This window comes from Falco biarmicus, chromosome 2 (assembly GCF_023638135.1).
Source record: "Falco biarmicus isolate bFalBia1 chromosome 2, bFalBia1.pri, whole genome shotgun sequence".
Lineage (NCBI taxonomy): Eukaryota > Metazoa > Chordata > Aves > Falconiformes > Falconidae > Falco > Falco biarmicus.
In genome coordinates this window covers 97,138,097-97,210,185 of record NC_079289.1, presented here as the reverse complement: position 1 = coordinate 97,210,185, position 72,089 = coordinate 97,138,097, and positions in this window count along the sequence as shown.

The following is a 72,089-nucleotide window of genomic DNA, read 5'->3' as shown; positions in this document are numbered from 1 at the left end:
GGAGGGTAACAGAAATGGTTAGAAGGCTGGAACACCTCTTTTCTGAAGAAAGGCTGAGACAGTTGGGGTTGCTCAGCCTGCAGAAGAGAAGTCTCCAGGGAGACCTTATTGCATCCTTTCAATATATGAACAGGATTTACAAGAAAGTTGGAGAAAGACTTTTACCAAGGCCTTTAGTAACAGGACAAGGTACAACAATTTTAAACTGAAAGAGGATAGATTTAGGCTGGATATAAGGAAGACTTTTTTTTTTTTACAATGAGAGTGGTGGAACAGGTAGTGGAACAGGCTGCTCAGAGATATTGCTGATGCTCCATCATTGAAAGTGTTCAAAGTCAGGTAGGATAGGGTTTTAAACAACCCAGTCTAGTGGAAGATGTTCTTTCCCATAGCAGGGGGTTGGACTACATGATCTTTTACAGTCCTTTCCAATGCAAACCATTCTATGATTTTATGATTCCAATGTGTAATATGTCTATAACAGTGTATATGTGCCAAATGGTGTTGGACATCATTTATATGTACTTGAGAATTTTATTTTTATCAGATGGAGCAGCATCAAGATGAGAAAGACAGTACATCTCTGATTGCTTACGTAGTACACTGACTCTCAGATTCAGAAACAGGAAGACTAAAGTCTTAAGTTGTGTTTTCCCAAGATCCATGTAAGTGTTTTTCCTAATAAAGGATCAATTATTCTGATGTTGAGTGGTATTTGTGCTTTTTGTTTGTTTTTCAGAGAAATGTCCTGTCCATAGTGAAACTGATACATATAGAAGTCCTCTAATAAGCTCTAGTAGCGATAAATTAATGACTTCTGAGCCTTAAAAAAAAAAAATAAAAATTGAGATATTTTTCTCAATATCAGCTACAGATAACATATAGAAACGGGTCTGCCTTTCCTAAGTAAAACATTATGATTTACTGTGTCCTACAATTTCTCTGTTGTCTAGATAAATGATATGCATTTTTGGAGAAGGGTTATGTTTATGCTTGCCACCTAACAAAGTGGGATACAGGTCTCCCAGTAATACTGTAATGTAAATAATGCATGTGTTAACAAAAATATTTTAAAATGCTAAGCATCAATTGCAGTATCTAAACCAGTAGTTTCATTAGGTAATAGGCAGTTGCACATGAAATCCTGCTTACAAAATCAGAAATTTAAATGTAGGGGGAAAGCAGCTGTCTCATTAAAACTTTTTGTATTTGTAACACGGTGTTTCCAAACTTCTGCTTGGAGAACTCTTGGAAATGACTAGCAAATATGCATTCGAATACACCCCTGATTACTTGTATTTCTGATGTAATGACCTGAAAACCTTTTTCAATTTCTTCTCTTTTTTGTTTCTTCCTTCTGGCATTTTTCTCTCTCTCTTCTGTGGGGTCTTTATATTTCCTGTCATGCACTGTTCTTTGTCCTTTTTCTTGAGCCTTCCCTACCCGTACTGTCCCTGAAAATTTGGATTAACACCTTCCTGTCATGCAGTCACCAGCAAAGCTTGCATAGTGACTTCAGTGGCCATGTAACTTCCTTCACTGATTTCCAGAGATGCTTCCCCATTACAGCAATAAAAGAGCAAGATGATAGTGAAATCAGCTTTTATAGTACAATTCATAGTCAGGTAAGTTCTCCAGACAAGAAGGCTTGGTCTTGCAGTGAAAGAACGCCCAGCTTTTCTTAGGAAAGTGTCTGCTGAAAGGCTTTCTAAGCTTCCACTGTAAGATAAGTCAAAATATCCAATAAAATCTTGGAATTCAAATTAATAGGCACAGATATACTGGAAAGCTGCATGTTTATAACAAGATGTAAACCAGATCTTTATTCTATATATGGAGAAATATTAAAGAATGTGTTATGCCTATGGGTAAACTCAAAGCTTTCATGAGGCAAAAGTATCTCTCACTAAGCCAGCTAACCATTGCCTTACTTCTGCTTAATTTTCATTTCGAAAAAAATTGTATAAGATATCCTAGCATGCAGTGAACCTGTTTGGATTCAGTAGGATTAGTGCTTGAACTGCTGAATTCCATGTGGAATAAGGAACACGTGTCAGCCCTGTTTGCCTTCAGGCCTATGAAAAGGAATCTGTCCATGGAAATAAGATAATTTCTTAGCAATGTAATTTAAACATTCTTCTCCCCACCTCATATTATGAAAGATATTGTTAACCATTGCAAGATGAAAATCAGAAGCAGCTCAGACATTCCTTTTGGCTTGCTGGCTTGCTATTATCTTCCAAATCCATGCAAATTACTAACACAAAAAACAGTATTCAAGATGCTCTTGACTTATTCATAAGAGATAAGAGATATCAGATATACATATGCTCCCTTCTTTTCTGAAGGAACTGGAGGTCCTCAGCAAAGAATTTTCCCCAAAGATTTTGAGTCTTTATCATTTTTCATTGGACTGCTAGTGAAGGTCCTATTTGAAAGTAAGTTAATTTATCTGAGATTATAAAGTTAACTGTATTCTCTAAGTTTTTCTATTACAGTGCCCTAACAAAAATATTCCAAATAGGAATTCTTCTGCCAGATTCTGGGTGAGTGTGAAATGACCTAGCTCTGATAAAATTTGTGGAGCTTTGTCTGGGAAAACACAGTTTTCCACAGTTTTTTAACAAGCACAGTTACAGGGGGAAAAAAAAACCCCAATTAAATAGAATAAAAAGTTCTGCATCCTTGCTGGGTTGATGCCCCAAATCAATTGGAGTTGGACTTGGTGATGCTCATCTCCAAGAATCTTTCTGTCTATAGGTCATGACTGTTTGGGGATGAATGACTACTAGAAATCATCAGCCAGTGTAAGGTCCTCCCAAGCTAGAGTGCTATTTACTCTATAGGGAAACAGTTCCAGTAATCTTGAGAAGCTGGTGTCTTAAACTCTGGTTTAGCACATGCCGTATAACAACAACAGCAAATCAAAATGGTACAGGTAAAGCTTAACAGCATGCCTTTGGAAGCCCTCACAGCTCTTGTAATACTGCATTCCACAAGAGACAATTCTTTTTGGTATTTCCTGTGTAGTAGGTAACCCCCTTTCCCCCATCCCTCCCCCAGTCCAGGAAAACCTCTTGAATGGTTCCTTACATCTGGAAAGAGCCCAAATAATAGCAGTCTTCAAGAATAATACAGTTTAAATGGGTATTTCTGACCCCTGACCTAGGAGAATATGTTGTAACTCTTCAACTGATAACCTACATTGTCCATATAAACCATGTATGTCTTGTAAAGTAACTTACTAATGGTACATTTTAAACCATACATTTTTCCTACCTAGAATATGGATGGAGAGACAGATATATGTGCATATATTTGTATGTTCAGAATGGGTTCAAATAAGATAATAAAGCTAAACTTTGATTAAATTTGAACCAATACTTAATACCTATAGAAACTTTTTCTCTCATTTCGAAACAGCTTGTGCCTTAGAATTCTTTACTGTCATTTGCAAACACTTATTTATATCAATCCACTGTTTCCTATCTGTCTGGAATAAAGCACTAACCCTAACGGTCAAGCCCACCCTACATGTAACATTTTCTAATTGCTCTGGAAATAGTATCTCATAATGAATCTGTTATCTGTGTTGAAATAATCTTTGAGTAAGATATGTATTTACTGAGGGGAAAATTAAAAACTTCCCTTCATTGGAATCTCCTTTGCTCATGACAGACTTTCATTTTTCATTTGATATTATCTACTGACCTGGTTTTCCATGCATGCCCTAACCATTTTAATTGAGCTCCTCATTGCCCAAAGCTTAGCATTGTAATTGTACAATCTGCTATTCGTCTTGTATGTAAAGAATTCCTTAACTCCTCAGGGAGCTATTGAACAGCATATATGGCAGCCTGGTCACAAAGTTGCTTTACATTTTTAATCCTTTGGTTGTAAAGCATTGCTCTTCCTTACATCAGAAATGAAATTTCATAATTCTGGAGTCAAGACCTCATAATTGCTAACATTCTTTTGGGAGTGCTATAATGGTCTTTAGTATAATGACACAAAAAATACTGCCACATGGAAAATGCAGAGACTACAGAGAAAGGACCCAAGGAGATCTAAGACTAAAGCTTAAAATCTCTGTGAAACAAATCTCAGGACTATTTTCTATTACAACAATTTTAATTTTTGCAGAAAAGACTGATCTAGTGGAAATGATAAAACATTGGGCTTTCTGAATGTGGCAGATTATTGACTTTCAGTGGGTGCAGGTGCCTTTTTGATCTTTTTTTACCTTAGTATTAGGTAACATACGTGAGCTGAAAGTTGGGACTGTCTTTCACCCTTTTTGCCCATAGCCCAAGCTATGTTTGCCTGAGTTTGTTTACTACAGCGATGTACTCAGAAATGGTCCTATTACAAACTATTGAAGTACGGAAAAATATGAACTGACTAATAAGAAAAACTACACAATGTGAAGACTGAAAGAGGGGAGCATTACTAATCTGTTGGTCTGTACTCTCTGATGTGTATAGTAGTATTGTTATGTTCAATATGAATGTGTTTCTTAAGACTGATAAATCTTTGAGAGGTTTAGCAGGCCAGGTTAAAACTACAGCTTTGGTCATGTATCACAGCAGTACATGTTAAATGTCACCAACAGGCTTGGTATTATCACAGAATAATTTTCAAATAGTATTATCTTTGGTAAACAAGATGATGTTGCTTTCTTACGAAATAGGAATTAAAAGACTTCTTTTTCTTTTCTCATATTTTCTAATAAAAATATGAACTGTTCCAAATGATTTGTTTTCTGGTTGGAGCTGATGTTGCACAGTTTTTGTTTGGGTTCATGTCTAAATATTGAGAGGCTGGCAGTCTTAAAAATTTCAGTGCAATTTTTAATATGCCAGAAACCTCTGAAAAAAAAAGGGAACACAGAACAAGTTAATAATATTTCCATGTAAAATTTATCAATAGTTCCTGTTCTATATTTGGTCTGATAAAAAACCAGCCTGGTGGAATTTCCAGTTATTAACTCAGTCTTCCAAATCCCTGGGGCAGCCGGGACACATGCATGCCATGTATTCCACCTTCAGATCTGTTTTGAATACTTTCTTGCTACACCTGAGTCAATTTAGCCATTTTTATTCCAAGTCCATGTTAATCTCTGATCTTTAGTTACTGCCAGAGGGAAGTGTGAAACCAGAGTGTAGGTCAAGTGTGGGAAAGTGCTCATTCCCCTAGATGCCTGAGGCTTTCAGTTATAATACTCAAAAATTTTATTTTTTAGCTCATGACCGTCTTAGGACTAATGTAATGCTCTTTTTAATGACAGCAGTTTAAGATAAATTATTTTTATTATAGTCATAGCTCAAGTCCAGGTTGAGATTCAAAAGCAGAGCAATCCCTGTCAAGTGGCAAGAAACTGTGAAATATAATTAGAATTACTGGTAGCTCTACTCAAAAAAGACTTAAACCAGAATTCTGTAATTATTTTTCTTCAGAAGAACTTGTCTGGTGGATTTACTTTTGTATTAAATCCAAGAATAGTGTAAGTCTTCCAACACACTTTGTCAAATAGCAGTACAGAATTTGCTAAAAGAATTTCACTGAGCTTAACCGTGCCTTGCTCTGGGTGTCTTTGTGCCTAGGGAGACCAGGGCTGTGACATACTCCTTTGCATTTCTTTCTCTCCAAACAACTGGATCTTCAAGATAGGAAGTTCTCTTAGGTGTTTTCTGCACACTCATGGGAAAACCTTTAACTATTGTCCCCAACAGCACATTGATTCTTAGATAACTGTTTTCTTGCGTGGTTATTCTGATACTGTGCAATTGTTTTGCTGTTGTAGCTCACATAAGTGCTTAAAGAAAGGCATTTTTCCTCATGAAACTTCTCATGCTCCCTATTTCTGAGGAGCGTGAACGCTTCACGGATACCAACCAACCCAGTTCTGGGAAACAGCCTCATCTCAGTTTACCAATGGACCAAATTTGGAGAAAGAAAGGGATTAAACCCAGGCCATAATTTGTGACAGGGCAGGTAACTGAACCACAAAATTCTGACCCTTAGGTTCTCACTTAGCTGCATCCAAATGAGTAGGATCAGGTCCATCAGTTAATACATGAGGCTGTTTTGGCTGCAAATGTCACAGTCAGTTTTATGATGGATCATCACTGATTTATTTGAGCAGGCTCATCCCAAGTTACCATGAGTAATTTTCTGCTTTTTTTTTTTTTTATTAAATCTTTTTATCTTGTTGCACTTTCTGTATTAGAGATTACTGCCTTTAAAAGAAAAATAACAGGCACTGAGTTTTTGGAGCTAAGAAGAATACTGATGCAGTATCTCCGTGTATTATAAAGAAACTCTGATTTCAGAGGCACCAGGAGAATAATGCATTCAGAACCTTTACCTTAATAGAAGGAGATAGAGAGTTATTAGTTTTGAAAATACAAAATAAAAATTCCACTACATCTATTAGGTACTGAGCAACATGATACAATATCCAATACATCTCTTAAAATACTAAACCGTGCATTTTAATATTATTTGGCATTCCTTGTACATGTTGGGGTTTTTTATTAGGCGGGATTTCAGATTTTCCCTTGTGTGTACTTGGAAATAGAAACTCATATCTGGGACTTTGTGGAGGCCCAGTTAGAATGAATGATTCAAATAAAAATGAATGTTGTCAAATGTGTTTTTCACAGTACTGGTACCATAGTAACCATGGTCTTACTTTTTGATGATACCAATGTAAATGTGTTCATTTAACCACTAAATATTTTTCTTTTCACAGCCACCTTTGCAAACACAACCCACAAATTAAAAATCTTGGGTTCATATTGGATTCCTGCTGCCTTCTGGTTTTTGCTTGCAGTAAAGGTTTTTCAGTCTGCAGTAAGCTTTCAGCAACTCACATTGTGCCCTTGGTGAAAAACCGCATGAGTTCACACAGACCGACTGGACTTAAAGTCGTAACTGGGGTTAAGACCCAGCCTGTGAATGACGTGGCAGGTGGGTGACCTCATCTCCCCTCCCCATCTTAGAAGGACAGTATCCATTACACATTCCATCTTCAGAACTCACAGAAACAAGAATCAATAGAAACTTTGCCATCAAATAAGCAAATAAAATTCATAATATCCAATATGCAAAAAACTGATATCTTTTTATAGTAAGGTTTGGAATAAAACAGTACATGCACATAACATTCTTGAGAACTTTAACCTCCATGTGGCTGCAGACTGTTGCAAGGTGAGGAATTATATTAGAAATTTCCTCACACTACTCATTAATACACTTCAACTCAGCTTTGAAATGGTTGAATTGATTCCTACTGCAAAATTCAAATAAATGTTCAGTTCTACTGAGCTATTCAGCCACATCACTGTGCTGCATATAACGATGTAACCAGAAATGGCCTCAAAAGTGCATTTTGCCTCCAAACAAATCTTTTTATAACTGTGGGCAATTGACATTTGTTTTTCTTTTGATTTTCACATAACTAAACTGCTTATCAATATTTGTTCTTCTCATCTAAACTGCTTGCTTATTATCTCTGCCTGTTGTTTGTATCACAAATTAGAGACAAAATCTGCTCTCTTTTACACACATGGAGTTTTTTCTCCAGCTCCTTCAATCTGAGCTAAATTTTTTCCCCTCACAACTTTTCCCTTTTTTAAAAAATTTCTTCCCTCCTTTTAGATATTTCAAAAGAAATGTGTTTAGAAGGGATTTATCCTCTTTAAATGGCAACAAAAAAAGGTTCTTTGAAATTGTGAAATGAAATGCTAATTTAATTTTATATCTGTTCCATTGGCTTTTCTGCTTAAAATAATTACAAAATCCACTTTATAAACATGATTAGTATGATTATTCTGATGGACTTTTTTCAGAGGATTTACCATTTATTGAAAAAAAAAAATGAGACAGATATTTCTGAAGGAAGAATTTGGGGTCCTTTAAATCATAAAATCTTCAGAGAAAGGATTTTATTTTTATAATGCATCATTTTCCTCTATGATGCCATCAAAGTAATGAATAATAATTACAGAATGTGTAAGGAATATGAAAAATATTTTCTTCTATTTTTCTGAATACCATAATATATTTAGCCTCCAGATATCCTCAAGAAAACAGCGTCTTATCAAGGGCAACTAATGTTATTAATCAAAGTAGCTATTTATGACATTTGAATAAATGGCTTTCACTTTACACACAAGGACAATATAGATGATCTGCAGATATCAGTTGTTTATCACACTGATGTATTTTGTTATCATAATGCCATTACCTTGCCACTGATTCACTGGATGCAAACTGCTTACAGTTTCAAGGCTTATCCTGGTGGCAAAATATGAAATGAGAGCCTTATGAATATTCAAAGGCTTTCCCCATGGAACTAACTCAGGTCTATTTATAGTTGTGATTTATGGAGCTTATGAGCACAGCTAGAATTTGAGTTCAACATTAACATTCCTTTTATGTGTGACATGACAGTTTATAGTTCACAGCATCTCCATGTTACAATTACTAGTAAATATAAATGATTTCTTTTTTTTTAATCCATTAGTTTAAGATAAAAATCATCACTCCAAATATGTAAGCTTAGCTTTCCTGTATGACCAGCTAAGGGGAAGGGAGAAGAAAAGAGCATAGGGGAGAATTTGCTAAACCTTGCCCCTGGCAGACAAAGTCTTCTGGTCCCAGGCAGTAATGGAGTAGATTTCTGTGTCCAGCTGCAATGTTCCCCACTAGCAGGAGGAGTGAAAATGCAAAAGCTGAATCCAGGCAAAGGTGTCATTTCCATGCCTTATGCTTGGTACATCCCTCTAGTCCTCTCCTGGGTGTAACGTTCGGACATGTAAGCAGGCTTGTGTCCTGGTTGCATTGATAACTTCTATGAATATCTGTGGTACCCATCCTCTTCCATCTTACTGACTCTTCCATCTTACTGACTACTGTAGCCACCAGGAGGGTCAGCGTCTGCCCACAGCTAAGAGGGAAAGGAAATGGGGATAGAGAGGGGAAACAAGGGCAAGAAATACTGAGCCGCAGCTACGGGACTGCCCGCCCCAGAAAAGCAGAGAACTTTGATTGCCAATGTGACAAGGAAGCAGGAAAAATAGAGACAGCTTGGGGGACTGAGCCTGTAATTAAAGAGCAGCTCTGGGTGTGCCAACGTAATCAAGTGCAGGGGGATTTTATGAGAGGAATAGGTTTAGTCTATAATAGCTGTAGGAATTGAAGAATAAGGCAGCCTGTCACATGGGTAAAGACTGGAGTTTGATACCTAAACAGGGATGCATTAGGCACTCATTTTGGCCTTTTGGGTTGGGGCGCTTATTCCTTCAAGTACTGTCTACAACTAGGAATAAGATATAAGCATGGTATAGGGAAGTTTCTTGGGGCATTCAAATCTCAAGTGACTGATTTTGCTATCCCACTTGTGCTCTGATTTAAGTTTATTATAAAATATAGCCTTAGGAGAAGGGATATTTTTTTTCCTAAGTCATCTTCTAGGTTCTTCCCTTCCACTGTTATTATCTTTACTTTTAATTTTAGGTTAATATTATTGGAGTCTTTTTTTTTTTTTTTTTGTTAATATAGTCATTCCTCATTTTCTAAGCTATAGCTTGGGAATTTGTCTTTCAGAATACTTCCCTATAAAAATGCTATTTCAGGGATTTTGGGCACTAAGCTGTCAGCTTTTCCTACTTCCCTCCCAAGGCACATTGTCTAGCTTTCAGTGTTTTACTACAGGGCTTCAGTTTATTAAATCTTAGTGGCAAATGGATTTTTGACCATAACATCTGAAGCATATCCTCCATGAGCTTCTCTAAACTCATCATTACTGCCAGGCTGTTTGCAAGACTTGATGACTCAAGAGCTGATACAGCTAAATTTAGATTACTTCTGGGCACCTGCCCTTGCTGCTTCTCGTCATCACTGTAGGGCTCTGTAGAATGACAACCCAACTGTGCAAGCTGGACAGAAGGCACTATGCATTTCAGTATGCCCCAAGTAGAATGATCTTAGAAACCATATGTCCTAGGGGATATCCAATGTATCCCTACAATAGGTATGTCTAAATGCAAGCTATTTATTACCTTGCAAAAAGAGTTAGAGACTGTGTCTAATCCATGTAAATTGAGGACTCATTGCACGTCACACAAGCTGAAAGCAAAAAGCAAAATGCAGTTTTCATGAGCCTACCTCCTCACTGGGTACTCTTAAAGTGTTATGAGGGATTTAAAATTAAGCACTGAGCAGGTGGCCAAACGAGTTCATCATAAAGATCACAGCTGACCGTAAAGTTTGTAACCAGTTGGCAGATATGTTTCAAAGAAATAAAAATGTGACTGCCCAGTTGAAATAGTCTGTCATCTATGTCATCTATAAATAGGAGTAGAGGCAGAAGGTCCAGAATTTTGTATATTGTGACAGTTACAGACCTCAATAATTTGGGGTATCCAGGCAGAAGTCAGAGACTTCACTAAGCCACATGACTTTTCACCATGAACTCCCCAGCTGCAATGGATTTTTTAGACTATTCATGCTTCTCCAAAGCTGCTTGAAATTTTGCATAATTCAGCCTTTCAGAGTAGGTGAAGTTAAGAGGCATGAACTAAAGGAAACTTCAAAAACAGTTTGAATGGAAAATTCACGCTGATCTCTGGCAGAATGTAGTCATATTTCTATGTGCAACTAATGATATTTTATTTTTAAGGAATCATTACTCATGTTAGAAAATTAATAGGAAGACTGGGCTGGAAGAGTGATTTTGAAAATAAAGCTGTATTGAGAAGTTAAAAAAAATTGATCATTGATTTCATGCTTGTATAACTGTAAAAACAGAAGCAATTCTATTGAACATCATTTCATGAGTGTGCATAGCAGAAATAAGCCTCCTGCTTAGTTTTAATGGCTTACTGGCTCATTACAAGTAAATAATAATTACAGACTGTTTAAAGAAGCTGAGACAAGGGCCTATAATTGTGTCTTTTTCCTGGCCTTTATCCTTAAAATATGAGGTTATTCCTTACTGATAGCAATGATGCTAAGCTTTTTGTAAGCTCATCCGATTGGAAGTCATGAATATAACCAGCTGATGATTTTGCTCCTAACTCATATTTGTAATTGCACAGAAAATAATGTTTCATTCTTTCTAAAGCATGTTTCACATTCATTATTTTCTATACTACTTGTCTTTAAATACGATGTAAATTCACAGCCTCTGCACAGGGACCTCTTGAAAACACAGAATTTTCTATTCTTAGGAAAATTAAAATCCCACACGTATACCTTATGATTGTGTAGCTCCAGTCCCATCTGTTCTGTGAAACTGGGAGGGATCAGACCGTCATTTCCTTCTCTCTCTCTTTTTTTTCTTTTTTCCCTTCTTTTTTCCTTCCTCTCTGGTTTGGCTTGTGCCTACAGGAGTGCTAATTGAGAGCTGTCATCTAGTGCAACCCCTGCTGACACTGAAGTCTTCAAAAATAATTAGCTAAAGAGTGAAAATGACACAGGGAGAGGAGACACATGTTAACTTAGGGATTTATTTACAGTGATTGAGAAGCAAAGACTGTTTATGGAGGAATAAGAAAAGCCTGAGTACTCTGATGTCCTGGTTCCCCCTACTTCGATGTTTTGCCCTGAATATGATAGTCAAAGTGAGTCAGTTCCTGAAGGCATAGTAATATTACTCACAGACAAAGAGGAAACAATAGTCACTGCCAATAGGCATTCTCTGGTTAATAAACATTAAAACTAATTAACAAAAACAGGTTTAGATGAAAAGAAAAAGAAAACATATGTAACAGTGCAACATTCATATTATAAATAGATGTTGCTGCATATTCTATTACCAGATATGTTAGCATCCAAACAAAAGGACCCAAGTGCAGTACAAGAACTGCTCCAGAAGCATTTTGTTTCCCAAAGAAGATAATAAAAAGGTGCCTTTTCAACAACCACCATTGAATAAGCAATCAGTTGGGATATAGCTACATTGCAAAAAGTAGCTGACCCATGCAACTAACAGTTCTTAAAAGATGCAGTGATTTGTGACGAGAAACAGGGATCAAAGGTTCAGGAGCACAGCTGAGAATATTTTTAGTTTTCATGCTAATAACTAAATGCTTTAGACAAGTGGAAAGTTAAAGACTATGCCAAGTTCAGCCCAGAATGTGAATCACAGCAGCCTTTATCTGCTGTGCACAAAAAAAGCAAGGCAAGAAGTTAATATACCAAACGCATACTGCAGAGAAGGGAAAAAAAAAAAAAGATTTTGGAAGGCCAGATGTGGGGATATGGTGGTAAAATCCTGATGAAAGAACAAGGTTAGGTACAGCTCTGTCTCAGTGCCCAGCAGTGGTAGAAATGTTTCTGTATCTTCTGTGTCACTCCTGTTAAATCTAGCCTTGAAATTAAGTATTCTGAGTTACTAACCATAGCTGTGACAAGGGATATCATTATTCCAAATCTTAAAGACAAATCAGAACAATCATACTGCAATGTATCAATGAAACAAGCAGGAACTAAGAAAATGAAACTGTGCATGGAGGATATTAATGCATTGCAAAATGGCCAAAAATTAAAAGATTTGGAAAGCTCAGAGAAGCACCAGATGCAAAGACAAAGCAGCACACAAATGGGAAATGGCATGCCAAATAGGCAGCGGGACATCACTGACTGCACCAGACTACAGAGACCTCCGCAGCATTGTGGAGAAAAAAAAACCCAAAAACAAAAACAAAACCCAAACAACCCAAAACTAAAACCCAGACAAATTTAAATTCTATAGACAAAACACAATTAGGAAAATATGAATTACAAGTAGACTATTAAGCAAAACCATCTAGGCTTAAGCTTCAGAAGTGCCATAGCCTTCAGCTAAACTAACAGTGAATACATGAACTTAGCGACACTGGGCATGGTACAAGAAAAATTCTATGAATAGGTACAAGAGCTACATTAAAATTTTTAAAAAGCCAAATACTGACAGCATGTCTTATGACAGCATTTTGAGTATGCTGAGTATTGCAGTCCCTGCCTCAGAGAGCGGGAGGTGTTTGGTAGCTTGCGGGGCACAGACTGGCAGATCTGTCAGCTCATGGTCTGGTTGCTTTTGATTGCAGGAGCCTCCTCTTGGGCTTTAGGTTCTTAATAGAGTTTGTATAAACTTAGATGGAAAAGGAAATAAAAGAATCAAAGAAAACAAAAGGCTGCTGAAGTCGGAGGAACCAGAAGCTGGGTAAGCAGCACAGTAATTATTCAGAGGCATAGGTCCAAAAATTGTTTAAACAAAGTAGTGTTAAGCCTTACTACCAAGGAAGTAATAAGAAAGATGGAAGAATATGCTTCAGCTCTTCAGTGCAAAAAGACTGATCTTGACAAGTTACATTGTGTGAGAAATCCAATTGCCTTGCCACAAGCTGAACATTATAAAGTAAATGCTGATGTTTAGGAAGAAAAATCATGAGAGAAAACTATCAATAACACTACCAAACCAAACTGATTTCTATATTACAAGTCAGTGAGTGTCCCACTGATTACAGGAAATATTTGTGGAGAGATATGACAAAATCGTTGCAGATAATGACTACAACATGCCTAATCTTTTAGAAGGAATCAGGGAAGTAAATCTAAAATAAAATAAAAGTAAGCTGGAATTGTATCTAACTGCAGTATAATATTCAGGACATTTGCTAATCTTCCACTGTAATATGAATCTAAAAAACCAGTGAACAGATGTCATGGTTTAACCCCAAATGGTGACTAAGCCCCACACAGCCGCTCGCTCGCTCCCCCCACAGTGGGATGGGGGAGAGGGTCAGAAGAGTAAAAGTGAGAAAACTCGAGGGTTGAGATAAAGACAGTTTAAGAGGTAAAGCAAAAGCCACGCACGCAAGCAAAGCAAAGCAAGGAATCCATTCACCAATTCCCATGGGCAGGCAGGTGTTCAGCCATCCCCAGGAAAGCCGGGCTCCATCACATGTGATGGTTAGTCGGGCAGACAAACACGATAACGCTGAATGTCCCACTTCCTTCTTCTTCCCCCAGCTAGTTCAGGTCAGCTGTCCTGGCTGTGTCCCCTCCCAATTCTCTGTGCCCCTCCAGCTCTCTCGCTGACAGGGCCCAAGGAAATGAAAAGTCCTTGACTTTGTATAAACATCACCCAGAAACAACTGAAAATATCAGTGTGCTATAACATTGTTCTCACACCAAAGCCGAAAGACAGCACTGCACCAGCTGCTAAGAGCAAAATATAACTCTGTCCCAGATGAAACCAGGACAACACAAAACAGCACATACCTGTGCCTAAAAATGTGAAATAAATTCAGTGATAATATTTCTTCTTATATGCATGCAAATGCGTTGAGGCATGTAGCAGACAAACAAGCAAGAGCTGTGGTTGCCTCAGCCAGACTCTGTAAGTCTGGTGACCAACTCCCCTGTCCTATGCCATGATGTGAATAATAGGCAAATTTGCAGTGTGGTGCCAAGGAGTCAATGCTTGGGGCTTCATTATGACAGGAACAGCTGGTAGCTTTCACTTCAAGGTCCCTAAGGCCATCTGAACAGAAATACACACAAATTGAAAAAGCACATCAGGCAACTGTGTTTGTGTGTGTGAAATTCATACATGCATTCAAGTATAAGAAGTCATGTTGGCAGAAAACAAGAAAAAGCTACCAAAATACATTTTAAAGCATACTCCCAAAAATCTTTAAAACATCCTAGTGAAAGAAGAATGCTGTGAGTGAGATTGCTAATTTCCTGCATGAAGGAGCCCCACAGTATGAAAACAGACACCTTTAAACAGATCAGAATAGAGAAATACATGAAAAAAGCAATAACTAGGTAGGTATGTAAGCAGGCATGTACCAATTCCAATACAGGGTCTTAAAAAAAAAAAAAAAAAGAACTATCTTAAGGAAAAAACTTGCCTCTCAGAGGAGCTGAAGATCAAGGGAGAAGCTTCACTTCACTTCTGGCAATAGTGTATCTAAACCAGACCATTCATAATATCAGACCACTGAGAACAGAAATACTCGAGAATACTTGGAACTGCCACTGGAATGGAAATCTCTCTCCAGAGAATTGGTGGCATCTACAGTAGCTCACTAGGACTAGAGAGGCGTGGAGAACAGATTTCATTTTTACTCTGGATTCCCCATTTCAGATCTGAGCTCCTTTAGAAACAATCAGGAATTGTTTCTGATTATAATACTTTTATTATATTATATTATTATATATAATATAATATAAAAATCATAATATTTTTGTAGGAAAACATCTCTTTACAAAAAATTCATTCTGTATTTTAGTGGGACTACCTAATTTAAATGTCTGTAATGTAATCATTCCATTAAGACTGTAATGGAATCCTTTAAAAAAAAAAACAAACAACAAAAATAAAAACAATACCCACCTGGAAACAGAACACCTTAATTTATCTTTCTCTACATATATGCGTATCTTCCATTTTGATAGTACACATTTTTTTTGCAATTTCTTTCCATTGGAAAAAATCTGATGAAATCAACATGACTTATAAATTTCCGTAACTTCAGTGGAAATCTTCTGTCAAATGCATTCCCATTGAAATAACTCTAAGAAGCTTGACCAAAAAGCTGAAAAATAATTATTGTACACAGCAGAAACCACCTCTTTAGTATAGGCTATTTAGATCTCTCAGAACCAGACGAGCTCCCAGACACAACCACAGTGACCTTTTCAGACCTAGCAATGAAACATTTTACATATACAGTGCCAAACTGCATAGGTTTTGTCTGTGAGTTTAAATTTCAGTGAGTCTGTGCAGATTGTCTAGTAGTGCAACTCCAGCAGCAGCACAGCAAACAATGGCCAGTCTAATTGCCACATTCAACAATATCAAACCATGGGTGATAGGGCAGGAGGAGTATGTTAAAAAATACCAAAGAAAATACGTAGTAAGCCATTCGCTGATGAAAGAACACTGAGTGATGGTCTTAACAGCACCTCGGTATAATGTTGGATGCTAAAATGTGCATCTGTCTTAATGTTATGGAATTTTACCTTATTACAGCTAAGCGTAACAAAAGGAGATGCTGAAAAGTCAAAGCCTACTGTCAGTGTGTGTAAAACCTGCCAGAATTGCAGGGTTGGTTTTGTTTCTTTGTTTGTTTTTAGGAAAAATAATGTATTTGGAATGAAGCAGTGCATTAAACAACTAACTGCTACACAGTCATTCATATATTATGGCAAAGGATGGATATATATCTTATAAAAATGAGGATTTATTATTCCACCCCTGACAGAATACAGAAAAAAAGACAGGGAAGAACACATTTTTCTGAGACTGAGATGCAGAATGGGCAGCAACATTAGCCCATCCCCAGCAACCAGCAGAGATTCTCCAGCACAGCATCACCCAAATAATCTGTACAAGAGGTCTTTAATCCCTCCAGAATGACAGATTGAAATTTATGCCTGAATAGTTATGCCTTGAGCATAGAAGAACCTAGAGAAAAAGAAAAATCTATTTACAACATAGTCATGACTTAATTGCTATTTTTTAAAAAAATCAAACAAACAAAAACCACAACAAGAAAAAGAGAGAGAGGGGGAGGTTCTCTGCAGGCCGGTGTTTTTTTCAGTGGTAAAACTTTGGGCATAATTGAAGTTGTTACACATATCGTAAGTTTAAGAAATTCATGATGATATTATTCATGTTGAAGCTGACTGTTGCAAGCTAGATCTGTTTTGCTTCACTTCTAGAAAATATTTCTAAGTAAACTTCAGGAGATGGTGTGATCTTTATAACATACCATCAGACAAGCTAATAGTAAAAAGTAATACAAATAGTGAGGTTTGTTTGGAGAACGTTTTATGTTGTGCAAAGTGTACCAATTCTTGCATTTCTGGATGAGCAGAGATTAGGAGAAGAGAGGGAATGGGAATTTCCTCCCACAAACATCTCACCTTTCACATCAGGCTTAATGGGAGCATTGCAGGATTGACAGGCTGCAGCAAAAGCCCTTCTCCAGGCAACAAGTATCAGAGTCAGATTGTGTTCGTGATACTCATAAGCAACACCTGGTAACTTACTTGGATGGGCATATGTGTTTCTACAGAACACTTTGGAGACCCTGGTCCTACTTATCTATAGAAATTCAGGACCAGCAAAGGGCACATGTGCAGAGAAATGGTACACGGACAGGCCCATGCACATTCTATGAGATACAAGCTCCATCCAGTTCTAGTTTATTCAGGCACATCACCTGGACTTGACTGTGTCACTTCCAGCCAGGAACCTGGGTCTATCTGCACACATCTGTATGGACACACCTAAAAGAATATAACCTAGAGGCAGAGATTATGCATTTCATAGAATTCAAGAAAATTGCCTATTTACCTCTTACTATACAGAAACATTAGCTATAAAACCAGGTAGCTTGTTACTACACATGAATTTATTTCTACTGGGCATTACATCCATCTATGAGGCTGCTTCAGCCTCTTACTGTCTGTCTTGTATTCCTGATCAATTCAGAGGACAGACTAGCCCTGGGGATCTGTCCTAGCTCACAATACCCTGAAAGTCAGCACAGCTTTCCTGCACAGTCTGCTGCAAAATACAGCATTGCACTCAGTGTAACAGCAAGCAGAAATAACACCTGGGTGTGAGGAAAAGGGAAGCACGAACAAGTTATTTATTCTACCGGATAGAAATCTCAGGTGCATTACCTGCCTAGTTCCTTCTTCTGTAAATGTGAAAGATTAAATAGGGAAGGTCTTGAATTAGAAGGTCTGAAGAACAGAAGTTGCATGTTTATTAATGGTCTTGTGTTGTGTGTTATTCCAGCTACTCTGAAAAGCACATTGCAGCCAAAAGGTAGTGCTACATACAGTGCCACTAACTCCTGGGCTGAGACACCTGCCTCCATGTTTATCCCACATTTATTTATTTATTTCATGTTTATCCCACAAGATGTCAGGACAGATTTTATTTTAGTGCAGCAATGAGGTGCCAGCACTGATTCAGATCAAAGGGAATACATACTTTAAATCACAGAGGTAATATTATTTCATTCCTCTGTTCCCATGGACTGAAAATTTATTATTGTGTTAGGTAGCAATAGCAAAGAGTTTAAAAGGTTTTCTTTGGGTGTGCATGGGTTTATAATAATTCTGTAATTTCTGTGTTAGGTCCTGTAACTTTTTAAACATACCATATTCTTATTTCGTTCCCAAGTCTAGATAAAATCTGTTGCCTCACAGATCAAAAAGCAGATATTACAGGAAAAAATCTTTAACTAAACTAAACTACGTTTAGTGTGAGAGGAAGGAAGGATGCAGTTAAGAGGCAATACTGGGAAAGAATACTTTCTCCATGCTAGCTATCACTCTCAGATACAAACTACTACTGTAGTCAGATTATTGAACTAAATATACAACTATTTCCTCTGCCTCAAAAATTCAGTGTTCATTTTCTAAAAGTTTAGGGTTTATTTGAAGTGTTAGATATTCATGTATCTCCTGACAGGGGTCAATAGCTACAGTCCTTTCCACATTAAAGATCTAAAGCAAATAGTCTCTTCTTCACAGCTCAGGATGCAATGTGGCACAACAATAAAACCTGCCATATTGACAGAAGTACAATATAAAGCAAAATACAATATAAAATATTATACTGAAAATTTGGAGCGATTCCTTTGGGTCCCTAAAAGGGTACATGGTACTTATAGAAAAACCAAGCAGCAGTGTAAAAGAACATGAATAAATGAAAAAAGTGTTCAAGCCTGAGTCACAGTGCAAGGTATTTTCTTTGTGTTTTACTTTTTCTCTATAGAACTAAAAAATACAGATGTCTACATTACATTCTTCTATGTTCTTCAAAAAAGAATAGAATGTTCTTTTGCAAAGGCAGTCTTTTTCTCTGTTGGATGTCTAGATTTAAAATGAGTATCATACGTGCTTCTCTAACTCTTTGTTATATAGATTTATCATTTTAAAGTGGGAAGGAAGTCAAAATAATGGTATCAATCCTGGACCTTAGTGAAAGATGACACATCAGATCCAGGAAATCTTGATGCTTGGTAGTTAGATCACTCGTCTGAGGGATGCGTGAAGTGGGCTCATGTTCTCCACACAAATGAGTCCTCCAAAAGTCTCCCTGAGGGAGTGTTTAACTGTTGGCCTGTGGGGACGATGAAGTAGCATTAGCTCCTCTACTCTGTGCAAAGCCATAGGCCGTGTGCTGGCCTTGTACCCTGGGACGTGGTGGGGACCTTGGAATTTGGTCTCTAAGCCTCAGCTTTCTTAGCTACATCTCTGTCTTTGTTTCCTGCCACATTTAATGCTTTGTCTTTGATCTTTATACAGGTTAGATGTGTCCTTCACACCACTGGTGGCCACGACTAAAATATAAAGGTGTGGGTGTGAGTGCAGGGGTATGGGAGACAAGCAGGGGAGCTGTGGAAAGAGATGCCCTTTACACACTTAACGTTCAGTACTCCTGATTCTGGGGTTGTGGTATGTCTGTCAGGTACATCAGGCAGCATTGCTTATCAGCTGTAAGCTAATTACCCAGCTGGATCTAAACTAATTCTGAATGGAGCCCGTGTGTGGTCTCTGCTTATATGGCATGACTGACCTCTAACTGGGATATCAAAAAATTAGTTGATTGCAGTTAGCTTACGCGTATCCTTGCTTCACCTCTGGGTTTCTGCAGATCCCATTACCAAGCACATGTGAACTGCCTGGTCAGCTGTATCAGATTCAACCGAGGTGAAAAGGGCCAAGGCCATCTGAAGAATAATAACTTAGGAAACAACACTATAGATTTCCCCAATGTACTGATCAAGATTCCTATGACCTAAGCTTGTGTCTTATAGATTCACTGGGTTCTCACTCATTCAGCCAGCCCCCTCTCTATGGAGACTTTGTCTTTATGTGGTAATTGCTAAGAATTCCCAACATCCCTTTTATACTTGTGAACAATGGCCCACTAACTCTTGGGCTGAGACACCTGCCTCCATTTACAGCCATGAAACTGGGCTGACTTCCTCTTTTTCCTAGCCTGAATCAGAATAAGGTTAGTGACCAAGAAGCAACCAGCTCAGCTTTCTATTTAGAAGATTCAGAGATTCCCATTTCCACATATCTTTTTTCCAATGTTTCATAAGCCTGATCTTTTTCAAGTTTGGCATTGAAAAGGTTGTCCACATCAAAAATCTACTTTGTAGCTGGTAAATTCATTAACATCACTGATAACAGAACAAACCTTTCCTTAACTTCACTGTGAACCTAATTAAATTTTTGCTGTCTTGCACTTGTTCAAAACATAACATGTTTGAAGGAAGACAAGCAACAATCTATCCAAGTCTGTTTTTTAATGAATTTGACCATACAGTCCTTACTACATCCAGAAGATTTTCCTCACTAGCAGTGTTTCTCTTTTCTAAAATGATAAACTAAGAAGATTTTTGCATCTTCCTGTGGGTCAGCCACACTTCCAGGAAAGATTTCATTTAGGTTGTAAACTAAATCAAGAGTTAGTAGTGCTGCGCTACCTTCCCAGAAATGCCATCATACAGGTTGGTACTTCCAGGAATAATATCACAAAAGCATGGCTACAACCCAGCCGTTCAGTAAAGAGCCAGGTCTAAATTCAGCCTCTTCTCTGATCAAGGGAAAACTCTGAGCACAACGAGAGCATCCAGTACTCAGGTCACACACATCTGACAGCTTCCAGTGCTCCAACAGATCCTGATCCATTCTCCAGCCCTGCGTACACTAAGCTAGAAATCCCTGTTCTCTTTCCTCAAAAAACAAGCCACCGCTGCTGCTGCTGCTGTTGTGGCTTGGGGATCTGGGAAGGAAGGGAAAAGCTTTTTATCCAGTCCCTGTTGCACCTACAACAAAGCTGGGGTATGCCCCATGGTATAAGCCAACAAGTTCAGGAACTGGGAGAAGGCTATGTGGCTCTGGGGCTCAGTGACGTGAAAACCAGTGCTAGTGGAGGATGTGGGAATCCAAGTTGCATGTGGGAATCTAAGTTGCTCATGGTATATCTGATCTGACTTGATATAAAATTCAGACATTTCTGTCACATACATTTACCAATTGTATCTTCCAGTGGGTTTTGCATCTCAGGAGGAAAAAAGGACAGCCCATGCAAGAACCTACCTTCCCTGCACAACAATCAGTGTCTAAGCGTGGCTTAACTATGACGCTTTCTTTAATGGAAAAATTGTATAGTTTATTATTGGTTATCAGTAAACATGCCTGTACTGCTTTAAAATATATGGTTGTGTATTCTATCAGGTTATCATACATCAAATTATTTGACTAGATTACCTACCAAAATATTTTGGCAGCTGCCTGTATGCAGTTGCTCGGGTTGCAGGAGGTGCTGTAACAAGTCCCAAGGCACTTCTTTCTGTTTTGCCTTAAACGGCTCCTTTGCACATCACCATAGATGGAAAGTAAATATTCAGGGACATGCTATACAATGTTGCGTGAATGACGTCAAAATTTACTTACAGCTGTATCATTATAACTTGGCAATTTGCATGCTTGTGGAAAGGAGCGAAAATGAGTTTATTTAAATGGCAGGTGAAGTGTTCATCAAAATAGCACCAATAATTTTCACACTTCAGTGATTAATACTAATGGAGAAAGTCACTCTGGAGTGACTCCCCTGTGAGATAATTGGGCTGGAACCAGGCTGAACCAATTTGGAACAAACAAGATATTCCCCCCTCCTCTGATCATGAATTTATCTGCTCTTTCCCCAGCTGAAATAAATTAACAACTAAACTGTGCACAGTCTATGTAGGTCACACAGTTGATGTACTACCTATTGCAGCCTCCTGCAAGAATTCATTTGTTAATACTGAGCAGCTGTGACAGTCCCTCTGCACTGGAGTCATCTGTCCAGAATATAACACTAAAAACACTGGCTGTTTCTTTCCAGCAAGAGCCGTTTCCGAAAATGCAATGAACAGGTGTCTTTCACATCCCCAAGATCTGGCTCTGCGCTCCAAGATGCCGCTTCAGAGTCCAGCTGCACCACTTGCTTCAGATATGCTGGGGCACAACAAAATGCTCTGTCATTATCATTTCCCCAGCAGAGTGTGGGTGTAAATAATGTGCCCACATTAGTGAAGCTCAGGGGATCTCCATGGAAACATTTAATCGTTGACATTTAAGCTCCTGGTGCCGATAAGGGAAGCAGCTGACTCCTGACCTATTACTAATGGTTTATCAAGGTAGAAAGCAAGATTTTTTGCCTTGACCTGGCTAGAAATGATACAGTGACAGCAAGTGCTATTGTATCTTTCCCCTTTTCCCTCTTTCCCTTCCTGAGCATAGCGTGCAGTTCTATGATCAGATTTTTTTCTTGACCTTTCCTCATTTATGTCTCATTGGGACAATGTGGGATAGGACTGACTGAGGAAATGCCAGCCTCCCAACTCACTTTCTAAAGTAGCATAGCTAACTTATTTTAGGTCATAAAAAAGTAAATCTAAAAAAGGAAAGCTCTTGGATCATGCAAGGGAAAAAGAGAAGACCCCTGTAGGAAGTTGCACTAAAGTGACATGGCATTTCTCACAGCATCTTGAGCATCCACGTGCACACCCTCTGATCTATATGAATAGTTTTGTTAGAGCCTCTAATGAATCCAGCCTCCGAGTCTCCCATGCAAGACAGGAACAAGCTTCCTGTAGGCACTGCTGTGCTCACTGCCTGCTGGGTTTACAGTTCTGTTGCCTCATACCTGGCACATCCCATCTGTGCCAGAAACCATGATGTGCCAGAAATTGAGACCAGTCTAAACTTTTGCCAGTCAGCAGCTCTTCCAGACTTCTCACTCTCAGCCCCCAGAGCACTTCTAGTGCACCAACCACAGTCCCTGGTCTGCAGCAGCTCCCTGTCAAGCCTTCCCACTCTGAGCAGGAAGCCGCCCATCAGCCAGAGACCCTCCCTCTGGTTCTGGTGGTAGCCAATCCTTAGAACAAACACTACAGTGTGCTAGCTTCATTTTGAACTGACCAGCATCTCTAGTACCACCCTACAAGTCTGAGACCCAGTCTTCCCTGGCCACCCAGTTTCCACTGAGACAGTGGCATCCTCATGGCAAACCCATATGATCAGCCACCCTCCAAACAGCTGTTAATTAGTCACAGTTTTGGTCCCAGTTTTCTGACTGATTTTGTGCTAGCTCTGACTTTGAGTTGTGCTTCATTACAAAATGTGATTTGGCTGAAAGGAAAACTCTTAAATATCTGGCTTGTCTTGTGGGAAAAAAACCCTCATAATTCTTTTACTGTTTTTATTCCAGAATAATTTACAAGATTTATTCTAGCTAGGGTAACCATCTATAGCTCCCATTACATCTAACATGAATGATCAGTTGCAGAAAAGATAGAAAGTCTTACATCACTGCATCATACAAATTAAAGGCTGATGACTGCTTGGCCCATACACAACTAGCAGATTAACTCTGTGTATTCCCTCCTAAAACAAAGCATAGCATTTAGATTACAAAACACACTACTGCATTTATCATCTTTGCTATTTTTATGGCATTTATTCCAGCATGTGGTAAAGTAGAATTTGGAGATTTGTCTGTTTTCAAACTTTCTTATTACTGAATTGTGGCCTTAGAGTCTGGTTAAGGCTGACTCCTGCACGGTGTCAGTTTAGGTCCCTAACAGGGACTGTAGGCTAGGTCAGATGTTAGGGAGCCATACTGCATCTGCTGTAGACCCACTGCCTAAACTTGGAGCAAGATGTTTTCTCAGTTTGTGACTCAGTCTTTCTGTTGTAGAATAGTTGTAATATAAAAATAATTGGGATTTTTATATAGAAAATATTAAAGGGACTAATATAATATCGTTAGAAACTAATAGGTCTGCTTCCTGTCCCTGGACGCTGGGAGTAGAAGCAGCTGTTGCACTAACTTGCACTGATGGTGCAACTGATAGAAGGAAGATCTAAGCAGCCTGCCAGAAAATGAAAGGTTTCATCATCTTCTAGCATACATCTTTAAAAGATATTAATGCATACCAGCTATGGATGGTATTCCTTTTAGTTCATGCTTTTAGAATTCATAACCCAAGTGAGCATTTACTGTAAAACTTTGCTCATTGACATAACACTAGGGGCTTTAAAATGCTTAGAATAGGCTGCCTTACCCATATAAGAGGTATATAAACACCATGAAAGAAGTGGTCCTACTGACTGTCAAAAGATGAAAATATACCATCATACTGATTAGCAGAATTTGACTATTTGGAGTAGGATACGCATACATGTTAGTGTTGAAGGTCCTGACTTCAAATGCAGCTTTAAATGCAATCAGTCAATGTCGCTCACACACCATTTCCCTCGGATTTTACACCTCATGGATCTAAAGGACTTGCTTTCTGATCTTATTGCAGGAGGTTTCGTTCAAAAGCGCTATGTTTTTATTCAAAAGCCACATGCTTGTTCAGAATTTCCTGTTCTCTCACATTATCGAGATTGATTCTGGATTGTTATTTTATTAAGAGTGGGCCCCTGGATTGGGATTTTTTTTTTTAATTGATTTATCCTTAATTGCTGCATCTTAGTTATTCCTCAGGAGTTTGAAGGCATAATCCAGTGTATATAAACATATGTTCCTTGGGTATAGCAGAGGTAAAAAATTAATTTATTGTTTAGCATTTGTCTACCCTCTTTATTACCAGTGATACCCTTTATGTGGGAGGGGTGTTGGGATAGAAAGAAGCCGCCTGATAAATCAGAGATAAGCTCAGCATCCTGGCACCTTAAATGCTGAACTGTGCATCAGGAATGGAGAGTAGCTCTGCTCCTGCTTCCAGCTGTTATTAATCCCAACATGTTCAGAGATTTTTGGCACACACTGTTTTAACCTCCTGCAGTTTAAATACATTTAACATTCTCCCTCCCTCTTCGCCATAATGACTGTAATGTGCAATTTTGTTTTATCTCAGTAATCATATCCTTTTCCCTCTGAGAACAAACTCAGCACAGCATCCTAGATACAGGCGTAGGAAGAGCAGGCTTATCTGTTTGTACAGAATGTGCCATTGCTTGTTACCATAGAGCTAATGCTACTTAATAGCATTTAAATAATAATTTATATTGGAAAATAAAACTGATTCTGTTGTGATCTGATAAGACTAACTGCCATTGATTATTTGCAATATTACCAATGGGTGCTTAAAAACAGATTGGGGGGGGGTGGGTGAGGGGTGAAAGGAAACATTTGCATGAGATATGTTGGTTGCTGGGCTTGTCAGTAAGTACCTCGGCTCATGAGGATTTCAAAAACATTTGTTATGAACCAGACAGTGTTTTTTCCTGCCCACAACCTCCCCCATGGAGCCCCAGCTGCCAAATTACTTTTGTATGTTAGCTAGGCAAAGTCAATCCTAAATCTCTTTCCATGTTCTCTTTCATTATGGGACTACAAAAAATCTGGGGTAAGAATGTGTGTTAGATAAATGATTTCTAAAGGAGCATGCACACTTCAAAGGAATATACTTGAGGAGAGCCTTGAAATGCTGCTCACAGGGCTATAAAACATAAAATTGTGAGCTCAGACCAGCAAACGTTATCTCTGTTAATTGCAGTGACTGTGAATAAGATTTACAATAGCTAGGCTTGCCAGATCTGTAGCCTTGGGAAAGGCTCCACGTAACAGCAACTGCAGTCGGTGACATTTTGCTACACGTTAGCAGACTGGGGCTATATCACTACAAAACAATAATTTTGTTTGTGACAGGAATTGCCCAAAGGGAGAACAAGGAATATCTGGATATCAAAATGAAGAAGAAAGATGGAAAAAAGCCACGAGTCACTGTATATTTGATGCAATTCATGCCATAAAATGAGATTACTTTTTTCCTTTCCTAGAAATTAGAGGTTTGACCTGTCCTAGAAAATCATTAGGTTTGAAAGCAAATAACAGTTCTGGGGAACAATCACAATTTCTAAAAATGAAAATATCTGTATGACATCTAGGAATTCACCAATATCAGACCATTTAAAATGTGTTTAACAAATCTGATAGCACAGCACAGCTATAGCTAGATAACGCTTACACACTATGAGTAAAGTCCAAAGGGATGGGCACTGCAGGAATAGGGCACACGGCAACTGGGAGGCTGAAAGAAAAACAGTTTTAAGATGGCACATAGGTATCACTAGGAAAAACTGAAATAAAGGTTTTTCTTTTAAAACCCATGTTTTCTGATGTGGGGATGCTGCAGTCAGGAAGCATTTCTGTTCACAAAGGGTTCACAAGCCAAAATCAATCTTCCCAAGATAGCTGTCTGAACCCTTGCTTTTAAGAGTGTGGCAGGATTTCATCTGCTCTTCAGGAAGGAGGAGCTGGTCTCTCTCTCCTACTCCAGTTTCCCAGCACCTATTAAAGATCATCTGAGCAGTAGAAATCGGAAGCTTAAGATTCATGAGTAAATGGGACTTGAATTCCTTCCAGGTGTTTGGGATGACTTCAAAGGTGGCTGGACATTACAATAGGAAATAATTCACTAAATATGTTAAAATAGGCGGGTTTAGGAGGGGAGGGGCTCCAGAGGGTTGGAATTTGACCCTTAACCCCTTGGGTCTATAAAGCCCCCTGCTTAGGCATATAGGGTTTCCCTGACATAAACCTGGTGTAACACAGTAGTGCGTTAGGCCTTTGGCATTTTGATACTTACCAGGTGTGCCTGGATAATGGGCAATTTTCCTTTTCCAGCAAACCAGCTCTATTGGCCTGATTTCACTTTTCTGAGCATCATTTATTGGTCGTTCTATTCAGCTAGTATTACGTTTGACCCTCCAAAAAGGTATCTGCATTTATGTTCCATTGCCTTCAATGACATTAGCTGGCATGAACAAAAGTAAAGGCAGTGGGTAGGTCTTTGGAGGATCAAACTTACATAAACTGCAAAATCTGCACCTAAAGGGCATCATGTCAAACTCACATCTGGTGCAATTCTAGTGGCATTCTACAGGGAAGAACGTGACTATTTATGGAAGTAAGGTAGGGGCACACTTGATTATGCTATTAACAGCTGGCATTTAGTAAAAAATTAGAGGGAGGAAAAACATCATTAACCAAAGGTGAACTTTATTAAGTTTTTTATTACTTAAGATGGAGCTTTGGCAGTCATTACTGTAAGGACATTTCTATATCCAATATTTATGGGAAGGTCTTTTTTCAGATATCTACCAGAGGTAGAAAAAGTCCATTTTTATTAAATAACTTCCTGAGGATTAAACTAATGCTTCCAAAACCATGTGTCCTCAAATATGTCATTAATATTTCTCCGTAAGATTTTATAAAATAGAGAATTATGTGGGTTTTGTCAAAAAATGAGAAACAAATGGCATCAATAACTTAAATATCTTAATTATACTGGTGGTATGAGAACTACGCTAAACAGTTCATATAATACTATAGAAAACATTGAAAGACAATGCTCATGCTGTATAGTTATTGGCACAATGTGTGTGGTGTAATGTAACACACTTAATACAATCCATTCTAGACAGCAGCTAGAAATTCTAGCCAGAAATTTTACCAATTTGCAACATAACATTTGCTCTGTGTAAAACTAAACTCAAACTAGAAGAAACTGGAGTAATTTTCTGGGCCATGTTTAATAGTGGCATAAGTTATTTTTGTTGATGGAGTGCCCAGAATCTGCTATTAAAATGAAGTAACCATTTTAACAGGTGCTGTAAAAAGCACATTTGAAGCAACTTCTGTTCAGAATGCCTTATCAACTGAGTTGACCTTACAGGCTTAGAGGGCTGAGATGACACAAGTACTTACAGTGACAAACTCATAGCTGAAAAAAGAGGAATAACTTGATGAGGCTGATAAACAACCTCTCTGTACTTTCTGTTTCATACACATTTTTTAATATATTTTCTTCCATTTTCCTAAACAAAAGACCTGGCTTTTCACACTTCCGTAAAGTCATTTCCATCAGTGGTGGTATGTGATACTGATGTTGTCCTTGGACAACACAGGTGTGAATAATGACAGTAAATGTAGGTTATCTGTGCAACTGCTAGTAGAGGATGTTCCATGAGAAAAATAACCCTTTTGTTGTGGGCAGATGTTAGCCTACGAGTCGCTTCACCTTTGCTTGCCTAGACTCTTCGACCTGTCAAGTAATTGATAACATTCCTGAAGAAATATTAGCTATAGTAAAAGTCAAGTCTTCACAAAACTTGAATTCAGAGCCTAAGAGGAACTTTGGATAAAGTTCAGTAACAAACACTAAGGGTATTTCATACTTGTTTTGTCCTGCGGTTTGTCCTTTTTCTTTTTGGGCTAGAAACTTTTTCAGGTTTTGCTTGACATTTGTGACCTTCATTATGCTGTGTTTATTTGTGTCCACTGAAGTTCGCATGAGTTCAAGAAGCTAAATTACGAATGAATATTTTTTTCTTTCATCCTATCAGCTCAGACAAGGAGTGTTATGATCACTTGTACATGCATGCTGTGGTTTCCCTTATTGGTTCCTGTTTACATTTTTTGTGCATTTCATGTTCCCAGTGCAAGTTTTTTCCTTCTGTGTGGCAGCTGTTAGCTGCAAAAGCTGCTTACTGTGTGTTCTGAATCTGCCTGTCCAGTCCTATTGATTACGCGTCCTTTGAATTACTGGTAAAAATTGTTACATAGTAATTACGCTTTTTAAGGTTACAACGATTTGAAAGCTCTGAGTCCCCACTTAAACCTATCTGCATGATTGCTATATACTTGCTATTTCATGCTACAAGTTTATCTAAATGCAAATCCAGTATTGTCACAATGGCTTTCTCGTGTTTTCCTGGTGAACAAATAGTCCAAGGTTAAATATAACATTAAATATAAATCATGTACTGACCTGTGTTAAGTAAGCCCATCTGAATGAAAATTATCTTTGTGTAGAGAATTTGCAAATAGAGGAACACATGGAGCTGTTGAAGAAAATGCATTTAAATTACAGGACAGACTGGTGGATCACTACTGGACTTAGAATGTACAGTCCAAGAATATGCCTAATAATCCCAAATCAGCGATCTGCTTGGAGTTTTCAGAAGTCTCTGGAAATTTGCATGGTACCTATTCAGGGATGCTCCTGTCTAAAGTAGCGGCCAAGGGAAAACTCCACCAACATCCAATATGTGGCAGACGAACAGTGCTGTTGCAAACATTAGATCAATCCTTCCATTAAAAACTATAATTTTAACAACGAAGTTAGCACTGATTTTTTTTTCCCCTAAATAATAAGAGATTTTTTTTGCTAATATTTTGAACATGTTGATTTATAGTATCCTCTGTAGATTGCATGAGAAGGCTAGATATATGCAGTAGTACTGAGACATAAATTCTTGCTACAAACATAATGACTTATCAGGCTCTTCATTCCAAGAGCAATTTAAAATTATGTCTGATACAATTTACAGACTGTGGAAAAGAGGTAACACCATTTTTGTGATCATGTTTTGTTAGTTTTGAATCAGATCAACATTTGACTCAAAGGATCTTCTTGGGTGTTAGAGTAATATCAATGTAAAAAACATATTCTGTTTCGATATAACATCAAATGAAGTAACTTGTCAAAAAAATCCTTATCCATTTGGTAAGCAGAACTGTAAGATAAAATGCAAGCTCCTGTTGGACTTGCATCTGTAAGTCACTGCTTTCATCTCTTTCAGTTTCTTTTAAATTTAAACAGCTCCTAGTCTTCATATCTGAGACTTTATCTGAGGCAGTCTTTACCATCATTACATCAGCACTAATATTTCAAAGATCTAAGGGCAACTTTCCTGAGACACGGCCAACAAGACAAAGGGATGGAAATGAAGGCAGTAGGAGGCATCACAGATCCATTTTTTATTGAATCCAAAACAAACCCTAAAGGGCAGAAACCCTTGTATAGAACATGGATTGCTGGCCAACCGTATTACCAGTGTGCATTATACTGATACAACTATACTTGAGGCTTGTGGTCTTAAAATAACTTGAAGTCCACATATCTTGAGTATCCTGGGTTTGGCAGCTGCTCTGGAAGTCATTCTGGGGAATGACAGTGGAGGCAGAATTGAAACCTGAAGTGCAATTTCTGATTTTCTTCTGATTTCCCTCCTGACATTCCCACAGGCAAAATAAATGTGTTTGCCAAGGTGAGGACAGTCAATCTCCCTATAAATACCACCTGATTCAGGACCTAGTTATGCATCTATTTAAGTATCATTTTGAAGACAGTATTTTTCTTCATCTGAATTTGAGCCTTAGAGTAATATTGTTGATAAAAACCAGTTATGCCATAGTCAGGAAGATCTCGATATTTCCATATTTCATATCCTTACTCTCTTTTAAAATCTAAACAGCATGATTGAGATACATTTTTATTCCCCAGAGGTGGTGTTACAACAATAGTTGTCACACTGTTGTGGATGGCAACTGTCCTTCCCAGGAGAACGTTTGAATCCAATTGAAGCCTGACAAGCTCCCAATGATTTCACCCTCATAACAGTCTGGCTCATGATGAGTCATGCAATTGGAATGCAGCTGCAGTGAGATTTCATCATTGGCGGATGGTACTTTTTGATCTGATGGGGTCCTCATCTTGTATTCCCTGTTGATTATTTCATCCATAGTCATTTTCAGAATAACTCAGCATTTAACACATTGACCAGCCTGAAAATATCTGGTGGTTTGCTTTCTGGAAAACTTGGCCTCAGGCTGAAGCCTTATCACAAGTCTGTCTTTGGTTGTCCATTCTCAGAGCTCTCCACTAGAATTGTGGACACTCAGGGACTAAGTTGCAGGTATAAATTTCAGTACAATGTAGCAGTTCTTGAAGTGGTTTTGGAAGTTGAATTAATCCAGCCGCCATATTACCAATTCCCAGATGAGTTAATTTTCACTCTTCTCATCTTATTTGGTTGCTAACTGTTATATAGTGTGTCTGTAAGTCAGCTCCATTGCTTCCACATGCACTGTAGATGTACATTTGGACACCGACTCACTCGAAGCACTGACCACATTCAGAACAAAGACAATAATATTAAATCTGCTTTGTGGGGTAGTGCAGAGGACAGGCAAATTGCCATAAGGTGTGCAAACCATAGTCACTCTGGAAAGGTGCTGCATTGACTGCCCTGAACACCAATGGGTTTGCATCCGCAGAGGGTTACTGTCATCATCAGCAATAACAATGTAAAAGTGAACAACTCAAGCTAAATCATCATCTGCCAGCAGAGTTTCTGTCTACTGCCTGTCATTTTCTCTTCACATACTATACAGACAACCAAGACCTCTCTAGGATTGTTACATGGGGTACATATTCTGTACCTTTCTTTCATATTCTGAAAAATGCAGGCACTATTTGAAGGTACCTTCTTCTGTGTACTAACAGGGAATCTGTCTTTCCATGTATTGTTAACTTTTAGTTCCTCCTTTTTCCTTTAGATTTATTTTTACATTTACATAAAAATATCTTTTAAAGGCAGTTTTGCAATTTGCCTGAATGAGGCCAAGAGTTCCAACCAGTTTATCTTAACAACATGGGGTTGTTAAACAGCGAGAGCCCATCTGTCATGACCTCTTCAGATTTTCAGGCCCCCAAGACTGTTGTGCAACATGAGGAGAGAGAGCAGAAATTGTACATCTGCCTAATCTAGAGAACATTGTTGTCATTATGTTTCAGTTTACTGTAATATATTTCCACGAAAGTCATAGCCATAAGAAATTTTCATCATGGAAATGTTTGTTAAAGGGTACCTCTACAGGACTCATAGTGCAACCTCCCATTCAAACTATTGGCTATTCCCAACATTGGTAAGCCCTGGCCTTGTCTAGTCAAATCCTGAAAATCTCCAAGGAAGAGAACAGCTTCCAGTGTTGCACCATCCTCCTGGTTAAGCAGGTTTTCCTAATGCTCAGACTGAACCTACCAAGCCATAATTTGTGACCACAGAACCTCTTTGTACCATCTTGCACTACCAAGAATACATTGGCTCTGCTATCTTTGAAACTACCCTCCAAATTTTGTAGGCTGCAATTAGATTGTCCCTTAGCCTCCTCTTTAGCAGACTCAATAAAACAAATTCCCTCAAACTGTAGGTTACATGTCCTAGGTCTCTGACTATCTTGGCAACCCGATGTTGAACCCTCCATGCAGTTTCCCTCCATGTCTTTTGAAATGGGACAACCAAAACTGAACCCAGTATTGCAGAGGTGGCTCCAGGACAAAGTAGAGGAGGATACTTGTTTCCTCCACTTTGCTGGCCATAATCCCCCTAATGAAACTCATTACACAGTTCCCTTTGTGATGAGATGTTCTTGACTCATATTTACCCAGGAGTCCACTGTAATGACCTTTTCAGCAGGGCTGCTGGCCAGCCCGTCATGTCTCATCCCATACTGATGCATGGGGATTCTCATCCTGGGTGCAGGTCTTTGTACTTTCTGGTGAACTTTATGAGGTGTCTGTGGCCCAGTTTTCCAACTTCCCAAGGTCTCTCTAGGTTGAAACTCTGCTATTCATTGTGTCAGTCACTGCCACTAACCTGTGAATTTGCTGAGAATGCTTTGTGCGCCACCATCCACATCACTGATGAGAACGATAACAACATGGACCCGAGTGTGGATGTACAGAGCACAAAAGTACTCTGCTCATTGCCCTCTGCTAGCCAGACAGCAAGCCACTGATCACTATCCTCCATGCCTGCCAGTCCAGACAGGTTTCTAGCAGCCCATTTGTCATGCTTACACCTCCTGAGCTTACAAATGAGAACACTGTGAGACACGGTGTCAAAAGCCTCATTGAAATCAATGTTTATTAAAATCACCACTCTCTCTTTATCCACAGTGCCAATTATTTTTCTACAGAAGGCCATCAGGTTGGTTAAACAAGACTTGCCCTTGGTAAATGTGTGTTGACTGTTCCTAATTACTTTCTTGTCTTCCGTGTTCTTAGGAATGGATTTCAAGAGAACGTGCTCCACAATTTTTCCAGGAACTGAAGCAAGGCTGACTGGCCTGTAACTCCCTAGGTCCTCCATCCTGCCTTTTTTGAAAACAAGCATAGTGTTTGCTTTTTTCCACTTAAACACGACCTGCCCTGTTTGCCACGTTTTTTCACAGATGGTGATAATAATACCTCCCTCACATCCACAAGCTCTGCCAGCATCCTTATGTGAAACCCATTATCTCCATGGATTGCAATGAGTTGAGCTTCTCTCAGGAGTGCCTAACCTGTTGTTCCCCTGCTGCTTTCTGCAGTCTCCCTTTTCAAAGCGTGCTGGTAAACACAGAGGTCTGGAAGAAGGCTTTGTTACCAATATAAGGAGGCGTTCAGTGCTTCAATATTTTCCACATTGCTCAAGGTTGTCCCCTCTATCCATCAGTGAATCCATATTTTTTCCTGAGTTTCCTTTTGCAAATAGTAGTGCCTTATTGTTGTGCTAAGTATGCCTCACCCATCTTAGCTCCAGACAGGCTCTGCCCTTCCTGGTTTCATCCCTAAGCACCCAGACAATGCTTTTTCACTCTTTTTTGGTTGTCTATACCTTTTTCTACCTCATATGTTCCCTTTTTGTGTTTTAGTTCAATAAGGTGCTGCCTGCTTAGCCAAGCATAGCTTCTGCCAAAATTCCCAGCCTTTGTGCACAAGATGGTTGACTCCTGAGGTTTCAATAAGTTCTTGAAAAATCAGCCAACTTTTCTTACTAGAGAATAAGTATGGACCACTTTAGCTAGAGATTACGCGTGTTGTGACTTGCCTTCATTTCCCTCAAATATTAAAAAAACTTCTATAAGTGGTAGAAACAATATTCTGTTTAATTACCCAGTTAAACAGCTTTTCTTAAAATAACAGCTGTACTATACTTCAAATAGGCATATGTTACAGTACCAGAAAGAGGTACTATAAATATCTTTAGGAAGAGGAAGTGGGGGTAGATCGTACACCATTCACTCACTGTAGAAAATTCTTTATATTCTGATTGGCTTTGGACAGAGAAGGGTTGTGCATTTAGCCATTCCCTTCCCTCCTCCAGGGCCCACGTCACCTTGACAGTCAGTCTGCTGCTCAGTTGCCCCTTGAGTCTTGAGCTGTCTTAATCTGAAAAAAATCTCCCATGGGCTTGAAGGAAGAAATATACTTTTTCTTCATTCCATGGAAAGATGTCCCATTCTTCCACCTGCACGTAGCCTCTCCCTCCTCCACCTCGACAGAGCTAGTGCAGCATTCTGTGCTGGGCTGTCCGGCCATGTAGCACTTGTCCCTGTGCAGCTGGCTGTTGCTTACCTGTCCCAGTGGGAAACCCACCTTAGCACACCCTTTAGGACCAGCCTGTTCCAGCTGCCACCTGCTTCCCTTTTCTCACTGGAAAATCCCAAACCCACCAAACACTTCCATTAGCTGCACAAATGTACTTCAACCTTAGCTAAGGAGTGTTGGCCATTGCTTCAATAATAAGAGTAAAATCTTTATTCTGCATTAATTTAGAACTGGAATTTTAATTCCCGAACATCCCAAAGCAGTTGATATGACTATTTTTTTAATCCTCTATACAATGCTTTTGAAGATCTTGAAATCCAGTATAACTAGCAGGAGGTGTAAGAGTAATGAGTATTTGTAAGAGGTGAGGACAACAATTTCCTGCTAAAATGATAAAGCAATCATTTTGTGGTGATGGGATAATGGCAGGATAATTAAACGCCTACTTCACGTGCCTGATCTCTGCAGTTGTTGAGAGGGAGAACAGTTAGCTGATCCTTATTGTTTCCTGGAACATGATGGCATAAGCAGCACCGGTAGCATGTTGGAAAGTATGATGCAGCTGAGAAACACAGAAGGTGAAATTGTTTTGGTTTAGAGAAGGTATTACTTGAGCTGCCTGGGAGAAATCTCTGATCTTCCATTTTGAATAACAAGAGACCATCCTATTACCAAAAACTAGAGGACCAGCGCTGTTGTTTTGGCTAAGGCTAAGAAAGCAGATGTTACCAGCATTTAGCATTGTCTGAGTTGGGATAGCATTTTCATACTTAAAGAATACAGTAAGGTATTTGGAGGCAAAAAGTTGTTAGCTGGTGTCAGCATGCAACTGGGAACATATCATAGAGACTAATGTGATCTTTATCAGATATGGTTAACAGGTTAACAGTGTGAAGTGGTTTTGCATATATATTAGCAGTACTTTTCCAAACACAGTTCACAAGAAACTAGTAAAGAAAGTCATGAAGGGAGATATGAAGACTGGTCAGGGAAAATGGTTTAATAATGGGTAGTAAGCAGGTCCCTGAAGGATCATAATACATGATAAAGGATCCTCCTGGCAGAATATGACAGATGAGGTTGCCTGGAGCTATTTTCTATTTAACATTTATATTAGTGATTTAGAAATTGATTTGATATGGACTGCATCAAAATTTAAAGATGACAAAAGCGGGAGGATTTTTAAAGTCGATACTTCGAGGACATGAATGGATTACAACAGAATTTAATAAGGATGCAAAAACAAGGCCAGTATGTGGAATTTAATATTGGCAAATAGAAAAGGTGTGCTCAGAAAGTCTGAAACATGCCTTCAGTGTTGTACCTTGAGAGGTGGCATTTGCATTTGAGGGTTCCTCAACATTTTCAAACTTATTCTTTCAGAAGTTCCCTGCATGGTGGTAAATATTCCCTTCAATACCCTTCTGCAGCAATTCTTTAGGTGGTTATTTTCATGTCTATCTCAGTCTTATGTTATTACTGGATGTCATACAAGGAATATCATTTTAATATGAATCTTGTTTTTTAAGCACTCACATCTACTATGCCCAAACATACATCTAGAAAATATCATAAAATACTATGTATTTTAAATGCATTCTTTTTAGGAGGTGAGGACATCAAGAGGAATAATGACAGATACTGTAGAAGAAAATTTTCAAGACTACTCTCACTCCAGTGAGGAAATGAGATCCTCTTTTTGACTAATCGAAAGTTGATTTGGTAGGATATATATTTACTCTATTTTTACAATGAAGTATTGTTTTAGAAGAAAGCTAGGCATGCGCAGCTAGCACCCTGGGAAACTGCAGGGCTTGCTGCCTTTTCAAGATTTATGTGTCCCTGTATAAAATACCTAGTAACAAAGCTGAATATGATGGCTTATTTTCCCAACAATAAAATTGAACAAAGGCACTTAATAAAATTTAACTTCTTATAACACATGTTGTCCACACTAAAGGATACTCTGGGACACTTGGACGTTTTGGCTACAACTCTTAGGAAAACAAGTAAGCCCTGTAACAGAGCTTATGAGTTATCAAAATCTGGCCCTGGTAAACCCTTTATTCGAACTGACAAAAATAAAGAATGAAATTAGACGAAGTCAAATTCTGTAATGTAAGACCATAATATAAGAACTGCTGTACAGGACCAGACCAAGCACCAGACTCAGAATCCTGATTTAGCTGGCAATGGCCCAGGAGAGCATTTGAGAGTAGGACAGATGTGAATTTGTTCAGATTCAATGTCAACTACTTCAGTTTAAATATTTCTTCAGTCAGAAGTGATGCTTTTTAACTGGTGACTCTTCAGAGTTCTGTACAGTCTTTCTAGGTAAATAGATTAGAACAGACTTTTATCAGTTGGAAGGAACCTACAATGATCATCGAGCCCAACTGCCTGATAAATTCAGAGCTGACTGAAAGTTAAAGCATGTCATTAAGGGCATTGTCCAAATGCCTCAAACACTGACAGGCCTGGGGCATCAACCACCTCTCTAGGAAGCCTGTTCCAGTGTTTGACCACCCCCTCCGTAAAGAAACACTTCCTGATGTCCAGTCTAAACCTCCCCAGCTCAGCTATGAACCATTCCCACATGTCCTGTCACTGGATCCCAGGGAGAAGAGCTCAGCACCTCCCTCTCCACTTCCCCTCCTCGGGAAGCTTAGAGAGCAACGAGGTCACTCTTCAACCTCCTTCTCTCCAAACTGGACAAGCCCAAAGCCCTCATAGGACATTCCTCCCAGCCCTTCCACCAGCTGTTGTCCTTCTCTGGACACATTCAAGGACATTCACGTCCTTCCTAAATTGCAGGCCCCAGAACTGCACATCATGTTCAAGGTGAGGCCACACCAATGCTGAATACAGGATACTCACTTCTTTTGACCAGCTGGTTATACCATGATTGATGCCCCCCAGGATGCAGGTTGCCCTCTTGGCTACCGGGGCCACTGCTGACTCCTATTGATCCTGCTGTCGACCAGCACCTCCAGATCACTTTCCGTAGGGCAGCTCTCCAGCCACTCTTCTCCCAATTAATACTTGTGCCTGGTGTTACTCCTTCCTAGGTGCAGAATCTTGCTTTTGGACTTGTTAAATTTCATTCCATTAATCATTGCCCAATGCTCCAATCTATCTAGACTTTCTGCAAGGCCTCTTGTCCCTCAGGAGAGTCAGCAGCACCTCCCAGTTTGATATCATCAGCAAACCTGCTAATGGTGCATTCAACCTGCTAATGATGCATTCAACTCCTGCATCCAGATTGTTAATAAATAAACAGAACAGGCCCAAGAATTGAACCCTGCAGAACACTGCTGGTGAGTGGTCACCAGCCAGATGTAGCCCCATTCACTCACTATGACCCTCAGAGCCCTGCCCTTCAGGCAGTTCTTCACCCAGCACACTGTGAACTTGCTAATCTCACCGTTGGACAACTTGTTCAGAAGGATGCTTTGAGGGACACTCTCGGAAGCCTTACTAAAATCCAGAGAAACTACATCCACCCCCTTCCCTTCATCCACAAGGCAGGTGACCTTGTCATAGAAGAGAATCAAATTACTTAAACTAGACTTTCCCTTTGTGAACCCATGTTGGCTACACCTGGTGATTGCATTATTCTTTAAATGCTTTTCAATAGCACCCAGTATAATCTTCTCCATGATTTCTGCAGGAACTGAGGTTAGTGCAACAGGTCTGTATTTCCTTGAGTGTTCCCCCACAGCCTTTTTGTAGATTGGAATAGCATTGGTCAGCTTCCAGTAGGCAGGAACCTCAGCCAGACTCCGAAGTCCTTCGGTAAATGCTTGAGAGGTGGGATGAATCTCCTTCAGAACTGTGGGATGAATCTCATCAGGCCTCACAGGCTTGTAAACATCCAACTGACACAGCTGGTCCCTTACAATTTCAGTGTCCACAAATGGAAAGTCACTGTTCCTGTGCTTGCGGTCCTCCAGCTCAGGGAACTGGGCAGCCCAAGGTCTATCAGTGTTGTTAAAGACCAAGGCAAAAAAACCCGTTGAATGCCTCCACTTCTTCTTCATCCCTGTTAGTCAGGTGACTGTCTTCAATAAGTATCAGTCCAGTGTTTTCTTTGGACCGCCTCTTTCTATTAACATAATTTAAAAAGCCTTTGTTATCTGACACAACACTGGCCAGTTTCAACTCTAATTGAGCTTTGGTCTTTCATGTCTCCTCCCTCACATATATGAACTATGCTCTGTGATCTTTCTGCAAAGTCTGACCTCGCTTTCAGAGATCATACAATTTTTCCTCTTGAGCTCCACAAGCAGTACTTTATTCAGCCAAGCTGGTCTTCTGCCCCACTTGCTTGACTTATGGCACAGTGGAATTGTCTGTTCCTGTGCTTTTAAATGGTAGCTCTCAAAAACTGTCCAACACTCAGGGACTTCTAAGCTCGCAAATGCAGATTCCCAGGGCACTCTGCTGAATAGCTCCCTGAATAGACTGAAGTTTGCTCTCCTGGCATCCAGGGTGGTAACTCTGCTGTCCTTTTTTCTTATTATACTGAAAATCTTAAACTCAGCCATTTCATGACCACTGTGGTCAGGACAGCCACCTACCATTACATCCCCCACGAGTCCTCTACTCACACACAGCAAGTCTAGGAGGACATCTATCCTAGCTGGCTCACTGAGTACTTGTGACAAGAAGTTATCACCTACAGACTTCCTACAAGAAGTAGGAAGAAACACTACAAGAATTTCCTAGATATGCTCAGCACAGCAGTATGGTATTCCCAGTTGCAAATGGTGCACACACAGTGGCTCATAATTGCATCTAGAAGTTCTTTTTTCCATGCATTCCTAAATCAAGCATCTGACCTAGAGATCTAAAGTCAGATGAAGCGGTTCACTGTGAAACAGCACCAAAACCTATGTTTATGAGTCCAGATAAAATTTGCAGCATTTCCAGATGTTTGAAGAACCCGCAGCTCTAATGACAAGCAATTTTGGAAATATTTTTTTCTCTGCAGGGCAGATTGTAGTCATTTATGCTTTTTAAAGGTCCATAGAATATACATCTTCCTCTTCATTTAGACATCTTTAAATATTTTTACTTTGTTTTCCCATTGTTTTCATATCTAAAATTTGGGTAATAGCGTGCTATACTGTTGACTCTTCCTGAATTGGCTTTTATAAGCTGTTTCGGAGCTGTCTCCTGTCATGTTTCACCAAGCACAGGCAAGGAGGAATTATAAATTCATTTATGCTAAGCAATGCTTTCCTGCTCAAATAGCACCCACAGGTTTTTTTTGTGGATACAGGCAGAATATGGTAATGCTCAATGTGGGAGAGGGATTCTCGTGCCAGTCACGTCCCAGCATGTGAGAAAGGAGAGAAAGCTTGCTCCTTCCTTTCACACAAATGTTGGTGGATCAGGCTGGTGTCGGCACAATTATTTCCATCAGCCCTGATAAATGAACTTGGATTTGCCCTTCCTCTAGTGGGTCCTGAGAGACACTTCATGGCACCATCACAGATTACCAATTACCCACAGTTTACACTTTCCCTTCCTCCTCCAGCTCACCCAAAATCCAGAGTGCCTCCTGCACCAGGGGTTACACCAGAGGGCTACAAAGTATCTCTGAGCAGATAGAGCTGACTGAGTTTGAGATGCCTGAATCTCCACTTTTTTTTTTTTTTTTTTTTTTAGAGAGAGAGTTAAAAATGTGTTAGAAAATGGGGAAATAAACCATTACTTTCAAAATGAAATAAAATGCCTATCATATAATGCACACTGACTTTTTTCCAGCCAAGCATAAAATCTTTTTAAAGCTGATTTCTGTTCCTATCTTTTCATTGCCAGTGGTGATAATGCAGCATTCAAAGGAAAAAGATGATAGACTAAAATTTTTTATTGGTTTGGTTTTTAGAGAGAAATAAGGCCAAACTGAAAACTCACCTATTCATAATGTTTAACAAAAAGGAAAAAGGGGAGGGGGGGGGGGGGGGGGGGGAAGACATATAAAAAAGCGAAGAAAACTGTCTTGATGTTAAATGATGTATGGTAAGTTAATGTTGATAATGCATCATCTTTAATCATAGCATGGATGATGGGACTAAAGCAGAAACATGGAACATGAAAAAAGAATGTTAATTGAAAAAGGGAACAAAAGTTTTAGTCGAAGAATAAGCAACTCATAAAATGACAAGATTAATACAAAAAATGCAGAAGCGTTAGGGTTGCTTTGGAAGCAATTAGTTACCATCCTGGAAGGCTGTGCAACAATCAGCCTCTAATGTACTTAATGGGCTTAAAGGTCATTTCTCACCCTCCACAATTCTCCATAATTCACTGCAGTCACAATACAAAAATCACCGGAATATTTAACTGAGTATTACCTGCTGAGCCATAAATGCTTCATTTCTGATAGGGTCTTGGAGATAGCACACAGCATCTTTAATATAACTGATTTGCATATAAATGTGTTTGCCTGCATATTGGGCTCTATGGAGAATTTGAGAAAAAAATTTATTTGTCCACTATTATGTTTTAAAAGTGGAAGAGAAATGAGGGAAATAAAAGGGCAGAGGAAAGCTGAAGGGAAGCAGGAAAGTGTATTTCATAACTATATTATCACGGTAATCAGTGTAATCATCTATGCCAAGAGCCCATTCCCTTCCCCCTTTGAGCATGGCTTGGCACCAAAGCTCAAACTTAAACCCAGATTTTCAAGTTCGCTTCTGCCTTCGGAATGTGCGAAACCTGCTCACAAGCCCCAAATGTGCCCCAAATGTCTGAGCCTCTAAATCCAGATTTGAACATTGGCTCATCTCTACTGCAGAGTAACAGCTCCCAAGAAATGTCTTCACTGTTCACAAGAGATTTCTTTTGAACTACTGTGGGAAACAAAGGCAAAACCTTAGACTCCTACATGTGCCTGTATTCATTAGGGAACCAAGAAATCCATTATTTATCCATATATTTACTTTGGACACTGGCTGACAGCATATTGTATCTGACTTGCCTGAGCTAGTTATTACAGCCATGAGTGCAGAAAACAGCAAGTGGCCGGAGTGGAAGCCTTGAATAGGCATAAAAACCTGGGCTTTAAAAGTTGTCAAGCTTATACACTTTCAGGTCTGAATAATAGCTCACGACAAAAAGATCTTACTACACCTCACCTCCCTCAAAAAACCCTTCCATTGCATGAAATTCTTGTCAAAGTTCCTATGACTAGATTAAGTTATATGAGCCTGTAGATTTTTTCCATGAAGAACTATGGATGTATTGTAGCTGCATTTAGTAATTTGTCTATTATACTTTAATTTACTGAATAAGCTCTCTCTGTTTTTGATTTGCGTAAAGTGCCAAAGGCAGTATTTTGTTTTAATCTAGTAATGTGCAATTTTAAAATGTCCTGTTGATTTCCCTAGGAACTGTGGAAGCTGAGGTCTTTTTAAGTCCCTGACAGCAGTAAAATCACATTTTTAATAGTATTATTTTGACTAAGACATCAAATTATTAATTTTTTTTAAATTAATTATTCCTAGAACTCTGTTACTAACAAAGACAAATGCTTTTCCTTCTATTGCTTTGCCAGCTTACATTGACTCTTTATGGTGAGCTCATTTGACATCTAAGCTATTTCTGTTATCTCTTACTTTTTGTTAAAGATGGCTTCATGTAACTGAAGAATTCAAGATCTGATGGAAAATTTTAATAAGAATAAACATACATAATGATGTTTAAGTGTTAGTCGTGCATGAACAGCGTATACTCTGCTTCTGATTGTACTTCATCATCTCATGTAAGACAGGAGAGAAATAAAGTAGATTAACACTGTTCACTCACAAAGAGGAAAAGAAAGGGAAATCTAGCGTGGGGTGGTTGTTCTACCCTGGGCACAGAGCTGGGCAGTTATTCTGCCTGCTACAGGACGCAAGTCAGTGCCTGGCAAGGGGCGAGGGGGCTAGCAGGGAGTGAGTGCAGCTGCAGAGAAGTTACTCTTAAAAATTCAATCAGGAGTTGTCTCTAGATTGCCACCCAAGGACCTGGCTTGGCTAATGTCCCCCTTATCCCTGTTGTTGGCTTGTACACCCAGAGACCTGCATGTTGGCCTCAGTGCCTGACCAACTGTTGAGAGGATCTTGCTGTGGCAGCCAAGTTGCTGAAGAAGACGAGAAGATGAACCCAAAAGTCCTACCTGGTTTGTGCAAGGTCTGTGAGCTGGTCACTGGGAGTTTGGCTCAGCCTAGCTCTGCTTCACAGCCTGATACCTCAGACCAGGCCACCACTGTGGGACTACTGCAGCCCTACCACCGTCAGGGCTGCCTTATGCCCATGGTCAAATCAAGTGGGTTTAAAAACAGCAGCTGGACTCAGATACCAGGTAGGAGTGATGCACTTCACAGAAGCTGTTAATGGCAAGTAAGGAGCTGGGCACTCTACAACCTGCCCTTTCAGGCAGCAGCAGTGTGCATTGCTACGAGGAGTGCAAAATCAGCTCCCTTTCTGCTGTAAAACGCTCTTTCCTTTAAATTCAGCCAGAAATGCTGACTGTTCTGGCTGTCTTGTCCTAATGAATAAGATGTGCAAGGTCATGTTTTCCTTTATTTGAAAAATTAAGGACCTTGAAAACTCAAGCACTCCTTTTTGGTTTTTTTAACTTAGCTGATTTAATGTCGAATAAAATCCATATGAATTGCTTCTATTCTTACAGTGGTTTAAATCTCAAATAATTGTGTTTGCACCATACTTTCTTCTGTAGAGTTTCAGAGGATTTGGTGGATCAGACCACAGGCTTTTATTAGATGATATTTTCTGCATTTGACTTGCTATCTGATAAATCCCACCAGTATTCCCTTCAAGAGAAATGGAATTTGACTGTTCTCCCCCTTGCCTACTCATATTCTCCCTTTCCTTCTCTGGAAAAACACTGTCATCTTGGTTGGTGGAAATACCACTTAATCTTTCTTCTCCCTAAGCTTTGCACAAGCTGTCCCTTTTTGAAACAAATATTGCTAATTTAGCACTTATAGAAGTAGCAGTTCAAACACTACAAAATTCATAAAGCACTAAATTGTAACATCTTTCCTTCTTTAAGAGGAAAATGAAGCTGTGTCAAAAGACTTGGCACTAGGTGTATTAATATGCAGTTTGAAGAATGTTTTCTAAATCTTTAGGGAATGCTACATTTATAATATACTTTAAATACTTTATTTCGTTACAGCAGGATAGGCCTTTGTACTTGGCAGAATGGACTTTTTCACAGAGGAAATAAGGAAACTGATAAGAGATATTCACATGAGATGATTAAGACCAAAACACATTCTGTATGTGTCACAGCAAACCTTAGGATGACAGGGGAAAATGTTTGATAGATACTTAAAATAGCAGACACTATCTACAAGGTATTTAGCCAGATGGAGCAGTTACATAAATCTACGGAATTCTGTAGTTTAGATCTGTTGGTACTGAGTGTTCCCATCCCATATGTAGTCTCCTGAAATCAATAGGATCTTCTTGTATCATTTCAGGCTTTGGAGATAACCTCTTCTCTTCTGTGACCAATTTGTTGGCTGTTACGAACCATTTTTACCAGGGCATGTAGCAACAGGCCAAAGGGTATGGTTTTAAACTAAAAGAGGGTAGATTCAGATTAGATACAAGGAAGCAACTCTTTACCGTGAGGGTGGTGAGATACTGGCACAGGTTGTCCAGAGAAGCTGTGGATGCCCCATCCCTGAAAGTGTCCAAGGCCAGGCTGGATGGGGCTTTGAGCAAGTGGAAGGTGTCGCTGCCCCTGGCAGGGGGGTTGGAACTACATGATCTTTAAGGTGTCTTCCAACCCAAACCATTCTATAATTATGTGATTCTATGACTCTATGATTCTGTTTCTATGATTCTATGATTCTATTCAAAGGCAGATCCCTTTGAAGGTTTTGTTCTGAGCAGCCTGGTGATATTTAAAATTATTGCAGTACTGACAACAATTAAATAAAAATATCCGAGAGGTTCCAAGTTATTAAATCAAAGCTCTAGTCTCATAGAATAATTTCCTGCTTCATCAGACATAAACCGCTTATTTTTCTGTACACATCTTCAAAGAGAAATGCTGGAACTTATTAAATAAACCATATTATTGCTTTGGATTAATTAGCAGATGGCTTAATGATATGTGCTAGTAATTGCTGCTGCTTGCACATATATGATTATACTTTATTATCATAATTGTGTTTAAAATACATCATAGCCATTGATATTTTGTGTCATGTTTATAATTGGTTAACAATTTCCCTGAGAATTATGAGTTTTGCAAAGATTGCTATCTCCTTATGTTCTATGTCAAAAGGAATTTTAGGCAGCTTTTTTATCCTGGTTAAATAAAGATATATTCAAAATATGGATTAAGAAGTTATATGCAGTGCTGATAACGATCATTTTCAAATATTTTAGTCGAAAGTACCTTCATAAAATTAATTCACTGCTTCATTACTGTTTGCAAATGGTAATCATCCTCTTGTCTGACTAGTTTTATTGAAAATGAAGATTACAGTAATATTATTTCTCAAATCTTCAGATACAGGCTCAGTGTTGCAAATTCATTCATACTATGAATGAATATCAGTGTCTAAAAATACTTACATAGTGCTGAGAAAGTATTGTAAAACATGACAACTGTCCATTTCTTACAATAAGTTAAACTGCCTTTGTGACAAGGACAAACCTTTTATTTTAGTGATATGAACTGCAATAACACGAGTTGCTCTTTCTCTCAGTTTTCTGCACACCAAAAAAACCACACCAAACCACCAAAACCAAAACCCTCCCCAAAAGTCACATTAAAGGTCTAAACTCAAGAAGACCAGAAATTTAAGAGACAGACATCCATCCTGATCTCATGCCGTTGTGCTGCATGAATTATGCAAAAATGAATGCTGTTCTTCAACTTTCCTTACAATACTTTTTAAAGTGAACCAAACACATTACACCAAACTGTATGAGGATAATCTAGTCCTTTTTTAACCTTTTGACACTGTTGGTCTTTCTTTACAGTTCTTCAGAAAGTTATTAAGGGAAGTTGGTGGCCATCAGGTCATAGATAATTTCTGTCATGAAGCAAAAGCTAGCCCATAAGTAAGGAAACAAAAAGAAAACATTAACAGTCAACTCTCACTGGAAAGATGATGAGGCAGAGTACTGTATGGCTACACTGTAGGATAAATACCTCAATGATCCATAAAACTGACTGAACATGAAAAATAAAATATATACTCTTCCTCAACAATTCTGTCACTTGTTTTGATCTTTTTACAGCAGGAGGCCAAAGCCAACAAATTATTTGGATTTTAGTTGCTTTCTTGTTCACAAAGAGGCATCATAACCCATACTGAAAGATATACAGCTGTCCATTGGACAAGAGCCTGGAAGTGGACAAGGTGTAAGATTACAGAAATCCTTGAAATTCAGACATAAAGGGCAAATGTCTCTAGTTAAAACATACATATATATACTTTTGTGTCACAGGTTTATAGTGGTGACTCATGAGTACTGTGGTTCTGCTTCATTGTTCACCACTGCTGGGCTGAGATTCCTCAGCCAGGCAGAGATCATCATCCTCCACATGTTCAATTCACAAATACCTGTTCCAGAATTTAAGTGGTAGGCAAGGCATGTGCCAATATAGGTGATTTTAGTTTTGCAGTAAAGTAATTAGGATTTTACACTTTAAAACTCATGCTGTATCTCAGAGAGTCATATACACTTAGAAAAAAATTCTGTTTAATTAAAGAAATTAAGAGGCTCATTGTTTTTTCTTTGTTTTTCCTCATCCACACACTTTTAATCAGGCAATGTTCTGCTTGCTTTTTCATATCAGTTTTCCAGTGGCAAATAACTGATGATCTAAACCAGGAAATATTTTCTTACATATATTCACAGATTGGGCTTGGCTGCAATATTCACTGAATTGCACTTGTATCTTAAGGCCTTCCTTTTATTCAACTATATAACCTACAAAATAAACTATGAGTGAACAGAAGGTCCTTGATGCTTACAGCAGATTCTTAAATCCATCTTTAGCCATGGACTTTTGTTCCAGAAGTGCTGAGGACCTCTGGGTTGCATTAAAGCCACTGTAACAGAAAGTACTCAAACTGATAATATCAATGAGATTTAGATGCATAGTTTTGAGAAATACATTTGAAAATTGTCACCATAAATTTTAATAGTTCTATACAACAGCCATATAAGTACTATCATCAAAAAAAGTCTTTTTAATATGCAGTTATTATATCTGTTGCAATTAAAAGTTAGTATTACTCCTGTTGCATACGGAAGAATTTTTATTGCTGAAGTTTCTATGGGAATAACATCTGAGACGTCATCAGTATAAAGAAATGGCAGGAGCAATCTGTCTTAGATAGAAAACAGAAGGCCAATTTGAATCAGCTCTAGGAATATGCTCTAAGGAGAATAGAAGACAGACATCTTAAATATTGTAAGGAATGCCAGTGAAAGTTCATGGCAGCATTTGAATACTCACTTTCACTTTTTATTACTGTCCATTTAGTAACTGTCCTTGCAGAGGAGGCCTCTGCAGAGTTCCCTACTTTGAATAGCTCTACATCCCTGTAAAATTAAACTTGGGTTAAGTGACCGAGACTATATATCAATGCAGAGCAGCACTTCTCACACAAGAGTCTATAAAATTGTGTGGCAAAACTGTGCTGCCTAAAAGGCCATCAGGGAAAGTTAAGCTAAAAAAGCTGTTGAAGTATACCCCTTAAACCAGACAGACCATCCAAGCCAAACACAGGAGTAATCAAGACAAGTTAGAACAGAGCCCTTTAAGCCCCAATGTATCTGCTTCTCTTCTCTAATTTCAGGTGACTGCCATTCATAGTTTTCATTTTAAAATATAAAAATACTTTTTATATGACATTTATAATCCAGAGTTAGAAAAAGGCTGGTTTGATTTGAATAGGTCACTCTGAAAATGTAACTAAACTCTTTATATATATGCACAGTTTAATAGATCAAATAAATAATGCAGGTGGCCTTTGAGGGGAGAAAATCATAGCAGGCAATAATTATTTTGTCTGGCATGGTTCACTTCCAGTCTTAGATTTCACTGCCATCAGTTAAATGACTTTGTCAGCAAAAGTGTTATCAAAATTGCACACATATTTTCTATGCATTGGGAGTGTAAACTCTCTAAGAAGCGATTAGCCCTGGATACCAGAAGGAATGATTGTCAGGGCTCAGTTTAATTTAGAACACATAGAACCACAGAATGGCTTGGGTTGGAAGGGACCTTAAAGATCGTCTAGTTCCAACCCACATACATATTATGACTTAAATGCTTACAGTAAGCTGACTTGTATGAGTGGGGCTGTTAGGAGTAAACAGGACTCTATAAATGGTATGAACGAGGGGATGGAGAACATCTGTTTTCAGGCTTTCCTATCCTATTTTTTCTCTTTTGCCTAAAGGCAGAAGTAAGAGGAAAAGTGTTGCATTTTTAACCTTATTTTTTTTCCATATGCTAGGCTAACTGGATTGGCAGCTGGGCAGATCTTAGTCCCTGGGTGGTTTGAAGTGCAGTAGCTTGTTTTCACTAGCAAATAATGTAGCCCAGCAGGAAAGCCAGATGGTGCTTTGATGACGAGGACCTGAAGTTGACACTGTACAGGTTTGGGGGACTTTGGGTGATGTCCAGTCTCACCCGTGATGCAAATGTGCCTGCCTCTAGCCAGTAGTGCAATAGATGCCCTCCTTGAGTGCATCTTCCTGTTTTGTTTCATCCAAAAATAAAACACTACTCTGCATGCTTCAAGATGCTGCTGCACCGCAAACCAGTGCATCGGTTCCCAGGACAGAAGAATGAACAGGGGCTTCGCTTCAACTGATTTGAATTAAAACACTGATTCACATACATCCAGTTACTCCAGAGCTAAAAAGTTCGCCAAAGCTGAATGGCCCCAAAAAAACATTTTCTAGCCATTTGGGCTGCCTGCCAGTCTGCCTTTTCTATCCAGTGACATTAAACCACTGCCAATTTTAAATAAATTAAGGAGAAGGTGTTGCATCCCCAGCCAAGTGGAGGATGCAGTCCCAAAGTTGTGGCCCTTCTCAAGTGACAGCAGCCAGCAGCCAGCTCTTCCTCGCTCTGAGGGGCAGCCAGCCCAACAAGGAGTGCAGGGCAGAGGGGTCCACACACACAAACACCTGCGCGTTCAGGCTTCACACATCTTGTTGATCCTAGAAATCCTTGTAGGCTATATTGTTTTGTGAAGTGTTTTGTTCGGTTGGTTTATTGTTAACAGTAAAAGTCATGTTTAAAGCAGTGATGTGACTTTAGAAGCAAAAGTCTAACCAAAAGGTATGACATTTATTTCTGTTACCTTCTCATTCCTTTCTCAACTTGCACAGCTTCTGCATCTTTTCTAGATTACAGCTGATACTATATTGTGTTAGGAGAAGAATCAGCAGTCTCGATATAGGAATACTGCAAGTGGTAAAGGACAAGATGGGTGAAAATGCCCTTCAACGCTTCAGCTAGTTCTATTTAACCCATCCCCACATGGATTTTCAGTTTGTGCCATACATTCTTTTTAGCCAGTTGACAGAATTTGAGGGGAGTCACCATGTGGACTCAGATAACAATTCCCTTTGCTGTGTCGCCAAGAAACACCAAAGAAAGCCACTAACAACATGACCACTACTCTCCCTTTTCCTGCTTAATTTTACACTGCACTGCAAGGCAGCCTGTATACAAGGAATTGCATCACTCAAAGATCCAGCCTAACCTTATTGCTAGTAATCTATAAACTTAATTTCCACCTGAAAACTGTTCTTTCCCCACTCTCTTCTCCATTTTAACACTACTTTCACTCAAGCCTCTGTATCTGCTTCCTTGTTTGTTTGCTTTTCAACAGTTTGGCCTTTTTCCTTATTCTATTGTCGTTACCTTTGGGTTTGCTTTTACCTTTACGATATTGCAAGAGAAGGGCCAATGATGTTGCAGGGTTCCAAACCTGTTAGGCAAGATCCTTGTTATGTTTATCTACCCTAATCACTTAGAGCTAACCCAAAGAAAAGAGACCTTCTTTTCATTTTAGGCTATCCTAGATCTTCTGCTCTAAAAAATATGTGCTTCTGTGATATAAAAAGGGTTTTTTTCTATGGTTTATATCTTCCGGATCTTGAATCATGCCTGCATTCAGTGTTTCTATGCTCCATGCTACGCTTCAGAGGTGGAGTGGTTGTGCAAGAATACAAACTTAACTCTTGAAACCCTTTGGAAAAACATTTTCAAGCTGCTTTTGGTCACCTATCTACATGTCTGTGTGTACATATATATGTATAGCTATATAAAATGAGTAACAATTCCTTTTAGATACAATTACGTTTCTTTAAATGGAAGATGGGGGATTATTTAGAATAACTTCTTCTCAGTACAAGCAATCGAAGGATGTTACCTCCATCTTGAACATATAGACCTAATTTCCTGTCTTGTGTGCCATTAAAGGCTTTCATTTCCAAAGGACTTTGTCTAAGGCATTGTTATCCATTCTTACTCAGTTGGAGTGAGTTGGTTTCCACATATCCTATGCACACAAAGGTCAGGAGTAACTTAAGTAACAGCCTTTAAATGCTGGAGGGAAGGCAATGTTTTCAAAGTTTAAGATGGAGTTGTTCTGTTATTGAGATTTTATTAAGTACTGCTCAGTCACAAAATAGAGTGTTTCAGATGTACTTTTAGTACTTGTTCTTAATTTTAACAATCTTTTCATGCTCCACGGGACAGCTGACATACCTGTTTAGTTTCTTTCAGAAAGGAGTATAGATGGCAGAAGAAATACCTGCAACAAAATTTTGCTACAGTTGCCATGGAAGTATTGGAAAACATGTCAAAGATCAGGGAATGTGAATTACTATAATCTTCAAACAGCTGCGATGAAACTTGAAAAAGGCCGTATCCACAAAAATATCAGACACAAATAGTGTTTTTCACATTACCACTAATTACATAAGTGCTGAAACCTATTTCATCCTACAAGGAAATTCTGTAGACATTGTCAATTTCTGTCAGCAACTTAAACAGTATAATGCACATCTAAATTGGGATTATGGGCAATGTTCAACTGTATATTTTATTTAATGTATTATTTCGGTTAAGTTGTGTAGAGAGAGTAAGGATACTGCTAGAAAGCAAACCAACATACTCTAGTGACCCGTGTTACTCAGAAGTACAAAAATGCTAACTTCTTCTTTACTGGGATGTGAGATTTCAATCTCACTTTCTTCCCAGCAATGAGACTTCTTAGACCACAGAGGGCAGAAGAAATACAGTGTGAATGGTTGGGGGTTCCACTCTTTCCTTCAGCTGTGGAAGGAAAATAGTGAGTCCCCTGAAGAGTGAATAAGACAAGACTCATGAAAAGGCAAAACCAATGAAATGTCAGAGCTGGTGGCTGCTACAAAATTATTCAGTCTATGTTTATAACTGACTGAGGAACTACAAGAGAAATGGTGAGTTTGTGATGACTTATGTTACTAAAGAAGTCAAATGCTTATGATTTTACCAAAATACTTGGGAAAAACAATTAAAGACCAGGCAAATTATTTAAGATGCATGCAGAATAACACATAATGGGTAAGGGAAATAACTCCAAGTGCAACCATGACCATGAAGTTAGCTACTACCACTCTAGGAAAGAGGTCTTGGAGTAATTGTAGGTAGTCTCTAGAAGAATCAGCTCTCAGAGAGCAGTGAGAGATGGCTGCTCCCTGTGGGAAAGCTGGGGGGAGACCCAGGAGCAGATGACATGGGGTCCTGGGCTGTGGGCAGCATGGAAGGAGCCCCAGAGGGAGTGGGCAGGGACAGTTGGGGCTAGTAGTGTCCTCAGGGCACTGACATCTGGTCAATGATCAAAAAACAAATCAGATCTTAAGATTTCTTAGAAATAATAGCAAAAGAGAAAATCCTTGTTATGACATTATACATGAGTTGCATGGTGCTCCCACATCCTGAATGGCACGTGTGCAGTTCTGCTTCACTGCTGGAAAGTGCCCTGGAGCTACAGAGGATAACTGTGCACAACATGTACGATCAGAGGAATCTGACATATTCCACTACGAGGACAAAATAAGCAAGGTTAGTTCTTTAGCTTGGAAAAGAGATGACTGGGAGTGAAATTTACAGTGACAGAGGTCTATAAAATGAGAAACTTGCAGAATTCATGAAACAAGAATGAGTGGAGATCATAAGACTTATTAGGCAGCAGGGTTACAAAAAAGAATTGTGTTTTCACAGTGTTTTTACAGTGTGTAAAGAGAAAGATGTGGAAATCATTGCCACAGGATATTTGAGAGACCAATAAAATTAGCTTTAAAAGGGATTAGTCAAATTCAGAATCAATAGGGTCACCGAGGTACTGCTGAACATGAGGTACAATCTTTGTCCCAAGTCCCTGCACTATAACCTGCTGGAAGGCTTATGCCTGTCATTTCCAACATAGCATATACCAGTGGGCACCTTCAGGGAAAAGGCATAAAGGCATCGGTTAGTTTGGTTAAGCCTGACAGCTTTCATTTTGGCACATCTATTTAGTAAACAGAGATTCAGATCCTCCTCTTTGATTTCGTTTCTCATCAGCATCTCAGTTTTTCAGTACTCAGACAAGACACAACCCATGAGAGGCTGTTTCTCGAGAAGAAATATCAGGCAGCAACCTTGTATATCAGAAAGGTCTGGCCCAGAGCAAACTTGAGCATAAACATGGTTAAAAAGTAGCTCTGGAGTATGTACAAGGAGTTGGTTTTCTGACCTCTCTTCCTACAGAATTATTCAGAAAGGTATGCAGCTATGTGTATGTGCGTGTGTAGTCATGGGTAATAAATCACCAGCACGTGGAGTACCAACTTAGCACTCTGCGCTTTTTTCTAGTTAATCCATCTGCAAACAAATCTCCTAGTAAATTAAACCAGCTCCAGCAAATAAGCCTGTTTCAGCCAAGTGGCAATACTTGCATTCTGAATATCTGACTGAATTCATGCTGTCAAATATCTATTGTGTGGAGCATTGCTCTCAAGACAAAGTAACATGCAGATGTGTTAATTACTCCTCTTGTTCATCCTTCCCTCAAGCAATGTTTTAATGAAAGCCCCAGGCAAACCCTGACTTTCTGAATACCTAAGTACTGTATTTTTCTAATGTTCAAAAATGAGGGACAAAAAGTTTTTCTTTTCTGTCCCCAAGCATCTTATTTCATCAGATTACAAGTAGACAAAGATCCTTTCCAAGTTTTTCCCTGTTTCCAAGGTTTTCTACTGCAAGTGCTGAGAAAAGGTGGGGGAAGAGCTGCAATCTGCAACCTCTTCTTTTTGTGGCTTCAGTAGGGCTTTTCCCCTTTCCCTGCAAGTATGTTTGGCTAGTCTAACCACATAGACATGCATCCATACCTCCTTCAACCCAGGAACAGATGGTGGTACCCTGTAAAAAAGCAGGACAGGGAAAGCACAGTGCCTGTATCCTGTAAGCAGCCCTGAACTACACAACCACATTGGTCCTGTAGCCCTTCCTAGACAAGAATATGTCAATGCATCAGGATTTTGCCCCTTTACTTGCTCCTCTCTGCTCACAAAGCAGGGCAGGTATGGTCTGACCATCTTTTCCAAACAGTCAAGGTGCTTGTACTTTCTTGAGGGCTTACATCTAAAGAAGCAGGCAACACTGGACAATTTAGCTTTCCTCCTTTGCCTCAGTTTCTTCCACCATGAAATGACAGATAGTAAAATTTATCCGTATGGAGGAGGAGACGACGAAAAATTTTAGGTTCAGAGATAAAGTGTGATATATTTGAGCTGTCAGGTATTTAAGTAGCAATAGACATGAGAAATGCTGTTTGGTTTGCTGCTGTCATTCCTGCTTTTATCTTCCTCAGAGACGTTCATAACTTTTTCCCTCTTTTTTTTTTTTTCTTTTAACACATTATTCCCTTTTGTAATTCTTTTTCCCTTTAAGTTAGTTTAGTTATGCAAAAAAATCTGAAGTAGAAGGTGCTGTATATAAATCCTGGGAATTATTCATTCCATCTCATTTGGCCTTTATTTTCACTAGGGCTCCAATCACCATTACTGTTCTCTTTTGCAAGTAATTTAATGGTTGAGTTCCTTTTCATAAGGGTCTTCATTGTCAAATAAGTTCTTCAATTAATTCCCTATTGCCCTACCAGTTCAGCTATATTTGCAATGTAAACAGATAGGTTTATTTGCATCATTTAATGGTGGGATATGTGTATAGAGCATGTGTGGGAGGTGTCATTTTACTTTTTTAAGCAGCTTTGTTCTGCAGGTACAAAGAGAAGAAAATTGTGTGTCAGGCACTGCTCTGGACCCTATGTGGGAGGAGAGCAATTTCCAACCCCATCCATCAATTCTGAATTTAGCAGAGAGGAATTTAGGCACATGACGCAATGCAACTGCCTAAAATGTAATGTCATTCACTGCACAGAGAATTGGTTCAAAGTTCAAGCCTACAGTGCATCAGCCTGGCAAGTGCAGAGGAATTTCTTCATGATCAGCTGAGCCAGAGGAAAGGTAATATCTCTTAAAGTCATCTGCCCCTTCCAGAGCTGTCCCACCAAAGACGCTGCTCCTCTGGCTTGCATCTGTCCCCATTGTCCCTGGTGGGTGGCTCAGGGGCTATCAGAGTCATTGCTCAGAATCCAATTTGTTCGTTGGACCCCTGCTGTCCCCTGTTATCCCCCTGCCTTTCATACTGGTGTGCAACGAGTCGTTTAGACTTTGTCCCAGAGTATGTGAGAGGTTCACAGTCCTCTCGTCTGAGTTCCAGATACTCTCCCCATGCACTCACCCTGCTATGAGGCTGCTTTCCAAGTGATTGCTCTACACTAAGATTTTAAGTCAACCTTTCAACCCCGAAGTACAGTGCTCCTCCATGTGACTGGGAAAAGTACCTCCAGCCAATGTCAGTGGTGAAAACAGACTATCTTTTCTGTGATCTATCCATTACAGTGAGATGAAGTATAACCTTTAGACACATCCCAGTTGCTGTATAAAGAATGCATAAAGAAATGAGCTTTGTCCATATTGCTTAAGCAATCTTACTTCATAAATTGCAGTCCTTTTAAAAATATATACGCATACACTAGAACAACATTTTCTAAATGTCATGGCAGCACTGCTTCTTTTGCAAGATGATGTATGTATCTCGTTCTGTGAAGGAAAGAGTGGGGAGGAAGCTGACAACTCATTACTCTTGAACAATAAAAAAAGAACTTTATGTTACTGGAATAAGTGAGGTATTTAAAAAAAAATAGAAGAGTTCACATTTTATAGCATCACCCTCAAGTCAAAATGAACAGAGACAAGAGTCCTAAACTTGGCTGAAAAATAAAATCCTGTGATGCTCTTATAAGGAGCTTCTCAGCACCTCCACAGACTGTTGCCATCCCAAGGTCGGAAAGAGCTGGACCAGGGAAGATTGGAGAGCATTAACTCTGGTTTAAAGTTGACCATTTTGCGGATTCCTTTCAGGGAAAGCAATTGTAAAAGTACCTTTGACATCTTCCCCATATTTCTTCTCCGAAGCCTATAACTGGATGTTCATTCCATGAAATATCAGGCAATGCAGCAGCACTGGCTTTCTTTGGCTCAACTTCCCCACATCATGATGACATCCATGGACAGCTCCACTTTTGCATAAATGAATGAGGTTTACTGGCCTTATATGAAACAGAAACAGACTCCAGCTCATAAGCAAGTTAAAAGGTTGCACCCAGGAGAAGAAGGCCACAGCTACTTTGTTTATTGACTCTTCTTGTTGACCAGTTCTGAAGCAGAGTGATTTGTGAGCATGCATTCAGTTCAGCTGCAAGGCAAAAGAAATACCTTACACTCCCTATGAAATAAGTCAAAATTTTTGTCCTACCAATCCTTTTTCTAAACAAACTGTAGGGTGAAAGGGTGAGATGCTGGATTTTTTTTACCCATGAGACTCTTGTAGAAAAGGCTAAATTGTATTTCTCAATAATATTTGGAGTTGCTGTGAGCAAGAGGGCCTTTATGCTGTACTCTGATACTGCACTTTTATTGCTGATTACAAGTTATTTCCCAGGGATAGTTTTCATGGAGCACTCAGTTCTGAATGGATTTTAAAATTCTTTTGCTGACCCTGCTGATGCAGGACACCTTCCACGTCTTGCACGCTGCACTGAAAAGCATCCCACCATAAAAGATGTAAGAGTCTAAATAGGATCTGTGAGAGCAAGTATTTTGACAGACATCCTCTGCCCCTTTCCTAAACCTCTAAGTGTACTTGTTCAAGAATGGAGCCAGAAAAATATGTTATTCCTAGACAGCTGCTCAGCAAAACCCCTGTGAAGTTAAAGAGAGCTTTTCAAACTGATTGCAGCTGACATATGAGGTCCCATACCATTAACAGAGACAGAGAATAATTTCATTTGAATTTCCTTTCCAAATGGCCTGAAGTGCTCCCATTAGCTGACTAGAAAACTGAAACAGTTCTTAGTCTTTGATTTTGAGATTTTGTTTTTTGTGTACACACGTGTGCACACACAGACCCCCACACACACCCCATCACCATTTAAAAAAATCTGGAGATCTGAATTGAATTGCTTTGTAAGAAATTCACCCACCGTGGTGATAACCTCTGTCATGCACCCTGTTTAGGCTAGGGCTTCCTCCATTTAGGTCCCTGTCTTGTGAGGAGACTGATACTTTTTTTCCCCCCAGCCTCTCTTTTATTCTTAGACCAGACACATCTGGATGGTATTTGATTGCCTGAATTTCTCCATCACGGGACAACAGCCAGATTGCCATTCCGCTCTGAGTAAATAGCTTAAGATTTAATGAAAAATCCACATTACAACAGGAGCCAATCCAAAAATATCTGTCAAATATATAATAGAAAATACTTTCTATTGAAACAGAAACCCACATAGGATGTAGATATTTTCATTTTGAACTTCCAGTTTCTCACAAAAAAAAAAAAAAAGAGAGATCAAATTTCTCTTTGTTTTTATGTCTTGGGATCAGTTTTGAATGAAATAAAAAGAGAACATTTTAAGATAAAACTCCATGGGGTTAAAGTTTCATTATATATACTTCAAATGAGATCATAAAGAGCAAAATGTTATAATTCTATTGCATAGCATTTTTACAAAAAAATATTTATTAGAGTACCTTATTGTCTCTGTGTTTTGCTATTTTCATACCATTTTGGTTGCTTTTGAAAAATCATACGTTTTCCATTTGGGGACTGTCTCTATCACACTAAAGCTCAAGCAACGCTACACGTTTGTAATATCTTTACTACTAGGGTGCAGGTAGTTAGCGTCTTCATCATGGGACCTGTCTTCATTATTTTTCAGTGGTCTTCAGAGTCTAGAGAGGTCCCTGGTAATTACAGGCCTGCCAGTCTCACTTCAGTGCCTGCTAAAATTATAGAGAAGATTATTCTGGGAGTTGTTGAAAAACACTTGAGAGACAATGCAGTCACTGGTCATAGGCAGCATGGGTTCACAAGGGGAAAGTCCTGCTTAACCAGCTTAATTTCCTTTTATGAAAAGGTCACACATCTAATTGACCATGGGAGGCCAGTAGATGTGGTGTTAGTGAATTTTAGCAAAGCTTTTGATGCTGTCTTTGACAGTATCCTTCTGGATAAAATGTCCAGCAGTACAGCTAGACAAATCCATAATACAAGGGGCTGACAGGTCAGGCTCAAAGGGTTATAGTAAATGGGGTTAAATCAGGCCAGCAGCCAGTCACTACTGGAGTTTTCCAGGGCTCAATTTTAGGGCCAGTTGTCTTCAATATTTTTATAAATGATATGCATGCATCAAGTAAGTTGCTGACAGTACTGCTGACAATACTAGGAGAAGCTGTGGACCCCCTTGAGGGTAGAGAGGAATTACAGAGAGATCTGACTAGAGTAGGGAGCTGGGCAATCATTAACTGTATGAAATTTAACAAAAGCAAGTGTTGGATTCTCCCCCTGGGATGGGGCAGTCCTGGTTATACACACAATTTGGGCGACAAGAGGCTGGAAAGCAACACAGTGGAAAGAGCTCTGGGGGTTTGAATTGATGGCAAGTTTGAGTCAAGTGTGCTCTGGCAGCAGAATGGGCCAACAGTGTGCTGGGGTGCATTGTCCCACCCTAGACTGCACTGGTTCAGCCCCACCTTGAGTATGGTGTGCAGTTTTGGGTGCGTCAACATAAGAAAGACATCACACTATTAAAGTGTGTCCAGAGAAGGGTGACCAAGATGGTGAAAGGTCTCGAGGGCAATATTTATGAGGAGTGGCTGAGCTCATTTGGTTTGTTCAGCCTGGAGAAGAGAAGGCTGAGGGGTGACCTCATCACAGTCTAGAAACTTCCTCAAGGGGGGGCAGCAGAGGGGGACGTGCTCATCTCTCTCTGGTGATCAGAGATAGGACACAAGGAAATGGAATGAAGATAAATCAGAACTTCAAACTGAACATTGGGAAAAGGTTCTTCACTGAGAGGGTGGTCGGTCACTGGAACAAGCTCCCCAGGGGAGTGATCACAGCACCAAGCCTGTCAAAATTCAAGTGTCACCTGGGCAATACTCTTAGCCATATGGTTTAGTACTCACGTAGTCCTGTGAGAAGCAGGGAGTTGGACTTGATCTTTATGAGTCCCTTCCAACTTGACATATTCTGTGGTTCTATGATTCTAGCTTTATTTCTAAATAAGAAGTTTCTCACTCCGTTTTATGGTGGTTTTGTTTGTTTTTTTTCTGGAAACTTGGTGAGGTGGGCTTTGGGCTTTAAACTGAAGGACTCAAGGGGAGGGGTCCAAAGTCGCAATGATTATGCCATCACATCCAACTGGGGAATATGTCAAACCAACCAGAGCAGCCATATGCGTTCCTTAGCTGGGCCTCCAAGATGAGTACCAGAAGACCAGGCACCTCAAGGGTGTGTGTGGCTATACTGGATCCATTTGCATCTCTCCTGCATCCCTCCTGGGAAGTTACCTCTCTAAAATGCCTGTACACCAACACACGCAGCATGGGGAATAAACAGGGAGAATTAGAGATCTGTGTGTGTGTGGTTGCAAGGCCATGATCTCATTGTAATTACAGAGACATGGTGGGATAGCTCACACAACTGGAATGCTGTTACGGATGGTTATGTACTTTTTACGAAGAGAGGCCAGCAAGGAGAGGTGGTGGAGTTCCTCTTCATGTGAACAAGCAAGTGGAACTTATTGAGCTCTCCCTAGAGGCGGATGCAGATTGAGTTGAGAACTTATGGGCCAACATGAGGGACACTGTTGTGGGTGTTTGATACAGGCCATCTGATCAGGAAAAGGAAGTCAATGAGGCCTCCTACAGACAATTGAAGGTAGTCTCATGATCACAGGCCCTGGTTCTCATGGTGGACTTCAACTTCCCTGATATCTGCTGGAAGGACAGCACAGCTAGACACACACAGTCAAGGAGGTTCCTGCAGAACATTAATAATAACTTCTTGACGCAGGTGGTGGAGGACCCAATGAGGCGAGGTGAGCTCCTAGACCTTGTAATCACAAACAGAGAAGGACTGGTTGGGGATGTGGAAGTTGGGGGCAACCTAGGCTACAGTGACCATGAGCTGGTGGAGTTCAGGATCCTGCAACCCTGACCTTCAGGAGAGCTAACTTTGGCCTCTTCAAGAACCAACTTGGAGGAATCCCATGGGTTAGGGCTCTGGAAGGTAGGAGGGGTCCAAGAGAGCTGGCTGATATTCAGGCATCACTTCCTCCAAGCTCAAGACAGGTGCATCCCTACAAGTAAGAAATCAAGCAAAGAGGGTAGGAGACCTGCATGGACAAGAAAAGAGCTTCTGGCAAACGTCAAACAGAAGAAGGAAGTTTATGGGATGTGGAAAAAGGGATAGGCCACTTGGGAGGAGTATAAGGATGTGATCAGAACATGCAGGGAGGCAACAAGGAAGGCTGAGGCCCGTTTGGAATTAAACCTGGTGAGTGACATAAAAGACAAGATGGGCTTCTTCAAGTACATCAACAGGAAAAGGATGACTAGGGAAAACGTAGGCCTGCTGCTGAATGAGGTGGGTGCCCTGGTGAAAAGGACAGAGAAGATAGAGTTACTGAATGCCTTCTTTGCTTCAGTCTTTTCTGCCAAGGCCAGCCCTCCAGTTTCCCAGATGCTTGAGGCAAGACAGGAAGTCTGGAGAAAGGAACACTTTTCCCTGGTCAAAGCGGATCACGTTAGAGATCACTTAAGCATACTTGACACCCACAAATCCATGGGCCGCAATGGGATGCACCCCCAAGTGCTGAGGGAGCTGGCAGATGTTATTTCTAAGCCACTCTTCATCGTCTTTGAAAGGTCATGGAGAACAGGAGAGGTGCCTGAGGACTGGAGGAAAGCCAGTATCACTCCAGTCTTCAAAAAGGGCAAGAAGAAGGACCCAGGACACTACAGGCCAGTCAGCCTCACCTCCATACCTGGGAAGGTGATGAAACAGCTCATCCTAGAGGTCCTCTCAAAGCATGTGGAGGAAAAGAAAGTTACCAGGAGTAGTCAACATGGATTCACCAAGGTGAAATCATGCCTGACCAACTTGAAACCTTCTATGATGGAATGACTGACTGGGTAGATGAGGGGAGAACAGTGGATCTTGTCTACCTTGACCTCACCAAGGCTTTTTACACTGTGTGCCATAACATCCTCATAGGTAAGCTCAGGCAGTGTGTGTTAGATGAGTGGACAGTAGGGTGGATTGAGAACTGACTGAATGGCAGAGCTCAGAGGGTTGTGGTCAGTGGTGCAGAGTCTGACTGGAGGCCTGTAGCCAGCGATGTTCCCCAGGGGTCAGTACTGCGCCCAGTCCTGTTCAACTTACTCATCAATGACCTGGATGAAGGGACAGAGTGTACCCTAAGCAAGTTTGCTGATGATGCAAAACTGGGAGGAGCGGCTGATACCCCAGAAGGCTGCGCTGCCACTCAGTGAGACCTGGACAGGCTGGAGAGCTGGCGGTGTCATGGTTTAACCCCAAATGGCGACTAAGCCCGACACAGCCACTCGCTCGCTCCCCCCATGGTGGGATGGGGGAGAGGGTGGGAAGAGTAAAAGTGAGAAAACTCGAGGGTTGAGATAAAGACAGTTTAAGAGGTAAAGCAAAATCCGCACACAAGCAAAGCAAAGCAAGGAATCCATTCACCACTTCCCGTGGGCAGGCAGGTGTTCAGCCATCTCTAGGAAAGCCGGGCTCCATCCTGCGTAATGGTTAGTCGGGCACACAAATACCATAACACTGAATGTTCCCCCTTCCTTCTTCTTCCCCCAGCCTATATACTCAGCATGACATCATACAGTATGGAATATCCCTCCGGCTAGTTCAGGTCAGCTGTCCTGGATGTGTCCCCTCCCAATTCCCCGTGCCCCTCCAGCCCTCTCGCTGACAGGGCCCAAGGATCTAAAAAGTCCTTGACTTTGTATAAACATCACCCAGCAACAACTAAAACCAAAAGTGTGCTATAACATTGTTCTCACACCAAAGCCGAAAGACAGCACTGCACCAGCTGCTAAGAAAATTAACTCTATCCCAGCTGAAACCAGGACAAGGGGGTTGGACTAGATGTTCTCCAGAAGTACCTTCCAACACTGACCAGTCTGTGATTCTGTGAACACAACCTGTGTTTGCACCTTCAGCAGCACACAGATAGTTGTTCTGCTTTTTAGGCATCTTATCTCTAGTTTAGGACTAATTATAATATAACATGCTTCCCTCCAATCAATCTCTAATTTGGATGGGGTCGGCCATCAACTTCTTTGTCATAGGCCACAGAGGGGAGAGGTGGTAAATACAGTTTTCAGTTTTGTTTTTTTTAATAAACCAGCTAATGCTGGATTTTACTACAACACATTTTACAACTGGCTGATAGTCCTGGGTTTAATAGAGTTACTTCTTCTGGAAAAATATTTTCTATTAGCTGCTTAGGAGTCATCTCATGTGGTTAAGTAAAAGCAGCGTAACTCGTATAACATTGAAGAGCCTGCTATCTGAAATACTATAGATGTGTCGAAGTTGTCTAGGGTATAGCTACATCCGTAAGTAGAAGACACCAAGATGAGAGATCTGCAGAGCAAAGCATTTGCTGCCAAGGCTGTACCATTCATACTGGAGTCATGTCAGGAGATTTTATTTCACATTTGCTTTCATTTGGTCCCATGGACCGAACTCCTGCTGGTATCTAGAGGGTGCTAGATATGCTATGAGGGTGCATTTTCCCATTCAAATTAATCTGAAAGGATTCAGAGACCACTCCATAATGTGAACTGAAGCATGGTCAGTGGAGATTTGCTTCTGAAGAACCCATTTGATCTGACTAAAACCACTACTAGAGGTAGACCCAAGGGAGAGCGGGAGCTCTCAAAGCAGAATTTCCTGTTGTGTTCTGATACTCTCAATTCACTCAGTATAAGACTTTAATGACTCAAGACTGGTTTGTGAGTTTAGGAGGTTTAAAATCAAAGAATGCTATTTGAAATAAAAAAGATAGGACGATCAATTATGTGATACGTGTACTTTTAAGACACATAACAAACATCGAACATTGAGGCTGGCTGGCAGGGGTTTTTGTTTATTGATTTTTGCTTTGTCCTGTGAATAACACTGAAGGATAAAGAATAATGAATTGGAGAATATGTACAACATTGTCCATCATCCCTTTTTGTTTCTAATTTTGCAGTGAAACTTTTCTGTGGACTCTAAGTTTGCTGTTTGATTCTTTGTTTTCTTTTAATTCCCCTAGCAACCATAATGTTGTCCTGGTTACAATGATACACATGCTTAGTACTCTATCATAGGAATTTTCAAGCATGAGCAGCTATCACATTGCTGCAGCAGGGTGGTGGAATGAAGATGTAGCGGTAGATAGTTCACCAGCTGCCTTCTGCTTGTGAACTGGTTACTTCTGGAGATAAAGCAAAGTTTAATGCAATAACTTCATATTCACCACCCTGTGGTTTTGTCACACTGTTTTCAGGTGCAACAGCTTTTAAATGTTATATCTCTGTTACTAAGTGAAATCTTTCATGCTGTCTTTTCCTTTTAATATATTATAAGCCCACCTCAGACCCTGTATTGCTTAAAGTGGTGAGATGGTGCATGATAAGGCAGAAAAACAAAGCTGTTATTTTTAACCTCTCAGCTCAGAGCCAGCTGCCTCCTTCAACAAGATTATCCTCTGCTGTGATTTGTAAAAAATACATTTATAGTGAAATGCCTACATTTTAAATTTTAAGTAGCTTCATCACTTTTCTCTTATATCTCCCAATCATCTAGAAGACGTTTATTTCACGCCAGCTGCTGAGATTTCCCACTGCCTTCAATTTCTAAAGAGTACACAGAGGTAGATTGCAGTTTATATTTTCAAAGTCACAGGTTATAGTGCTAGGTTTCCCAGTCAGCCTTGATATCAGCACGTTGGCTTCTAGAAGGTCATTATGGTTACAAACTGCTTCTGCAAAAATTCTTGTGACTCCATCCTTTCCCTCTCCTGACCGCCTGCAGTATGGCAAAATCCCTTTGCTTGCTGTGCCTTTAAGTAATGCCTTTCCTCCAACGAATGAAACAGTTTATTCCCACACGAAGATCTGTTTTTATGCCTCATGAGATAGTGTCTATCACGATGGCATCGCTGCAGGATAATCAAGTCACAGGGCAAAACACAATAAATTTTGTGGAGTTGATGTGTTTAATTCTGTTTCCACTACTGAAGACTGATTTGTAGGAACATAAAAAGATGAATTTTATCACTTCTTGTCATGTGATGAGAAAAAAGCTATATGTACCCCAGGAAGGAAGTGGAGCATAGCAGTCATCTGTTAATACCGTACTGTTCTTAAACGTTGCAGGGAATTCTCCTTGAGAAGATATCTATATAAAACACACAATGTCTTCTTTCCATTTCCCATTTGAAAGTGACATTTTTCTTTTGAAAGTGCCTATTTTAAGTTAAACTAAAATGACTTTAAATTAAATAACTATTTCAAGTTAAATAAAGAGTGAGGGTTCTCAATAAGAGGGGTTTTTATAACTTTTCTATCTCATCAAAACTTAATCTTCTTTTTTTAAACAAGTTGCTTTTTGCATAACCTCCCCATCGATTTTCTTTGTTTAGTTACAGAACCAAAATATTCTTTACCCATTTGTATTCCTGGTAAGATGTGAAAACTTACCATATGAAAATGCTAAGTGGCATTCTGCAAAAGCTCGTGTTTTTCACTTGTATTAGGAGCAGTCTTTTCTAGATTGCATTTCTATAACTGCAGTCACTGCTGCCCATACTTGTTTTTATCTCTCTGTTTTATCTTAGCATCAGTAACACATCTAATTCAGAGTTGCTTTTTAGATTTGCAGGTGGATAGGAATGAGGTAGGGTCTCATCTTTGCTCACAATTGCTAGCTTCTACAGGAAATAACAGTACTGTGGGCTGCTTCAGCTCCAGCTTTCCTTATTGTTTAGATCATCTCAGCACCATTGTGAAGTTAGCAGAGAACAAAAACGAGTTTCAAATGTTGAAAAAATACATAGGAAATACCATGTCTTTGTAAGACTGAGAAGTATTGCATCCTACCCATGTTCTGTCACGTTTTGTATCATATGCCCTGGGATTGTCCGACACATGACATTACCAAGGAGGGCACACATCGCTTCAGAAAAAAACTAGCTGTGTAGTTAGTTTAGTCCATAAGTAAGGAATTCCTTTACAGTTCTTTGCTCACTAATTTATACCTTGGAGAATATTTGTTTACCTGTACCTTGACAATGTGGCATTACAGTTAATCATGGAGATATCCAGCTGTTTAAGAAAAGCATGCCTAGGGGATTTTTTCCCTCTGATCTTCTGTGGCAGTAATTTCTATATACTGACAGTCACTCATGATTTTGAAAGCCCTTAATCATTACCATAAAGGTGAGTCTCTGGGAAGTCAAGTTTCTTCGCATATTGGCTGTTAATGACAAGGTTATAAAACCCACTATTCTTGATGTATTAGTCATGTTCTTGAAAAGCAACTGATTGTGTATATTGATAGCTTAGCAACAAAGTAAATCTTTTGCATTATTAAAACAATGGTACATATATTTATGGATTACTAGAACAGTCAACAAAATAACAGAGTAGAGAAGGAAAGAAAAAAATCACAAGGCTGTACCATAAGGTATTACTTATGTATTGCCTCTGCCTCAAAAAACTAGCATTTCCTGTGGGATTTAAACTTTGGTCAGAAAAAAATTATATAAAATGGCTTTAAACAGAAGACAGATAAAACTATATAGTACCTAAGATGTTGTACATGAAGTATAGTGACTTTTGTTAACCTTTTTTTTTTCTCTCCACAGAACATTGCCAAAAGGTCAGATTGTCTTCTCTTTCATATGAGTGCGTCTATGATTCTGTTTGCATCAAGAGCTAAGGAATGGACTTAGGTATAGGTACAGGAAATCACACTTTGGCTTTCTATAAATTTTTAAAAAAGTTTTCTGCTTAAAAAATATCAAATCACCAAACCAAAAAAAACATATTTAAGATCTGGGTCTGATCTCTTTCCATTGCAGCATTTTCATTCAGGAAGCTTTGGCCAAAGTGTCCTTCTTAGAAGCTTTAAAGAGAATTCTGGAGTGCCCATGGTTATTAGATGTCCTCATACTTAATATGAAGAATGAAGTAATCTCAGGAACAAGTTCTCTTATTGGTATTAAATAGTGCCTTGTTCCATGGAAAGACTTACTGTCTAGACTGGCAAATGGAGGGTTGGTATAAAGTATCTATGTTACGTCTTCTAATTACTCTTCAAGAAAATAAGAATTTGAATAAGTTTCTGAGCTTTTTCGTAAATTTCAGAGACATATATAAAGGGATTAGAAATAACAGTGTGTGGCCCATCACAGGGGACATCTTCCACGATGGCTGAAAAACAATGTAGTTGGCTGTTACAGCCAATGAATCTATTGTGTTAGTGAAGGAGAACAGGTTATAAGGGACTTTCTGCATCATTTTAAAGGATGAAAAGCTCATAATTATGACTGATATTCTCATTTAAGTCACACTGTTCCTATAGGGTAAATACAAAAGGTTCTTAACAAAAAGCTTGTGTCAGAGACTCTATATGAAGGAAGACGGAACAAATAGGGGTTTTTTTGAACTTGCATTGGAAAAATGTTCCACCCTGTCAACAATTTGTTTGCAGTTTCTAAGACTTAACATTTGAGGTGACAGTCACTAATTTTCAGACTCCTGAGCTATTGTATATTCAGCTTCACAAATCAAGTTCATGTTTAATCTTCTCCAGATGTTAAGAGAACCCTGTTCTGAGTAAATTGTTTCTTGTATCAATAACTGATGCCAAAACGGCACAGAGTAACTGCTCAGAGAGTAGTTTTGTCTTTAAGCAGCAAAGGTATTTATTTCATGCAACATTAGGGAGCTAGCCGATTCGCATTGGACAAACTAGCTCCAAAGTTTTCAGTGAAAAGTTAGGTATTTTATACAGTTTTCGTACAGTTTTGTGTACAGTTACACAACCTCTTTACATACATACTCATTTGATTTTGACACCTAATCATTCCATTCACAATGGGTGGGATCTAGGTGGAGTAGACCTTTCAATTTTTTTTGTTCAATGATTTCCTGACTTGATGGTCTCCTTCTCTCCTCCAAGTGCCCACCTTATCTTTTCTAATTATTCAGAGTACATTCAGTGGAACCTTTTCTAATTATTCAGAGTACATTCTTTTCTCAACACAAACAGAGCATCACCCAGAGCATTGTACCAAACTCATCCTGACTAATCTTTTTTTTTTAAAACCTTGTTCTGTTTCATAACAAGCTTCCATTTTTATCTTCTAATGAAATTTGAAATACCTTGTCACATTGATGTGAAACTTATCCAGAAGAGTCAATAAACTGAATTCTCATAACCTGGGTCCAACTAGATGGAACATGACAATGACTGATATTTATTTATATGATTAAAAGATGAGCCTATTTTTTTGTTTAAGCTTTCTTTGGGATGATGCTGGAAGGATGAAGAATGCTTTGGACACAAGCAAAATGTAGCAACAGATACAGTACAATAAACTGGTTGGCTGTAGAAGTTGATTATACTGCTTGTCATCCATTGTTCAAGCTGTCCCCTAGGAAAAGATTCATTCTATTATTGCTGCTCCCTGAATGCTTAGAAACAGGTGCAACACGTCAGCAACCTCTACAAGGTTTTATTTTGCAGAAATGCAAGAGTATTATTTTGGGAAGGCAGAAGGAACCAAGCATATGTAGAGAATTTGAAACTATTTTGGTTTTCTGAGAACAGAAATGTGTGGGTTGGAGGGGAGAGAATTTTACTTGCTTTTATCCTTTATTTAGAAATACTTTACAGTCCTTCTTTAACCATAAATGTAAAAGGGTACAATGCAGATTGTACAGTTAATGTAAGAGATCTTATGTTAATGTTTTTCTAATCATAGTTGCTCATAACAGTTAAGGTCCGTACATCAGTATGTTGATTTAGAGAAATTATTCACAACCCTAGCATGGACTAGGGATTGGGAAATATGTTTCATGTGCTACATCTCATACACTCATATTTCATATAAGGATTAAATGTTTTAATTAAACCTGTTGTTCTCATTTCCCACCATGAAGAACATTCTTGAAATTATCAAAGCTACATTCCTCCTCAATCAAAATAATGTCACTTACCACCTCTTATCAATATTTTTATATTAACTGTACTAGTTCCTGATCTCTGATTAGAAACTTGGAAAATAGTTGCAGCTGGCATGAGAAGTTTACACATAGCAGCACATTCTCTGTCTGCTAAGTGCATTGACAGATGGTATTTACTGATTTTTCTCACTTCCATTCGTGATACCCCTCGCTATTCACCACAATATCCCATATCTAAAAGGATGTTCGGCTTCTTCACTGTCAAGTGTCTGCAGTGTACATCAACCACCTACTCCAGAAAGTGCAAAACTGGCAAAGACAAAGCTGGTTTACTGATTTGGGTGAATCTTATGCTCACTGCCCCTGCATCCTGTTGCATCTTCTTCAGTGCTGATGGTTCTAACACTCAGATCAAATGCCTTTTCCAAAGAATTTTTTTTTCCCAAAAAAAAATTATTTTCCTATTCAATCTCTATTCTTTTTGCTGTCTTGTATCCTAAAATATAAGCACTTGCAAAGGCTACTAAAGAATACTTAAGGCATAGATATAAGCAGATGCTTTAAAGATTTCTACTGATCTAGGTGGTCTGGTTATTCTGAATTCCTCCATTTTATTCATAAGAAATGTCTCTGATTCACATAAAAACTTTCAGGCCAGGAAAAGTCAGCATACATACCATCAAATATGAATTACCAATATTCATGCTAAGTCTGGGAGGAAAAAGAAAATTGGACAAGAGAAAGAAAAGAAACAGAATTTTCTCTTAAAAATATGTGAGAAATGTCACAATACCACAGGTCAGAAAAGAATGTGAAGGGAGAACAAAACATGACTTGGGAAGAATGGTACATAAGTTGCCAATTAATCCACAAGATTTTACTGTGATGTAGTCCATCCTAGGAATTAGTCATCTTGGGGCTTTTTGTGGTTAATTTATGTAGTTATCTGATGGCTGTAATATAAGGAAACAAAGTGGCTTAGAGACTTTAAAACAGTAGAGGGAAAGGAGGTAAAAATTGGAAGCTGAGGGAGGGGGGGAGATGGTGGAAATTGATACATGCGATTTGTGGATAGTATTAAAATATCCCACAGATAAAAAAAATTATCCAGCTTACTATTTTCTGAGGAGGAAGCCTTGCCAGAAGTCAGGCTCTGTTTTCTAAAAGGGAGGATGATATTCTGTATCTGTTAAAGCTACTGTCAGTAACTCCAAAGGGACTAGACTCTGAGACAGGTTTCCTTTCATTGGTTTACAAATTATTTTGAATGTGATCATTTTTCAAATTCAGATATTTATGAAATTTATCTATATCTAGTGGATGCAATTTAGCTGATGAGGTGATACTGGAGTTCAGAGATTAGCTGATGATGTATGTAGCATTTTAGCTGGAAAGAAATCCTTTTTGTGACATGACCAGTGTATATTAGAGAGTATTTCTTGCTTTCTAGAACTTTGTACTATCTGTCAAACTATCGATTTTCTGAGTAGACTCTTGCTGGATTCATACTTATCTGCTAAAATCTAGATCTACATTGAATTTGGTACCTGAACTGATTTCTAAAAATGTCATCCTGGTTGGTTTGTACTTCACATGGCTATTAAAAAATTATTTTCCGTGAGGAAAAACAACACTGCGTAATAATATGTTGCATGTTTGTTCCTCTCTCTGCAGTGTCACATGTGAAAATATGTACACACAATTTTGTTGCAGTATCCTGAAAAATCAACAATCAGAAAATCAAGTTAGATGATTTCCTTCTGCACCCAACCACTAACTCACAATCATGTCCGCTCCACAAGCTTTTATTCATAAAGCCGTTCAGGTCTAGGGTCAATCAAAGTACCTTCAGGAAATAATTCTTTTTCATGCATAAAAAGGAGAGTCTGACTTACTCTTGCAAAGCTGTTCTAGGGTGAATAGCGGTAAATATCACAAAACTTCTTTTAAGTATTACGTTCTAATTTATCTGAAAAATGACTACAAAAATGACATACACAACTAGAATTTCTAAGTCATACCTCTGAGATAAGTTTCCACTGTTATCTACCACTGTTAGCTCTCACTCTGTGTTCTTCCTATTTTTCTCCGGGTAGGAGTAGATTGTTGTACAGGTATTTGCTAAATGGGGTGGAAAGCTGGCAGCTTATTTAAGTGAGCAGAGTAAATATCTCCTTGTGGTACCTCTGTTGACTGCCCTGTATGCTTTTTTGCGTTTGCTGAGTTAATATAGAACAATACTAAGAAACTGTAGACAAAAGTAAAGAGTTTCTCTATTTTGACATACAATCCAAGAGGTCAGTAATAATTTTGCAAATTATCTATTAATTTTATCAACCCTTCAATAGAGGAAACTACATCAGTAATGTTACTTCTTATGAAATTTTATGTTTCCATGAAACTGCAAAAGAAAAAATGAAAGATAAAAATATCATTAATTTGAATATCTGAATTTTCTGCCTTGTTCAATATAATAGCTTGTTTCAAATGCCAAATTTTATTCTTTCCCTGATTTAAAAAAAGAAAACTGGAAAGAATTAAAAGAATCTACATAAATTTAAAATATGACTAACAGGTACACTTCATAAGTTATTTAAATGCTCTCAGTGTGTGTTAAACATAAATGTGTTGCTTTGTACTCCCAGAGATTCAGCTGTATTTGACATTTTATAAAGGCTTTGTTAGAATCCAGCCAAGCAACTCAACATTCAAATTAAATTATAGAAAATGTAAGGTTGTATGAACTTTTCAGGGATCCTTTCCCCCTAACCAAGTTCACAATATTTATGTGCTTTTCAGGTTCAAGGTTTTGTTTACCATCCCAGTATTAAAATGACATAAGTAAGGACACTTACTCATTGCTGCCCTTGTTATTTTGTGTGGGCATTGTAATTTCTGTTTCTATGTATATTCTATTGGAATATACAAAAGGAAATGATCACATATGCAACACAACCCTTGTCATACGCAGAATTTACCAGCATCAGCGTCACAATATGGATTTATCAACAGGAATTTGTGTTGGATGTTAAAACTGAAAAAGTGAAACCAGTACATCTTCTCTAATTTATATTGTGTATTTCTCAAGCATGCATCATATAGATTCCATAGATTTTTAAGGTCCGTATAATTCCACCACTGTTACCCAGTCAGCTTTCGACATAATGTATACCAGTTGACACCAGCATTACTATCGATTTGCTGCACCTGACCATGATACCCACTGTTCAGAAAAGATGCTTAAACAGTGAAGGGGGTTTACAGAGGAGAAAAAAAGCTAGGAAATACACTTGAGAGAAAAAAAGCCACATTACCTTATTTAATCACTTTAGAGAGAAGATTAAGGGGTGACAACATTCCCTACTCTGGGAACAGAATTTTGTTCATCTGTTTTATTTTTAACAGAGAAAACAAAAGTGATTTCCCAGTTTTTTGAAAAATCAGCAACAGTGGTGTTCCTTATCTCTAGATCGGATTTTTAATTTTCTTTACATTTTGAATTTTGATTAATTCAAAAATCCACCATCTGTGTTATAAACTGATTCCAGTGATAACATTTACAATCTCTGTCTAGTGGCTCTTTCTCTAAACTATAGCCCATTGGAGGTCCAGACAAGTATTGATTTGTGAAGTGAAAATTTATCCTTTGAGATATGCACGCAATCACTGAAATGTCTGAGAAAGCTCTCCCAGAATGGGCCATCAAATTCCTCACACCACTTCCTCTAGACACTGTATATCAAAGCTGGTAGGATGGATAAAACATTTACTTATGTTTTTCATATGCTTCAGGCACACTGAGCCTGACCAGCACTTTAAGCATTTCTACATGCATTTGTGAAGGCTACACTAATCTAGAATGCCTACCTACAATATTGTGCATGTACACATATACAAATAGTAAGTTGCAAGTAAGAATCGCTTGAATTCTTAGTAAAAAACAGCTCCTTATTACACTAAAGCATTCCTCTATCATATACAATAAATCTGTATAAATTGTGTTCTGAACTCAAACCATCTTCACCAACTCCTGTTTTTGCTTTAATTCGGTGAACTGCAGAGGATTTAATAGCAGCTTCTCTTAATCACCAGAGTAATGTCATGTTGGAATGAGGAAAAGCTGTGGTAAAAGGCTTTTCCCACTTTCTTTGGTAAGTAGAACACATTTTTTGGATCTAAATGATAGATTAAATCATAGAATCATGGACTCGTTTAGGTTGGAAAAGACCTTTGAGATCACTGAGTCCAACCATTAACATAGCACTGCCAAGTCCACCACTAAACTGTGTCCTTAAGCACCACAGCTACACATCTTTTAAATATCTCCAGGGATGGTGATACCACCACCACCATGGGCAGCCTGTTCCAATGCTTCACCACCCTTTCAGTGAAGAAACTGTTCCTAATATCCAATCTAAACATCCCCTGGTGTAACCTGAGGCCTTTGCCTCTTGTCCTGTCACTTGTTATCTGGGAGAAGAGACCGACCCCCACCTGCCCGAAACCTCCTGTCAGGTAGCTGTAGAGACAGATAAGGTCCCCCCTGAGCCTCCTCCTCTCCAGGCTAAACAACCCCAGTTCCCTCAGCTGCTCCTCAGAAGACTTGTGCTCCAGACCCTTCCCCAGCCCCGTTGCCCATCTCTGGACACGCTCCAGCACCTCAGTGTCCCTCTTGCAGTGAGGGGCCCAACTCTGAACACAGCGTTGGAGGTGCAGCCTCACCAGTGCCGAGTACAGGGGGACGATCACTGCCCTAGTCCTGGTGGCCACGCTGTTTGTGGTACAAGCCAGGATGCTGTTGGCCTTCTGGGCCACCTGGGCACACTGCTGGCTCATGTTCAGCCGGCGCCAGCCAGCACCCCCAGGGCCTTTCCCACCAGGCACTTCCCTGCCGCTCTGCCCCAGGCCTGTAGCGTTGTGTGGGGCTGGTGTGACCCAGGTGTGGGACCCGGCACTTCTCCTTGTGGAACCTCATATGATTGGCCTTGGCCCATCAATCCAGCCTGTCCAGATCCCTCTGTAAAGCCTTCCTGCCTGCCCTCCAGCAGATCAGCACTCCAGCCCAACCTGGTGTCATGTACAAACTTACTGAGGGTGCAC